Source organism: Ursus maritimus, unplaced genomic scaffold (assembly GCF_017311325.1).
Source record: "Ursus maritimus isolate PB19 unplaced genomic scaffold, ASM1731132v1 scaffold_2, whole genome shotgun sequence".
Classification (NCBI taxonomy): domain Eukaryota; kingdom Metazoa; phylum Chordata; class Mammalia; order Carnivora; family Ursidae; genus Ursus; species Ursus maritimus.
The window spans coordinates 21,472,081-21,543,053 of NW_024424452.1; the positions used below are offsets into that span (position 1 = coordinate 21,472,081).

The 70,973-nt window shown below is 49.3% G+C and overlaps 1 protein-coding gene and 2 long non-coding RNA genes across 3 annotated transcripts in view; 2 read left to right on the forward strand and 1 right to left on the reverse strand.

Annotated features, from left to right (window-relative positions):
* Positions 1-1,150: 1,150 nt before the first annotated feature.
* On the reverse strand, positions 1,151-22,073 carry SCNN1B (sodium channel epithelial 1 subunit beta). Its single transcript, XM_008697165.1, has 12 exons — positions 21,672-22,073; positions 19,291-19,567; positions 16,846-17,036; positions 9,778-9,881; positions 7,424-7,587; positions 7,043-7,150; positions 5,622-5,739; positions 4,531-4,606; positions 4,200-4,257; positions 3,495-3,556; positions 2,199-2,274; positions 1,151-1,939 (listed from the first exon to the last, which is right to left on the reverse strand). Exons 1-12 carry the CDS (start codon positions 21,980-21,982, stop codon positions 1,559-1,561), a joined length of 1,926 nt encoding a protein of 641 aa, XP_008695387.1. The 5' UTR covers positions 21,983-22,073; the 3' UTR covers positions 1,151-1,558.
* A 3,393-nt stretch (positions 22,074-25,466) lies between these two features.
* LOC121103772 lies at positions 25,467-53,128 on the forward strand. The gene is made up of 3 exons (XR_005836032.1): positions 25,467-25,565; positions 37,045-37,148; positions 51,878-53,128. It is a non-coding gene; the product is annotated as an uncharacterized LOC121103772 (long non-coding RNA).
* A 5,623-nt stretch (positions 53,129-58,751) lies between these two features.
* Positions 58,752-70,973, forward strand: part of LOC103668862 — a 15,427-nt gene continuing 3,205 nt past the window's right edge. Inside the window, exons 1-2 of the long non-coding RNA XR_005836033.1 lie at positions 58,752-59,616; positions 70,878-70,973. The exon at positions 70,878-70,973 is cut by the window's right edge and continues 79 nt beyond it. This is a non-coding gene — a long non-coding RNA (uncharacterized LOC103668862). The remainder of the gene's footprint in view (positions 59,617-70,877) is intronic.

The window sequence follows — 70,973 nt, forward strand, 5'->3', positions numbered from 1 at the left end:
CGCAGGTATGCACAGACAGGGGAAGGGCAGAGGGAGAAGCAGAGAGAATCTGAAGCAGACTCCACACCGAGCATGGAGCCTCTCATGGGGCTGGATCTCACGACCCTGAGATCATGACCTGAGCCAAAATCAAGAGTAGGACACTTAACCGACAGAGCCACCCGGGCGCCCCTGTCCCAAATATTACGCAGATGTACTTATACTAAAAAAATCAATTCCTTGTTTACTGAAATCCATATTTAACTTGGGGGCCCGTATTTTACCTGGCAATCCTTGGAGCCATGTCCCCACCATGTGATTCTGCTGGGGGCCACCTGGCCTCAGGTATGGGCAGGGTCTGACCAATCCAAGCAGCCAGTCACACTGATTGGTTCAGAGATAAGTATGTGACCCAGTCAGTGACCAAGGAGAGTCAGCCTGTGAACTTGCCGAGACAACCGGGAAAGAGGTCTGTTCTAGCTGTTTGCTAGGGAGACACAGGGAGTTTGGACTCGCAGACGGCGTTTCATTGTGAGGGGAGCCTGCTTGGGAAACAGAGACCGAGAGACACCATTTGAGCTGCTTGAGATCTTTCACTTAAGCCAGCTTGAGCCGTACTCTCTTTCTCTCTATCCTTGTAACCCAAAGAAGTCCGGTGGATGGCACTGAATAAGTCGCAAGTCCACTGCTTCGGGGAACAACGCAAAAAGGACTTTAAAAATCACCTGCGTGTGGGGCGCCTGGGTGGCATAGTGGTTAAGCGTCTGCCTTCGGCTCAGGGCGTGATCCCGGCGTTATGGGATCGAGCCCCACATCAGGCTCCTCTGCTATGAGCCTGCTTCTTCCTCTCTCACTCCCCCTGCTTGTGTTCCCTCTCTCGCTGTCTGTCTCTATCTCTGTTGAATAAATTAAAAAAAAAAAAAAATCACCTGCATGGGAGCCTTTCTTTGGCCAGGCCCTCACTTTCAAGCCAGTACAGTTGCCCTCCAACTCCTGGAGATGCACCAGCGTATTCCAACTGCCCATCCGACAAAGAACAAAGCTCAGCTCTATGTGTTCTACTTTTATTTTCTAGAACAAATCACAGGTCACCTGGCAGCAGGTCCCCCCACCCCCCACCCCGCCCCTGGGCCTGATGCTCTTCCTGCTCTCCACAGTTGCTGCCCTCACTAAACCCATTCGCAGAGGTCAGCCAAGGTCAGGACGGAAAAGAGTCTGGGGGCAGACAGCACAGCATGCCCGGCTGTTTGTCTCTGGAGCAGACGGTGACTGGCACTCTCACTGGGACAGTGATGCAGGGTCTCTGGAGTCAGGCTGGAGACGTCCCAGCCAAGGATCAGGTCATGTTGGGGGTGTGGGCAGGAACCAAATGAGTACACATTTCCCACATCTGTACCCACAGCGTGACCCTACAGAGCCCTCGGCCTGGGACTGTCCAGGAGCTGCTGGTGTCTCTGTAGAGGAACACAGACTCTGGCCTCGGATACCCATCGTCCTCGCCATTTGGAGAGAGCACCCTGAAGTGAAGCCCGGGGCCATGATCTCGGCTTCTTGGGTCTGAGTTTCAGGCTCCCCGGGTCTAGATGGCATCGCCCTCGCTGTCAGACTCGATGACGTCCAGTGGTTGCAGACGGAGGGAGTCATAGTTGGGAGGTGGGGTGCCCGGGATGGGCAGGGTCTGCTCATCAGGGTAGGTCCCGGGCTCGGGGCCAGGCCTGGCCACATCGGGCTGGAAGCCAAAGTTGGTGTGAGCCTCCACGAGCTCAGCCACGGTGGGCGGTGGGCCAGCATAGCGAGCCTGGACCCGCTTCTGCCGCAGGCTCTTGGCAAAGGCCACCAGCTTGATGATGGTGATCCACACAAAATCGATGACAATCTCTCCGAATTCGATGAGGCACAGCACCGAGCCCCCCATCCAGAAGCCAAACTGGCCGCCCAGGTTTGAGAGCAGCCAAACGATCTGTGGGGAATAAGGGGTAGACAGCCTGGTGGGGGTGGGGGTCAGGCCACAGATTCCTGCCTTGAGCCCTACCTCACGGCTTTGTGGGAGGGGGGCCTGTTGGCCAGGAAGGGGGACAGGGTGGCCATCTCAACCCAGGGAAACCATGTGGGACTCAGGGACCCTCCTAATTCCCCTGTTGGGCTCCGGACCCTCCCCACCCTCAGGGTACAGGGTGGAGGGACAGCAGGGCAGGAGTGTCAGGAATCCCCAGACTAACGTTATTGGCTGCCGACTCCTCAATGGTGCGATAGTTGAATTCTTGGAAGTAGATGTTGAGCTTGACAACTCCCTTCCTGTAGGAGCAGTAAGAAGGGCTGGTGCCCCCTTCCCAGGACACACACATACATACACACACACACACTCACAGGAAAGGCAGCCAAGGGGCTTCCCCAGTCCTCTGGCTTGAGCTTCTCACATGTCCACTCCCAGGAGGGGTGAGGTCCAAGCAAAAGCCCAAAGTGTGGCCCTCCCTGGCCCCTCTGGGCCTTGGGGCCACAAAGAGCATTTCTGCCCAGCATCCTTCCTGGGGGCCCCGAGGACTGGTTCTGATCTCCCCTCTCCCACCTCTGGGGAGCCCAGCCCATACACAGTAGGCTCTGTATAAAGTCCTAAGCCTTGCTCCTTTATTACGGGACCTGGGGCACAGAGAGTTGGGCAAGTGGGCTTTCCCTTTGCACCTAATAGTCCTCAGAAAAGCTATGCTCTCTCACACCTCCAGTCTTCTGCCTGGACATCTTTGCCTCTTATTTGAACAGTTCCTGCTCCTCCTTGGAGAGTTAGCTCAAGTGTCACCTCTCTTTACAGAACTCCCTTATCTCTCAGGTAGATAGCTTCTTCCCTGCTGTGCTCCCAAAGAAGGGCCTTATACAGACTCTCATCACCATAAGCCCTGTTAGCATATTTCTGTCCTCCAAACTGGAGCTTCCCAAGAGTATGGGCCTGTGTCTTTTCTGTGCTCCATTTGTGTTTGTGTTTGATGGATGGAGAGATGGAGGAATGGGTGGAGGATAAGTGGATGGATGGATGAGTGGAAGAATGGATGAGTGGACGATGTGGGGGATGAATGGCTGGATGGGTGAATGGATATAGATGGATGGGAGGAAAATTAGAGGGCTGAAGGATGGATGGATGGATGGATGGATGGATGGATGGATGGATGGATGGATGGATTGTGGGTGGGTGAATGGGTGGGTGGGTGGATGGATGGACGGATAGGTGGGTGGGTGGATGGATGGATGGGTAGAAGGTTGATGGATGGGTGGGTGGGTGGATGGGTAGATGGGTGGATGGACAGGTGACATATGGAAGAACAGGCTCTCCTTTGGGAAGTGGTAGACCCTGAATCCATTTGCTGGCTTCTCTCTCATTCCCAGTGCCTCCTCCTTTAGGCCTCCTCCTGGATCTGACCAGTGTGAGGTGTCTGAGTACCTGTCCTATATCCAAACCCCTCCCTTGAGGCTCTGGTTCCTCCCATTTTCTGCATTCCCCAGCCCCACCCAGACTCTGGGCTCACCTGCTCAAGGTGATATTGGTGCTTTGGTCCCGCTCCTGAGACAGGACGTGGAAAATCCAATCCTGGAATCCAAGAAGGCAGCTGAAAAACATGGCACCTGCGGCACCCCCTCCTAATCCTGGGCTCTGCTACCAGCTGGGGACAGACCACAGCCCTGAAGCTTCCTGAAGCCCCCGGGACTGACCATGTGTTGGCACAGAGAGGAGGAAGGTAATAGTGCACACTGGGTGCTGCTGTGGGGAGAAGGCACTCTGGGCTCCAGGCACTTCCCCCAGAGGCCCAGCCATCCTGCGCCGGGTCTTTCCCACCTCTGGCCCTTGCATGTGCTCTTCCTCTGCCCAGACCCTCTCCCCAGCCCTGCCCAGGCTGGCTCAGCTCATCCTGCAGCTTTCACTCAGATGTCCCCTCTGCAAGGAGGTCTTTTCTGACCACTCTGTCTAGAGTGGTTTTCCCTGGTTACTCTCCACTCATCCTACCATTATCACACTTTAAAATGATCTAACTTCTGTATATTGTCTGTCTCCCCCACTAGAATGTAAGCTCCCCAAGAGCAAAGGGCTGTGCCTGTCTCCTTCACTGCTGTGTCCCCAGCATAGCGCCTTGGGAGACACGGGTGGAGGGACAAACAGACTGCAGACCTGTGCCCAGACCTGTCCCCCAGCCCAAAGGTGGGTGGCCAGGAGCTTGGCTACTCCACCACCTCACCTCAGAGGCCTCAGAAGGCCAGTCGGCCATGGAGATGGTCATCTTGTATTGGGTGTCACTGGAAGAGAGATGACAGCTCTGTGGCTGTCGCTGTCGCTGCCAGCACCACCCCCCACCCCTGCCCCCCAAGTGTCTGTGCCCCCACCCCTGCCCCCCAGTCTCTACACCCTTCACCCCTGCTCTCCAGTCCCCATGCCCCCATCCCCCCACCCCTGCCCCCCCAAGTTTCCGTGCCCCTCTAGTCCCCCCGAGTCCCCACTCCCCCCACCCCTGCCCCTCAAGTCTCCTTGCCTCCCCACCCCTGCCCCCAGTCTCATTGCCCCCCACTTACTTGCAGGACTCCTTGCACATGTTGATGCAGGTCTCCCTCTGGGCCACGCTCATGCTCAGGTGTGAGTAACAGTAGGCTGAACGGGACGGGGGTGGGAGGGAGAGGGGGAGAGACTTGGAGACGGGGTTTCTAGATGTTTTCCTCTCTCCCTTTGAGCCTCAGGCTGCCCCCTGCCCTCCTGGCCATGGCCCTCCAAGGCTGGTGGTTCGGTGGGTGGGGGCGCTGTCTCTGTCCCACCTCTCCTGCCATGGAGGGTCATCCCTTCCCACCCTGCCCCCCACGTCCAGCCATTTCGCCCCAGTCTGGCCTGGGGGAGCCTTGCCCCAAACATCCTAGATTCAGCAGGATGAAAGCAGCTTTCCTTCTGTCATCTCCCCTCAGGGCCGACGGGCAGGGTGATGGGGTCATGCATGAAGGGATGGGTGGTCGAAAGGGATAGTTTTCTTGGCTACATATTTCATTGTTTTTACGAGGTGATGGGACTCTCTCTGCTTCCGACAACATCCATCATGTTTGGACGCCGGGGCTCCTCCTCCTGTGGCTTCAGGCCTCAGACTCTTGGCGGCCACCTCAGTCTCCCTTCCCACCCAGCACCCCACAGGGAGACCCTGTGAGCTTACACACACACACGGACACGCATGCTGAGGCTCCTACGTGTAGCATTGTGGGTGCATGCAGACACACACATATGTGGGCACACGAGCCAGGATGCACAGATGCAAACACTGGAAGCAATCCACGCCCATGTGTGAACACAAGTGCAGACTCGGTCCCAGTGCTCCTGTGCATTAAGACACGAACATACAAATGCCCTCTCCCGTGCGCGCGCGCACACACACACACACACACACACACACACACAAGTGCCCTCGTCAGCAGCTGCATGCCAAGCTCACACATGGGCAGGCATTTACGTGGCACACATACACAGGAGGGAGGGGAGCCTGGGGGAGGAGGGGAGCTGCGGACTGCGGAGGCGCAGGCCTGGCCACATCCCCGGCCCTGCTGAGGACATGGAGCTGTGCCCCGGGCTTTGCAGTCAGAGCCCCAGCTAGCCGGGGCACCAGTGCCCACCCGGGATCCACGCTCACCCCAGTCTGGGAACTCCCGGTTGTTGCAGTATCTCTCCCCATGGGGCAGCGGGTACAGGTAGTGGCCACAGCTGCAGTTCTGGATCATGTGCTCTTGGAAGCAGGAGCGAATACAGGCCTGCAGTAGGAGGGCAGGAGAAGACGGCTGTGACTTCCATGCCCCAGCCCAGCTCCAGGGGTAGGGGCCTGGGGGGAGGTAATGCCGAGGCCCAGGGAGCTGGGGAGTCAGGGGAGGGGTCCCTCCTGCTAAGGAGCTGCGCCTCCTGACACCCACAGCCAGGGTGTGGCTGTCCTTCTCAGTCCCTGGTCCCCGTGGAGGGACTTCCGCCAGACCCAGCTCTCTGAAGATGGCCCTGCCACCTTGCAGGGGCCCTACACAGGATGTGGGGAGGGCTGGCTTGGTCCAAATACTACAGCCACTCTTCGATAGTTCTCATTAACAGGGCTGGCAGTTCTCATTAATGGGTCAGGGTGTAGGGTGCACAGGTCAGCTGGACAGAGTGGGCAGGAGGGTGGGCACAGGGGGGAGGGTCGGATTTCCAGGAACGGAGACAAAAGGGAAGCCCACACCATGCTCAGGGCTCACAGGCACAGAGGCGGGCCCTAGACTTCCCCCTCGTCGTGCCTCAGTTGCCATATCTGCAAAGGCCTCCTGGGCTGGGGAAGAAGTGTCAGCCAGGGGTCGTTTGTCACCTGCGCGGAGGCTTTAGACAGTCCTCTTCACTGCGGCTGGGTCTTGGGACGGGCCCCCCGGGCTGCCCTGGAGGTCATGGTGAGAGGGAAGCCCCAGTTGCAGCAAGGGGGTTCGAGGCCGGATACAAAGAGGGACTTCTCAGGTAAGTTGATGAGGCCTTTGTACTGGGGACTATACACCCCGATTTCCTCATTCCTAGTAATATTATCTACATCTTAGCATCGTTGTGAGGATTAAATGAATCAGTGTATGTAAAGCACCTGCAACGGTGCCTGCCTAGCACATAATGAGCCTGCTCCTCTCCGTATATTAGTACTTAAATAAGTTAATAATAATAACATGCTATTATTAGTATATTAATAAATGCTATTATTGCCCCTTGGGGTGTAGACAGGATCGAAGGATGATATAACACGTGCCAGCCCTTAGCACAGCATCTCTCCCACACAAGGGTTCTTTTTGGGAGACCCCAGAGTGAGATCCAAGGGCATAGCTGCCGAGCGGGGATGCGCAGTGGCCGGCCCCAGGCCCTGGTGGGCATCCAGGCATGGGACTGGCTCTATAGCTCCAAAGGCCACAAAACCCACAAACCACCCTGCGGTCACCCACAAAAATCCAGTACAGCCAGTCCTGCCAGGATCAGTTCCACCAGAGCCCTGAGGCCTTGGGCCTGGTGGATGTGGACTGCCAGGGTCTCCAGTTCCCGAGGCCCGCACTGTCTTCCTACCTGGATAGAGTAAGTCGTGTTGTAGTCGCTGTAGAGGTTTTGCACGGGAACGTCGGAGCCGTTCATGGTGCACTGGCTGTAGGGCTCTCCCTTGCGCTCCAGCTTGTCCTGTGTCCAGAGAGGTTGCTCCTGGAGGCCCTGGTCCCCCCTAGGAAGCCCCTTTGTACCTCCCTCCCAGCAAGCACAGGGGTTAGTGGGGATGCCATAGGCCCCAGTAGGTGTCAGAGTGTGCCCTTCTTTCCCCCACAGCATGGTGGCCCTGCTGGAGGTTCCAGCCAGAAGACGAGGTGGGAATGGACCACGAGGGAGGGCCAGGTCAGCCCTGGGTAGGTGGGCTTCCACCCTTAGCCCCCTCAGGCTGCCCTTGGGCTGCGGCCATACCACCAGCACCCCGATGGATGTCTCTGTCCCTGACATGGCGTAGATGCCCTCATCTTTGATGAAGGGGTAGGACCTCTGCTCGTGGAGCAGCAGCCGGGCACCAGCCGTGGACGTGAGGAAGGGCACATAGTCTTCCTGGCCTATGTCCAGGATCAGCTTCAGGCCTGTGGGAAGGTGGGGCCAAGGGCTGCCTGAATTCGTTCCCGCTTATCCACCTGTCCAGGCCCTCTCCCCACCCAGCCAAGGAGACCTCTAGGGCCCACCCAGGAAGCTGGCTCCACCTTGAGAAAATTGAGACTTCTTGCCTTCTCCAAGGCCCCCTTCCTAGCCCAAGCCACCCTGTCTTCCCCAGCCCCAAAATTGCTTTTCCATGTGGCAGGGGTGCAGGACTGCCCCACCCAAATCACATGGGTCCTCACTCTCTTCATTCAATCTTTGCTGGCTTCCATGCTCCTTCCTGCTGCTGGGCCTTCGCAAATGCTGTTCCCTCAAGAATGCTATTCCCCTACTCTGGAATTATGTGACTGCCTTCACCCCTCACCTAGAACCTCCTGCTGTTCCTTCCAGAAGCCTTTCCTGACTACCAAGACTAGGTCTCCTAGCTCTGGAAATTTTCTCCCAAGTACGTGCCTCACTTATATGACTCTTATTGTCTGTCTTCCTTCCCCACTGGCTGGTTTCCTTCTTGAAGGCAGAGACTAGACCCTGTATCTTATGTACCATAGGGCTATGCTGAGTGGCTAGGACAACAGGCTGGCATCGATCAGGCACCCGCTATGTGCTGAGTGCTGGGCCAAGTGCTTTATTATACATGATCTCACTGGTGCTCACGAGAGCAAAGGTATTATTATAATCCCCATTTTACAGGTGAGCAAACAGGCACAGAGAGGTGGAAGGACTTATCCAGGGTCACCCAGCAAGGAAGGAGCATTGTCGGGGTTCTAACACAGGCAGCTGAGCTCCTTGGTCCTAATCATCTGCCCCTGTGAAGTGAGTTCACTGGCACCTCTGTGATACACAGTGATCTCAGGGGCACAGGGGCTGGGTGAGGGGCGGTCAGCATCCTCTCTGGGCCTCTCTTGACTAATAGCCCTGAGACTTAGAATGACAGCCTGCCTCCTGGAGGCTGGGAAGGTCAGAAGCTGATGGGGAAGTGGAGGAAGGATCTCCGAAGCCATCCGAGGCCACCATGAGTCTTTCCCCAGAGATAGGCCAACACAGTGGCCTCTGTCATCAACCGCTTCCAGCTTCTGTTTACTCCTTCACCCCCTCTCTGTCTCGCTCAAGAACCATGTTGCAATGAGGCTCAGTAAGAGTATGAGCTCTGCCACAGGTCAGCTATGTGCTCTTGGGGAAGTTCTTTAAGCCTTCCAAGAATATTTGGCATATACTGAGCACGTATGACTTGCTAACCACGGTGCTAAGCGGGTGATGGAATTATGTCACAGTGATCCGTGAGGAGTACGTGATAGGCTGTCTTAGGCTCCCGTATACTGTCTTTGAACGGGGAAACCAAGGCTTCCGGAAGTTCAGTCTTGAGCTCAGGCTCACCGGGGGGTCTGTGGTGGAGCTGGGGTTTCCCCCCGGGCCCAGGAGCTTGGGCTTCGATCCCTGAGCTGTACTGCTTCTGAATCCTCACCTTGCTCAGCAGCATAATGGGAGCACTGGTCCCTAGCCCAGGTGTTTACGGGAGCTCTGGAAGGGTGCTAGAGGAGATTTTCAACTTCTAACATTCATGGGCCTGCTTCTGGGCTCCCAGAGAAACTGTAGTTTAATATTTACCACGGTCAAAATGACTCCGTCAAAACCTCAGAGGCTCTATTTCCACCCCGAGCAGCACACACTGTACATCTCCTTTGTTAAAACAAATAACCAAAAAGGAGCATTCCAAACATAAGGAAAAAACAAACAAACCCTGGTTCCTATAAAATTAAAGTCATACAGCCCTGCACGTACTAAAAACATAAGATAAAGTCTGTAACTTTCCGGAACGGCCTTGGTCATGATGATTTGTAATCCTTTCTGTAAAAACCATACATAATCCTGCTCCAAACATTCCATTCCTGGAGCACTTTCTTCCTTGTGAAGACTGTGTATCCCCAGCAGCTCTCCTAACTTGGGCTCAAATAAAACTCTTCCTTTCTTTTTAAATTTTTAAGAGGGGTCGTTCATTTTGCAGGGACAATGGAATGGCTCCCCGCACACAGACCCAACAGTGGCCGCCCCTCCTTGGGCCACCTCCTGTCTAACCCCAGACCTGCCCCCCCACAGCTCATGGTTACCGGGTCTTTTAGCCCCACGTGGTGGGGATTTCAAGCCCCATGGCTCTGGCCCCAGGATGAACCGAGACTTACCGAACTCAGCTCCAGGGTTGGCCGAAGGGAGTGCCTTCTCTGTCATGCCCCAGTTGAAGATGTAGCAGTTGCCATAATCCGGTTGGAAGATGGATGTGAAGTTCCTAAAAGAAACACCATCAGCCAGAGAGCAGGCCCACCCCAGCCGGTGCCTCCCTGACAGACTGCTGTCCAGGACGCAGGGTGGAGGGGAGCCACAGAACCCAGCCAGGTGCACTGGGCAAGCCAGGAACACACACAGAGAGGGAAGTGGCTGACATGGCAGGTCAGAGAGGGGATGAATCAGGAGAGGGTCCCCCCAGAGGCCGAGGAAAGACACAGCTTTATAACAAGGAGTGTGGGACCCTATGCAGGGTCCTCTCTTATGTCCTGTAAATGTTTCCTAAGGAAATAAGTTAACCACCACAAGAAATGCCTCCATAAAGATGCTCGTGATGGGAGCAATGGTATCCTGTAGTTTCAAAGAATTCAGTTTAAAAAAGGACTTTTTTGGATATGGAACATTTCAAACACAAAAAAGTCAAGACAGTGAACTCCACCACCAGCTTCAAGAATCATCACGGCAGGGCCACTAACGAATGCTTCATCTCTACCCGGTCCCATCTCCCTTCCATGTTATTCTCCAGCAAATCTCAGACTTCATGATTTTGTTTGTAAACATTTCCAGGTGTATCTTGAAAAGTAAGAACTCTTTTTTAAATACTGCTATTACCATGTTAAACATAACTAACAAGAATTCCTTAATATTGTTAAATATTCAGTTCAAAGTTCTAACCGTCTCTTACATTTACAATTTATTTGTTTAAATTGGGATCCAAATGAGGTTAATATGTGATTGGTTGATAGGTCTTCCAAGTTTCTTCTAATCTATGGCTCCCTCCATCTGACTTTGTTTTTTTTCTTGTCATATAGCTGTTAAAACAGTTCTGGTTTGACCCAGCTAATCCTTGGAGAGGCACTGAATTGATCAACATTTCGCACCCCGGATGAATGAATGGCTTTGGGCAACACCCACTGGTGGTGGCCAATCCTGCTTGTCTCCTGATGGAAAACCACAGGCTGCCGAGGAGGTGGCTTTGCTAATAAAACATAAAAATCCTCCCCGAACAGGACCAAGCATCTGTCTGTAACCAGCATTTACAGGAAATACTGGAGACAGAGGAACAGGTTCAAAGACACCAAAGAAAAGTCATCCTGCAAAATCCAGACCTTGGGGAATGCAACAGAATAAACACCCCAGTTCCTTCAACAAACACCCCGTGAGAGAGGAAAGGGGAGACAACCTACAGATGAACAGAAACTTTAAAGACTTGGGTCGCAATCACAACATGCTGCCTTTAATTGGATCCTGATTCACACACGCATACGAGCAAAAAGGTAGGACATGAATGAGTATGGACATGATTGGAATTAGTTGATGGTATTGAAGAATTATTGTTAATTTTTTTTTAGGTGGAATAATGGCATTGCGGTTTGGTTTTTTTTTAAAAAAAGTCTTTCTCTCTTGAGGATACATTCTGAGCTCTTTACAGGTGAAAGACCCTGGAGTCTGGGCTTTGCTTGCAGTATGGACAGAGGGGAAGAGAGTCGTGGCTGTGGGATTGGGATGGCACGTCCACGGGAGCTCATCGTGCTCTATTCTGCCTATAGGTGTGTCCTCAGGTCTCTGTAAGGAATAGCTTTACAAAGTCTTCGCATGGTTTTATTTTGTTTTTCTTGTTTTATTAAAAACATAAAGGAAGGGGGCTGAGTGCAGAAACACCCACTGAAATGCAATATTGTCTTCTAAACCCTGGATTTCGAAACATTGACCATGCAACTTTTAGGGGCCCACCTGGTGCTGCATAGTTCTGCGTACATTCTCTCATTTGGTCCTCAGAGGAACCCGGCGAGGTCAGTTGTTATTTGCCCCAATGTTGAGATTAGGAAGCCATTCCCTCCACCTTTGCCCCCCATTCCCCTGCATTGGCAGAATGAGGTGGATCCCTGGGGGGCAGGCTGTGCATCCAAGCTGGGAGCTGACCCTGGGCAGATATGAGTGGCTTACTCCATGTCTGGCTTTCGGTGTCCTCAATAATGAAAGGGAAATCAGGAAGAAATCACATTTCTTCGCCAGTGTTTACTGAGGCAGGTGCTGGGTGGGGGACAACTGAGGTGAACAAGAGAGTCCTGCCCTGGATATTCACCGTGTGGCAGTGGGACCTGGTGTGGTGAGGCACGCGGAGCAGCGTTCTGTCAATGCTCCCCTTCCAGAATGTGCCTCTGGCTTGTCTACCTCTCTCCGTCACTGAGGATCCCCCTGTAACAGGGTTCAAGCCACCAGTGCCCGGCCCTGCGTACTTCCTGCAGGGGCCTCTACTTCCCCTCTGCACAGTGGTAAGGGCGATGGTTTGAACTGTGATTCCAGGGTACACCCCTGCTCGAACCCTCCAGAGGCTCCTTGCTGCTCACAGAAGAAAATGCAAACGCCCTACGTTGCTCTTCTCCCCCTTGTCTGTTACACTCCAGCAGCACTCCGAGATGTTTCCAAATTCAAGGCCCCTGGGTGCCCGGAATATTCTCTGACCAGCTGGCCAAGTAAGGGGCTTCTCCTCATCCTTCAGGATTCACCTGCTGTGAGACCCCCCCCTCACCCCTGCACTCTGCAGGCAAAATCACTTCCCTACCCGGTTACTTGATCAGTTCTGCCTGCTTATTCCCTGATAGCATGTGTCAAAATCGGAAATTATCTTCCTTAGTTAACTGCTTGCTTATCAGCTGCCTGCTGCTTTAGAAGGTAAGCCGAGGGAGGGCCGCTGTCTGTCTTGAGGAAGGAAGCATTTAGAGGCTAAGATCCCACGCCTGGGAGCCAGCCTGCCTAGATTCTAATTTCGGCTTTGTCACTGAGTAGCTGGTGAGCTTGGGCTCTCTGAGCCTGGCCGGGCCCCACCTGTAACGTCGGGATGGTAAGAGCACCTGCCCTACAGGACGACAGGACGAAGGCGACGGTTGGATGGCGAGCATATTGAAATACTCAGCAAGTGCTGGCAGCCACGCTCCCCATGCTGTCCTCTGAGCCTGGCCCGCAGTAGACAGACACTCAGTAAATATTTGTTGGGTAAATTATAATATGTGATAAGTGGATCAACAGAGATAAGCTTGGAGGAGTGACACCTCATTCTCCCAGAGGTGTGTGTGGGGGGGAGTGTGGGTCATGGAAGAGTTCTTGAAGGAGGGGAGGCCTGAGCTGAGACTTTTAAGGGTGGCTAAGAGGCAGGCGAGCAGCCTAGGGGCCAGAAAGGAGAAAGGGCACAGGAGGCCGGGAGCACAGTGCAGGCAAAGGCCCGGAGGGAAGAAATAGCTCTGGGCGGGTGCTCGGGAGTCTACATCCGTGGAGAATCAGGGCTGTGGCCAGAGCAGGGCAAACCAGCTAAAGCCGGGCACTGTTCTGGAGGGAGAGACCCCGCCCCAGGCGTGTGGGGACACACTGTTCCCAAGAAACCTTCTCGGACATCTGCAGCCCAGCAGGAGGAGGCCGTTCAGGGCGCGGCCCGATCCTCTCCTGCCCAGGGCTGTGCTCTCTCTCTGTCTTGCGTGTGTGCCAACTGTTTGCTTGTTGATCACGCTCTTTACCTGGAGAGGCTGCTCCCAGCACCCGCCGACTCTTGCTCCAGAGCCAGGCATTTTCCCAAAGCACCTTCCCCAGATGGGCGTAAGGCCTCTGGCCCAAGACCGGCGCAAACCTCTGGAAAAGACTGAGGCAGAGCATCCTGGCAGGAAGCAGTATAACAGCGGTGGTACTGTGTGGCAGGGGTCGGGAAAGGCTTCCCAGGGAGGAAGCTAGCGAGCCGGTCCCTGAAGCAATAATAATAAGCTGCTGCTGGTTTATATGTGCCTAGATCTTGGTTTCTAAATCCCATTCTCCAATAAAAGGAACCAGAGCTCCTCAGAGAAACGGCTGCTTCTAAGGCTGGGGCATCTTACAGTGCCAGAAAGTAAAGAAGTAGTCAAAAAAAAAAAGAGAGAGAGAGAGAGATGGGGATGTGTCCAAGAGACACAGGAGCCCCACATGAGGAGCTGCTACTGGCCAAAGCTGGAAGAATTTGAGTAAGAAAATAAATAACGTGGGATGGGGTTACAACACAAATATACACAAGCTGGTGCTGGTATAAATGACTGAGTAACATGAACGAACGGAGAAAAGGGAACTCTTCCCCACATAATTCTAAATGGTCTATATTCCTGTCTCCAGGACATCAGGGCTCAACTTCGCGACTTGTTCCGCAAGGAAGGGAAGGCAGGCATCTTGCAATAAAGAGGCCTGCCCCCCTCAGTCCCTTAACCAAGTGAGGAAGGTCAACATGCTGGGTGGTGTCCCTCCCGACATATGCTGTGATGAGGAGGACACCTCACCTTTGTGCCATTCTTCCCCCAAATCCATCTTATATGTATAAGCCCAAATCAAGGACTTTCTGTAACACACCATCTATGTCCTTCCATCCCCACAATAGCCCTATGAGGCCATGTCACAATCCCCATTTTCCAGATGAGAATACTGAGGCCCAGAGAGGCCAAGAAGCGTGACCCACGCAGAGCTGGCATTCAAATCCAGGATGTTTGTCATCAGGGTCCAAATGTGGCTTCTTTTTTTCCTAATTACAGTGGCTGTTTCTTGAGCATGTGCCACATTTGAGGGAGAGAGGATGGAGCCAGAAGGACAGTGAGGAAGCGGGGACATAGTGTTTGGAGCCTGGCGTCGGGAGGGCAGAGAGAGGCACGTGTCCTCTGGCACCGCATCTGACGCTGACTCAGGGAAGCAGGTGACAAAGAACAGGCTTGGGAAAGGTGGGTGGGGAGGGAAGATGATGATCTGGTTTTCTGATGGCCCAGACTGCCAGCTCTGCCACTCACTAGCTGTGTGACCTCAGAGACGTTGCTTAACCTCTCTGGGCCTTGGTTGCATCCTGTGAAATGCAGTGACATAAGAGTACCTTTCTCATGGGCTTGCGGCCAGGGTTAAATTAATTTTATACCTGTGAAGTACTAATCTGACACACCAGCAGGGCTCAATAAATGTTAGCATTATTATTGAATAATGAGTTCCTGATCAAATGTGGGTTTAATGACAATAATAACTATTATTTATTGAGGCCAGCACTACTGTCACATATCACCTCATCCAATACTCAAAATAGCCCCGCAGAGTAGGCATGTTATTACCCCATTTCACAGAAGAGGAAAACCGAGGCCCATTGAGGTTAAACTTGTTTAGGGTCACGCGGCTTGTAAGATAGAGCAAGGATTTGAACCCAGTGGTCTAACCTTGACCCCCTCACTATAGTTACTCCCCAGCCACAGCCACACCACAGAAGTGGCATGGCCGATGCTGGGTGTTTTGCCTGCCCCAGAGCCATCTGTTGCCCCTTCTCTGCTAACAGCTCCTCTGCTTCTCTTTAGGGGACCACTCATTCCTCACTCTCAGTCCCGGTGACCCAGTGGGACCTGCTTTGTGGAGGGTGCCAGCGTGGGAGCTGCCCACGATGAAGCCATGCTCTGTGCACAACACTGATCTTGCAACACCAGGACCCCGCTCAAGGCCCAGGGACCTGACGGTAGATCCCCGCAGACCCTAACAGACCCCTCCCCTTTCCCACCTCACCCACCGCCCAAGGCTCTTCTCACTGAGCAGATGGGCCCCATGCTTGAAGGCAGAGTCTGACCTCTCTCTCTAGTGAGAAGGCAAAGGTGACCGTGCGGATGCGACACGCCAGTCCACCGGCTACCTGCAGCCTTCTGGGAGGGCTGCCAGGAGTGGCGGGCCAGGGGTGCGCTGAGCAAAGGCCACTGGCTGAGAGTGAGGGATTGGCATGCAGCCAGCAGCCAGCCACGCCAATGCCATGGGCTGGACGCGTCCTGTCAGCAGGAGCACCGGCCTGTACTCTTCCGCCTGCGGGCCACATCTTTCCAGTTCACACCACACGGCGGGGTGTGCACCTCTGCCGGCTCAGGGGGCCCTGGATTCCCTGAAACTGCCTGCAGAATGCCTGCCGCTGTGCCTTTGGGGGGACAGAGGGTCCCCGTGGCGTTAAGCAGACTCAGTAGAGCTTCCTGAAGGCTCATGGGTAGAGAGAGCGCAGGGCTCAGGCACCGTCCCCTGGAGGGTGACACCGGAAGCCTGTTACTCATGAGAAGTGGCAGGACCCCGTGGACATCTCCAGGGCCCCAAAGTGCGAGACCGTGGAGCCCCGGACTAACAGGATGCCAGCACATGTGGGCCCTGCACACCCAGAGCTCTGGCCACGAGTCCTGGAGGCCCTGCGGCCGGAGCAGCTTTGCCTGGGCCCAGCTTCCAGGCCGTGGTCCTGCGCCAGAGACGCTAGGGCCCGGGGCTGGGTGTGACAGCAGCAAGGGTGGTGAAGGGGTGGGGGAGAGGCTGGCGACCTGTCGTAAGAGCTGCACAGGCTTTTGGGGTGAACGTTATTCTCACTCTGCCATCCTCTCAACCTTGGGGGTTGTCAGGGATGCCAGAGAACGCTCCCTTCTAAGCTCTGAGCTGAGCCAACTCAGCTCTCCTCCCGGGAAGCCAAGGCGGTGGACGGTCCGGGATGAGAACCAGGGCCGGAGGTGCCGGGGTGCCCGCCCAGACCCCTCAGCCACTGGGTGTTGGAGGCAAACAGCTCACAGCTGCCCCCTCTGCAGCCCCCTTGCCTGGGAAGTGAGGGGACCTTAGCCCATTCTCCTAGGGTGGCCCATGGCCCGTGAGGCACTGATGCTGCAGGGACAAAAGGCTGGCCCCTCAGAAGGACAATCCTGTGGTGTGGCTGATGCTCCCGATGCCCCAGGGATCATGCCTAGACGTCGCCAGAGACCACGGCCTCATTGAGCTCTTTCCTCCTTCCTCATCCCGCTTTCCTTTACAGACGTGTCCTAAAGTGATTCCCTCGTTTGTCATGGGCCCTCCACACATCCCTTCTCAGGCTCTGCCTCCAGGAAATCTGCCTGGAGACACCGAGGCACAGGTCTGTGGCGGCTCAGGGCTGTGACGGTGGGGGTGGGGGGCAGGCCAGGCTGGCCCGGAGCGGCTCTCACCTGTAGCTGCAGGGCTCGGGCCCGAACAGGCAGGCCAGGATCAGCCGCTCGGCGGGGTAGCCCATCTCCACCAGTTCGTGAGTGGGCACCTGAGAGAAGATGTTGGTGGCCTGCAGGAGGTACCACTCTGTCACGGCCTGGGTGGCGCTGGTGAAGTTCCGGAAAGTGCACACGGTCCCGTTGAGGCTGCACTGCGGAGGCCGAGAGGGGTTCTGGTGGGCGCAGGACATGCTGGCAGGGCCCCCTGCCACCGTCCCCAAGGGCCAGCTGCCCTTCCCTGGGCCGCACCTCGGTGCGGTGGAGAATGTGTTCACACTCACGCTTGCAGGGCTCAGGGGCTGTCCCCTCATACACGGCTGCTCGGTCACAAGGTCTCACACACGGTCGCTGGCCACCCCTGTACTAGCCTTATGCATGAGCAAATACACACACGCACACACGTACACATAGACATGCCCACTTCCTGACATCCACAGCCATACAATGTCATGGTCACAGCCACACACACTCATATCCAGACCTTCTTCCCCGCCCACATACCTAGCTGATCCATATTCATGCTCCTGTGGCCACACAGACAGACAGACGCACCCAGACCCTCCAACTTCCCTGACTCCTTTGCTGGCCTCCTCACAGACTTCCAGAGGCAGCTCCCTGGAGGCTGTGTGGACCATGAAGGACTCAAGGCTCAAGGCTCCCTCCCCCTCAGCAGGGGAAGGACCTGGGCCTTGTCAGCCTCACCCCTGTGAGGGGTGCAGGGCCCCCCTCCACTTTACCACAGCCAGCCTACCACGATGCCCAGGTCACCATGCAGACAGCCCTACCGCAGCCCTGGGAATCTGGCCTCAGCCACTCTGCCTCTTTCAGCCCTCTAGTGGGCCTTCCTTCTGGAACCCAGGAGGCCGGGAGGAGCTTCTCCACATTCTGAGACTGCCCTCCCCAGGGCCAGCCTGGGGCACTGTCCTCAGGCCCATTCCTGGAGTTCTCTTCCTCTCTCCTTAGGGAGATGACGATAACACTTAACACTCACTCTGTCCCAGGCTCTGTTCTGAGGATTTTCTATTACTGCATTCGATTTGTACAGTAATCCTACTCCATCATCATGAGGAAACTGAGGCCAGCAGACCCTCCTCCCCACTACACACGCATGCACCCGAGTACACACACACACACACACACACACACACAGCATGCACCGGGCATGCACACACACCCACACAGCATGCACCGAGTGTGTGCACACACACACCCATGCAGCATGCACCGCACGTGCACACACAGGGCCTGACCCCGAGAGCTGGGACAGCCAGCGGGAACAAGCCTGCTTCACAGGTGAGGAGCCGGACACAGGAAGCCGGGTAACTGCACCAAAAACCAGTAGGGCACTGGGTCAGAGCTGGCACGGGGCCTCTGGAGCCTCAGACTGTTTGCTGGTTTTGCGGAGACATAGGGGGAGCCCTGACTCAGTGGAAGTCAGGGGCTTCCTCCTGGGGAGTGTATGGCCGCAGCCCAGGTCCCCAGCCAAGGGTAACCATCCGAATCTAGGGAGGCTGTTAACTATACAGATTTCTAGGCCTGTTCAGCTTCCCCAGGAGTGGGGGCCAGGGATCTGTAAGTTAGGGAGCTCCCTAGACTTAGAGGCACAGACAAGGAAGCCTCTTCCCACTGGCCGGCTGGCGGGCATCCCAGCATCCTGGTGCAGGGCAGTTATGCTCTGGCATCAGATGGCATTGCACACCTGTGGGTTTTCACCTGCCTGATATTTATGCCCCTCGTCTTTTGATAGTAACACTAAATTCCTTCTTCACGAAAGCACCCTTTCCGCCCTCACTGGGTCCACGTGGTATAGACTGACATCACCCCAGCTCTAGGACACATGACCGAGGACTGGCCAATCATGAGAGCCCATTCTCCAGTGCACGGTGATTGGCTGAGAGGTGAGCATGTGACCCAGGACTTTTGCTGGGGCTATGGGAGAACAGGAGTTCTGTTTCTCAGGGGAGAGTGCTGAGCTGATGGGGTGTATGTCTGGCATTGCCAAGACCCTCTGACCCTCTGCTTGGAGAGAGGCTACCAGAGAGTGAGGTCAACTGGGAGAAAAACTGAACAAAAATAGAGAGCGGTAGAGTCCTGATGAGAACATTTGAATGCCTGGATCCAGCCATACCTGAACCCATTCTACCCCTGGAGTTCTCAGTATATGAGCCAGTGAATTCCTTGTTTTGCTTAAGCTAGTGTGACCTGGGTCACTGGCATCCAATAGTGTCTTGACTAATAGACCAGCTCTTTCTATTTAAAAAAGAAAGCTTTCTAAACAGACAAAATGGGCACTGGCTTCCAGCCTGCCTTTCCCCCCAGCAAGACCCAGATTATTAAAGGAAAGGAACTCCCATCAGCCTCCCTGGGTAGGGCCCATTGCTCGATGCCTGCCTGGAGCCCACTTACTAGTCTCATGGCCACTTTGCACCCCTGGGCAGTGCAGGTCCTTCCTGGAGCTGGGCTGCTGCTCGCTGAGCCATTGTGGACGTCCCCAAAGAGATCAAGGACCACTGGGTGGTGTGGGTTCCGCTCATCAATCAGAACCAGCGGCGTGTCGTTCCAGATGGTGAAGTTCAGAGTCCTTGTGGCATTGCTGTAGCTCTGCTCCGGAGCCAGGATTCTCTCCAGGACCGCTTCCATGAGCTCATCCAGATCCTGCAGCAAATGCTTGACTTTGGAATACCTGGGTGGGGAGGGGGCCAGTCAGGGGGGCAAGGGCAGCTGAGGGGCAGAGGGCAGGCGCAGTCGGGGACACCCCTCCCTGCCCCAGCGTGGCTGCCAGCCACCACGTGCGAGGAGAGTGTTCCGCCCAAGCCCCTCTCTACCCACCCACCCAGGCATCCATGCCTCCTTCCACCTACCCGCTCACTTCTTTATCCACCGAGTATGCAGTGAGCGCCTACTAAGTGCTGGGCACTGTGCAAAGCACAGAGGATATAATAGTGAACAAGACACGTGGGCTCCCTATCCTTATGAAGTTCATATTGTAATGAGGAAGACTCTTAACAGCTCCCGGTTCCAACTCTCCAATAGCGACTTTGGGAACAGGAGCTAGTTTCAGGAGGGAGAAGGTGGGTGGGAGTGTGGGGCTGGGCTCCAGCAGCTTCTCTCAGCCCCTGGAGGCCCCCCGTATTGGAAATGGTGACTGGTCAGTCTGGCAGAAATGTGTCCATACCAAGGAGTGTCCCCACCAGGCCCTGTACCCCCGTCGCTCCGGACCTGATTTATCCAAGGCCCTGCCACACAGGACGGTCACCAGGGCCATGTGCATCAGCTCTGGCTGGAGGACAGCCTACAGGAGTGAGTGTCAAAGCCAGGCCACAGACCCATGTCCTGGTACAAAGGGGTAGAGCGGCCCGAGCTGATGTTGGCTTCAGCTGTGGACACCTCCTGTCCCCAGACCATGAAACCAGCCACCTGTGTGTACGCAGCAAGAGGAGGGCTCAGGGAGGGCGGTGGGCTGTGGGGTGGGGGCCGCTAGGATAGCCCAGATCTCCACAGCTGCTGTCAAGCGAGGTGGGTCATGGCCTGCAGTCTGGGTTCGAATCCTGGGATGCTACTTGCTATCCGTGTGACCTTGGGGCAAGTTACCGTCTCCGAGGCTCTGTTCTCTCATCTACAAGATGGGGGGATTAAACTATTTACCCTGGAGGGCTGTCGGGAGGATTCAGTGAGGTAAGGTGGCCACAGTAGCAAGAACTGTGCCTGGCCAGGGTGATGTACTGTGATGACTACGGGTTCTCTGGAGCCCGATAACTAGAAAGAAGGGACTTTCTGATCCCTGGAAATATAATCAGGAAGTATGAATTCCCTTCCAGGACTTTCTTTTGGACAAGAATGTTCCCTGTGACTAACCCACACCGGCCCTCCCTGCAGTTCCTTGAAAGCACCAGACTCTGTCTCGTCCCCTCGTCACAGGGCCTCAGCAGCTGTCCTGCACTTGGGCCACTCTGCATCCCGCCTAGCTCTCTTCTGCTCATGCCTTGGGGTGTTCTCCTCTAACCCCCTGCCTCTCCTCAACTCTGGCTAGGTCGGGTCCCCAACGTGTCCCTTTCAGGGGCCGTGCCATTATGTGGTTGAACGGTGGCAATTCTGGAGTCAGATCAGGTCTGGGTTCCGATGCCACAGTTGTTCGCTGTGTGTCTCTGGGCAAGTTCCTCACTTATCTGAATCTCCATAAATTGGAGTTAATACAGTCGTGCCCACCCCTAGGGTGGTTGTGTGGATTAGAATTACGTAAATTAACCGAAAAGCACTCCACATACTGCCTGGCAATTCATCAGCACTTGATGTACCATTCCTATATATTTTTTTATCATCATGATTATAATTAATTCAAACTTACAACTCCGTGATCAAGAGTTTCATGCTCTAGACTGAGCCAGCTGGGCGTCCCTAGTCCTCTTTAAGCCTAGGAAGTTTATGAATTGTGAATGGTACTTGCTACAAAGGGATGATGCAAACAGGGAAAGAAAGAGAGAAGGAGAAAAAAGAGGGAAGGGGAGGAAGGAAGGAAAGAAAAGGAATACGGAGAGAAGGGAAGGAAGGAGAGAGTGAAGGGGAGAAGGAGGGAGAGCGACAAAAAGGGGGGAGGCAGGAAGGGGGAGAGAAGGAGGGAGGGAAAGATGGGGCAGGAAGGGAGAGGGGGGATGGAGGGAGGGAGGGGCAGGGAAAGAGGGAGGGAGGGAGTGTAGGAGAGGTGAGAGGAAGTGGGGGGAGTTAGGAAGGGGGTGGGAGAGAGGGAGGGAGGCAGGGAGAGCCAGCCTAGCACTCCAGGGACCACCTACTGGAAAGGGCTGGCATTGCAGATGGTGACAGCGGGGAAGTCCATGGTCTTGAAGCCGACGGAGAGGGACACGCTGACCTCCCAGCTCAAGTAGGTCTTGATGAAGACGCTCCACTGCCAGCAGACCAGGGAGGTGAAGAGCAGCGTGATCAGGAACCACATGGCCTTCTTCTTGGGCCCCTCGCAGATGATGCGCTTGGGGCCATGGGTGTTGGTGTTGTTACAGTACCACACCAGCAGCTCCTTGTACGTGTAGCCCGGGCCCTTCTGCAGCCGGTGCAGGCACTTTACCAGGTACTTCTTCATGTGCATCGTGGCGCCTGTGCGGAGACACCCGCAAGTCAGATCCAGCACCGGTCCTGGTCCTGCTGCTCATCCTTCCCTCCCCTGCTTGCTCCCTGCTCCTTTCCCTTCCTCCCCCCCACTTTCCTAGCCCTCCCTCCCCTCCCGTCCCTCCCTGCTTCTCCCCCTTCTCTCCCTGTCCTCCTTCCCCATCCCTTCCTTCCGTCCTTCCCTCCCTCTCCCCCTTCTCTCCCTCCTTCCCTTCCTGCCATCTATCCTCCACCCATCCAACCAACCAAAAAGCATTTACTGAATGCCTACTGTATGCCAGCTACTGAATTAGTCCCTCTGGACTCAATGATGGGCAAAACAAACAAGGGTTCTGCGCTCTGGGAATTTTTAGCCTAGTGGACAATTTCCTTAAATTCTCAACTCCTTAGGTATTCCATCTGTAGAATGGGGATCACTGTACCTCAGTTACAGAATTGCTGAGAGGGTGAAACGAGGTGATGTGCAAACATGCTAAACACAGTGCCTAGCTCAGACTACATGCCCACTACGTCAGCTCCCTTTGTCTAATTTTATTTTATTATTTTTTATCTATTTTATTTATTTATTTATTTATTTATTTATTTATTTATTTAAACGATTGAGTGAGACAGGGTGAAACGAGGTGATGTGCAAACATGCTAAACACAGTGCCTAGCTCAGACTACATGCCCACTACGTCAGCTCCCTTTGTCTAATTTTATTTTATTATTTTTTATCTATTTTATTATTTATTTATTTATTTATTTATTTATTTATTTATTTAAACGATTTTATTTATTTATTTGACAGAGAGAGAGAGACAGCCAGCGAGAGGGAACACAAGCAGGGGGAGTGGGAAAGGAAGAAGCAGGCTCCCAGTGGAGGATGGAGCCGGATGTGGGGCTCGATCCCAGGACTCTGGGATCACGCCCTCAGCTGAAGGCAGATGCTTAACGACTGAGCCACCCAGGTGCCCCTCTATTTTATTTTTAATTAATTTTTTAGAGAGAGAGGGCATGGGGGAGTGGGAGAGAGAATCTCAGGCAGGCTTCAGATCGACGTGGAGCTCGATCTCACAACCCTGAGACCATGACCTGAGCCGAAATCAAGAGTCCAACGCTTAATCGACAGAGCTACCCAGGCGCCCCATCAGGTACCTTTATTACAAGCTATTGGCAGGCGAGACAGATGTTCATCAAATAATCCATCCAAAACGCGTAGTTACGAAACATGGTAGGAAGGGTTGGGACCCTGGGCTCTGAGGTCGCAGAGGCAGTAAAGGGCGGTGGGGAAAAGCCAGGACTCTGGAGCTGAAATGGCTGCTTTGAATCTCAGCCCCGCCACTTTCTAACTGTGTGACTTTGAGCCCATCACTGTCCCGGTGCCTCAGTGCCCTGGTCTGTAAGTGGGGATTATAACGCCTCTCCCTCACAGGTTGTTGTGAAGACCGAATGAAAATATGTAGCGTGTGGATGAATGCCTGGCACCCCCCACCCCCACCCCAGTTCTGAGACTCCCCGGAGAAGCTGAGTTAAAGAACACAGAGTTAACTAGGTAAAGAGGAGTGGAGGGGGGCTGGGGGGGGGATGGCAGGAGCAGGGGCTCTGGGTGGGAGGAGGGAGCCTGGAGAGGTGAGCAGGACCTTGTGGGCCATGTTCAGGATTGGGAGGCATGGAGGCATGATGCCGTCCGATCAGCCATCTGGAAAGACATGGGCTGGAAGGGGCGAGGCTGGGTCCAGACGCCTTGGGGGCTAGCTGTGGGTTGTTGAGGAATGTCTCACCCTTCTTTCTGAGACTCTGTTTCTCACCTGCATGAGGAGACAGGGTCCTTTTGAAGAGGAGCCCAGATACGTGTCACAGAGCCTGGCCCATGCTGGCTTCTCGACAGTACCTGTTTCTTCTCCCCTTCTCCTGAGACAGAGAAAGAACTTGCTGCTGGAGCACCCCAGCTCCATCCCGGGAGCCACAGTTGGCCAAAGGCCACCTCCTTCTTGCAGCTGTCCTGACTCCCTGGCTGGAGGGACCCTCACCCTCCTCTCAGGGTGGCTCTGTGTGTCCTCAGGGGAACTGACCCTCCCCCAGTCTCAGTTGGTTTGAGCTGCCAGGTTGACTCAGCCCCTAGTCTGAGGGGTACTCGCATTAACCCCAGCGGGGATTGTTGAGATTCAATTCCGTGACTTTATGCTGGTATAATTGAGGCAGAGACCCCTTTTTTAACAAAGACCCCTAAGCCGGTGGTATTTGGTACCACAAGTAGGGAGACTGCCTGAGAATTAAAGCCAACACAGAGGAAAGCAGGGCCGCAAGATGGAGAGAGTGATTTCTGACAACCTTGAACACCTGGATCCAGCCACTTCCTGAAGCCATTTATTCCTGGACTCAGCAGATACAAGAACCAATACATTTTCTTTCTTTCTTATGCTGATGCAAATTGGGTGTCTGTCATTTGCAACCATTGGAATCTGAACAAAGAAAGAAATTCACCTCATTCTACTCTGTGTCATACCTACTTCGGCCTATGGCCTCTCATTCCTAAGAGATCATAAGCCCTCTGAGAGTAGCAGCTCTGTATTCCTGACAAGCCCAGCACAGTGCCTGGAAACTCCACCGAATGGCCAAATGGATAATGCCAGACCTTCATATCTAAACAGAGATCTTAAACTTGCTCAAGCATGTTCACTGCTGACCTAGTTTTCTGACACAATAATATCTCCCACCTTCCTGGCCAAAGCATTAAAGGCTTTCCCCTCCAATGCCTCTGCTCTCTGATGGAAATCAAGCTCCGTGTGCCTGCTCAGGCCATCATGGCTCTAAGATGGACGTTCACAGATTAACCCAACCCCCATCTTTCCCTAGAGGGCCCATTCCCTACTCTGGGAAAATAAAGTTATAGTGATCATAGTAATAACAACTCTAAGGGCACCATCAAAGTACTACCATGATCGGGAAACTGCAAGGTGGTGCGTCTGTTATTTCATTCTTAGACATTATTATCCACAACTATAAATTTGGGAAGAACTGGGGCTTTGTCTGTCTTTATAGTCTAGCACCCCAAGGCCTAATAGGTGAGCAGCACATGAGACGTCAATAAACTGCCACAGAAGAACCAGACAAAGGGCCTTTCTGATGTCTCCCCTTTGCCATTCTCATTTAATCATTCTGGTTCAGCCAAGGAGAAAGTCGGCTTGGTACAGACAGGTCCTAAGCATCTATTTAACCCCTGCTAATTTCCCAGACTAACAATGAGGCCCCAGGCTCAGAATTTACCAGGCAATAGTATCTAGATGGAATTCACATCATTCTGTTTTCACTGGGTTTCTTTTTTTGTAAAGATTTTATTTATTTATTTGAGAGAGAGAGAGCACGAGCAGGGGGGGAGGGGCAGAGGGAGAAACAGGCTCCCTGCTCAGCAGGGAGCTGAGCTCAGCTCATTATGTCTTTCAGGTTCATCTGACGCGGGACTCAACCCCAGGATCCCAGGACCCTGAGATCATGACCTGAGCTGAAGGCAGATACTTAACCGACTGGGCCACCCAGGCGCCCTGATGGGGTTTCTTTTTAAGAAGGATCTCCTATTCATGGTAAGAGATACTGGCCTTCGCTTTCCGCTCACAAATACACTTAAGTTAAAAAACAAAACGGGAAATGTGTTTAAGGAAAAAGATCCAGTGAACAATAGTACGCCACGCAGCAAACACTGTGAGAGAAGTAATGAACGACAGAAGTCTGTGGAATATACCGGCTTATCTCCTACCTCGTTTGGTCCTTTGGGCCATTAACCAAGTAAAACTCAATCAGTGCTGCAAACAATTTTATGTTGTTCCCATCAGATTTCACCCCCAAGGTGATAGATGGTCTGTGTTTGGAATGTATACACAGCTTGTGCAGAAAGCTTTAACTCCGCTTATGGCTCAAACCAATCCGAACAAGCCAAGGGGAGATCGGGTCCGCTCATGGACTCGGAAGCGGCGGTCATGCTTCAGAGAGTCCCAGACTGCGTCAACACCTTGGCCCGAACTGTTGGTAAACGTTCCTGGCCTCAAATACAACAATGAATGTTGTGTACAACCGATTTCTTATAAGGGGAAACACACACTTGCTTTCGGAGACAAGTTTGTCCTGAGATTTGACTGAGTCTCTTGGTGAGAGGACAACTGGGAACACAGGTGCATGTCTTTACCTATTATCTTGACAAAGGGACACACAAATGCTCTTCCTATGGTCCGTTCTTCTGAACCTTCTGAATGAAACGTTGCAACTCGTGCGACCTAGGAGCTGTCTTGGGTTTGCAAAAGTGGTTTTTATTGTGGGCACAGTATTCATTTTTATTATTCTCATTTAGAAATAACAACTTTGTGGAGCTATAATTCACATACCCTATCACTCATCCATTTAGAGTGTAGAATTCGGTGGATTTTAGTATATTCACAGAGTTGCTCCACCATCCCAATACATTTTAAAGCATTTTCATCTCCCTCCCCCCAAGAAAAACTCTGTATCCATTAGGGTCACTCCTCATTTCTCCCTCCACCCTTCCCAGCCCCAGGGTCAGTCTGTGTCGATAGATTTGCCTCTTCAGGACATTTCATATAAATGGAACCAAACCTAACGTGGTCTTTTGTGACTGGTCTTTTTCTCTTAGCATTATGCCTTTCAGGCTCATCCATGTTGTAGCATGGATCCGTACTTCATTTCTTTTTATTGCCAAAGAATATTCCATATTATGGAATATACCACATTTTATTTATCCATGCATCAGTTGATGATCATCAATATTGTTTTAAGTTTTTGGCTATTTGGAGTAATACTGCTATAAGCAATCCTGTACACGTCTTTGTGTGGACATACGTTTTCATGTCTCTTGGGTAGATACCTACAAGTGGATATACCTACTGAATCGTATGGTAATTCTTTGTTTTCACCTTTTGAAGAACTGACACACTGTTTTCGGAAGTGCCTGCACTATTTTCAGATTCCACTAGCAGTGTACGAGGATTCCAATTTCTCCACATCCTCTTCCAACATTTGTTATCATTCACTAAAAAAAAAAAAAAAATCATTCTAGCCATCCTAGTGGGGGTGAAGGGACATCTTATTCTAGTTTTATTTGCATTTTCCTGACAGCCAATGATGTTGCCCATCTTTTCACGTGCTCTTGGCCAATATAGCCACTATATGGCCAATATATCTTTGGAAAAATATCTATTCAGGTGCTTTGATCATATTTTAATTGGGTTGTGTTTTTATTATTAGGTGGTACGAATTATTTATATATTCCATGGAAGTCCTCTAGTGGATATAGGATTTGCAAAAATATTCAATTCTGAGGCTATCTTTTTACCTCCTTTAAAGCACAAAAGTTTTTAATTTTGATGCTGCCCAATTTGTCTGTTTCTTTGATTGCTCATGCTTTGGTGTCATCTCTAAGAATCCACTGCATAATCCAAGGTCATAAAGATTTATTCCTTTGATTTATTCTAAGGGTTTTATAATTTTACCTCTTCTATTTAGGTCTTTGATCCAATTTGAATTAATTTTTTTAAAGTTTTATTTATTTAAGTAATCTCTACACCCAATGTGGGGCTCAAACTCACAACCCAGAGATCATGAGTCACACACTCCTCCAACTGAGCCAGTCAGGTGCCCCTAGTTTGAATTAATTTTTGTCAGTGGGGTGAGGTTCAAATTCATTCTTTGGCATGTGGATACCCACTTGTCCCAACAGCAAGACTATTCTTTTCCCCCATTTAATTGTCTTGTCATCCTTAGTGGTTTTAAAAAAATATTACTCAAATTAAGGGGCGCTTGAGGGGCTCATTCAGTTAAGGGTCCGACTCTTGATTTCAGCTCAGGTCATGATCTCAGGGTTGTGAGATCAAGCCCCATGTCAGGCTCTCAGCTGGCTGTGGAGCCTGCTTACAATTCTCTCTCTCCCTCTGCTCTTCCCCACCCCCTCTCTCAAAAAAAAGAAAAAGAAAAAAAATATTACTCAAATTAAAGAAAACCTAATGGAAAGGTATACCATGTTCATGGGTCATAAGACTCAATATTGTTAAGATGTCAACCCTAAATTAATCTCTGGAATTGATTCAATCCTAATCAAAATACCATCGACTTTCTGCAGAAATTGACAAGCTGATTCTCCACTTTATATGAAAAAGCAAAAGAACTACGATAGGGAAAAAAACCCAGTTTTGAAAAGGAAGAACAAAGTTGAAGGGCATACACTATCTGATATCAAGACGTAGCATAAAGTACAATAATCAGAACAGTGTGATATTGGTGTCATGATGGACATCTTGATCAATGGAATAGAAGAGAGAGTAAGGACATAGATTTACAGAGTGCCAAGCTGACTCAATGCAGAAAGGATTGTCTTTTCAACAAGAGATGCTGGAGTGAATGGTCCATGTAAGAAAAAGTGAACCTCAACTCCTACCCCACATCATACAAAAATTAACTTGAAATGGATCAGAGACCTCAACACGAGAGCTAAAACTATAAAACATCCAAAGTGTAGGAGAAAATCTGTGCAATCTTAGGGTAGGCAAAGCTCTTTTAGATAGGACACTGACATCATGAATCATGAAAGAAAAAAAAAACCCTGTAAGTTGTATTTTATTAAAACAGTAAAATAATCTGCTCTTCAAAACACACTGTTAAAAAAACGAAAGAGCAGGACTCTAGGAGAAAACACTTGAAGTAGTATGTCTGACAAAGAATTTGTACGCAGAATAAAGAATTCTTAACAACGAATAAGAAGACAAACAACCTAACAAAGTAATGCACAAAACATTTGAAAAGACGCTTCGTACAAGAAGATACATGAATGGCCCATAAGCACATGAAAAGATGGTTAACATAATTAGTCATGGGGAAATGTAAATCAAAACCGCAGGGAGACCCCATTTCCCACCCCCTAGAAGGATGGACAATTCCCAGTGTTAGCGAGAACATGGAGCCATTTAGACCTCTCCTCCCCAACTGGTTGGGATGCAAAATGGTACAGTTCGGCAGTTTCTCAGAAAGCTAAATGGACATTTATCGTATGACCCGCCAATTCCACTTTTAATTATCCAAGAGAATGTAAACACGTTCACACAAAGACTTGCACATATTTATTCATAGCAGGCTTATTCATTAATAACCCCAAACTGGAAAGAAGTCAAACAGCCACCGGCAGGTGAATAAATAAATTGTGGCACATCCATACAATGGGATACTAGTCACCAGTAAAAAGGAACTGACTATTGATCCATACACCAACACGGGTGGATAGAAAAAAAGGAAATATGCTGAGTTTAAAAAGCACGACATAGAAGAGTACATACCATCTGATTCCATTTTTATGAAGCCCTAGAAAAGACATACTAATCTCTAGGGACAGAAAGCAGATCGGTGATTCCTGGGTCTGGGGTAAATACTGGATTGACTAGAAAAGCACACAAGCGAACTTTTGGGAATTGAAACTATTCTCTGTCCTGGGTGAGAAGGTGGTGAGTTGGATGTATACATTTGTAAAAACTCACCAAACATTGCTTTTTTTTCAAACACTATGTATATATATATTTAAAGATTTTATTTATTTATTTGACAGAGAGAGAAAGAGAGCACAAGCAGGGGGAGTGGCAGGCAGAGGGAGAAGCAGACTCCCCGCTGAGCAAGAAGCCTGATATGGGACTTGATCCCAGGACCCCGGGATCATGACCTGAGCAGAAGGCAGATGCTTAACTGACTGAGCCACCCAGGTGTCCCTCAAACACTATATTTAAAATGGAGGTGAGGTACTGTATATAACATATTTAAAGTTCTAATGAAACACTTAAATCCATTGCTGTTTCACAATTATGAGAGTTCATATCTTAAAAAATCTAGATTTTTATGTTTTGAAAAATCACAAATATCTGACTGTTGTCCCCATGTGGCAACATTTTACCCGAACTGAATAGTGGCAGCCCTTCCCTCCTTAAGATGGAGCATGTGCTTCCTGGCCCACCCCATATCCCCTCCCCCCCCCCATTCTCTATTTTCTTTTCCTCAGCTCATCTTTACTCATTTTTAAAATTCCCTGCTTTGGCTTATGTGGACATCTGACTTTATGACCCCTGTAAATTGTAGGTCAGATGCTCTTATTAAAATCCCCTGCACTTATTTTTTGCAGTAAAACCTCAATTATCCAAGGTTATCAGGGAATAAGAGTTCTGGGTAGCTGGATTTTCATAGTTAATTGCAGGTTGGCCTGAAAATGGATTTGACTCTGGTTATTGAAATCTTTCATGTTTCTGCCTCCGCTAGGGCAGGCAGCCCCAGAACATGACTGACTCATTGTTCTTGAACACCTGGCCAGGATCGGAGTCATGGATGGGGTTCAATGTACCGGGCTGGAGACGGTGAAAAGGGTCTTTTAGGGGAGCAGTTGGAATCTCTCCAGGGGCCAGGACATACCCTGGGCATCGTTTCTATTTATAAATGCAAATATTAGGTGCATTCCAGGTGCCCAGATTTTGGTCTCTAAATACCATTCCGACGAAAAGGAACCAGGGCTTCTGGGAGAAATGGCTGATGGCAGTTTTGGTGCAGCAAACGTACAGGCTGAGCCTGGGATATTTTATACCAGAAAGCAAAGGAAGGTCTCAGAGACTACTGGGGTCAGTCAAAAGGACTCCTTGAAGGGGTCCTTACTGGCAAAGATGGGAGAATTTGAGCACCTTCTAAAAAATGCAATTAATTGAAACATATTAAATGCATAAAAATCCATGAGTTCATTACAACACTGGAAAAGGGGGAAGGTAAGTAGAACATTAATGTTATTAATAAATAAGAGTCAGGGTGCCTGGCTGGCTCAGTCGGTAAAGTGTCTGCCTTTGGCTCAGGTCATGATCTCAGGGTTGTGGGCTCGAGCCCTGTGTCAGGCTTCATGCTCAGCAGGGAGTCTGTTTGTCCTTCTGCTCCTCCCCCTGCTCACACACTCTCTCAAATAAGTAAAATCTTAAAATAAATGAATAAACAAGAGTCACTAATACGTGGGTCCCATTCAGGTTGTTTTACCTGTATTGGGGGCCCTAGCAGCTATGATGTTCCATAAGCTCCTTAATTTACTGCAAGAATCTGCAAATTTCAGCTCAAAATCTAGCCCAAGGCCCGTTTTTATATGGAACCTGAGGCTAAGAATGGTTTTTATGTTTCTGAAGAGTTGTTAAAAAAAAAAAAAAAGACTATATATAGGGCCAGCAAAACGTAAACTATTAACTAGTAGGCCCTTTACAGAAAAAGTTTATTGGCACCTGATTTACTGTGTCCTATATGTTTGTATTAAGTAGAAAGACATCCTTAAAACAGGCTCCATATAAGTATCTGTAAGTTTGATTTTATTTCTCCCCCCACTTGTTAATTCAGTATTTCCCAAACATCAGCCATTTGCATCCCACCCTCACACTGTTTGCTAACTTGCTGGAGCACTAGGATCATTATTCACTTAACGTATAACATCACCCGAACTCACTTTTTTTTGCTTAAAAACATTCAGCCTTGTCCTAAGCAATACTATGAGTCCACTGCAATGCCGTATTTGTGAAATAAGTTTGATGTGTTAGCTGTATCTTCCTAATACCTATTAAAATAATTTCGCTCTTTAAAAAAGAGTCCCTCTCAAAAGAGGAACTTAAAATCATCTTGCATATCACCCTTTAGAAAATTCTCTGTGGTTTTCTACCTGGCTGAAGGATTTTGTCGTATATCCTCATGCCCTCCTTTTAAGTGTGTTGGGACAGGCATAATTATGCCCATTTCACAGAGAGGGTAACTAGAGCCAGAGGGACTTACCCACCGTCAAAGCCAGTCAGAGGCAGAGCTGGATACAGAAACCAGGTCACCTGGCTTCCAGCCACTTCTACCGACAGGGTTGATGGGACACCTGACTTCTTGCCCCCGCTCTGGCAGGTGCTGAGGAAGTTTGCAACGTAGCAGTGGGGCCGGCCGCCTCCTCCACGAGTACATATGCACCCCATTTGCCCTAGGCTACGGCACACCGACATCTAGGGGTCCTCCCATAAAATCACACCAGCGTGACTGATGGAGGGGATAAGAAAGTGGCCCCTCCAGGAGGGGAGACACAATGGTCTTATTTGAGCTGATCAGAGACAGAGAATACTCCCAAGGTGTATCGTTAAGTGAGAAAGAGAGGGCAGAACAGTAGATAAAGCCTATGTGCATTTGTGTTAAAAAAAAAAAAAAAGAAGAAGGGAAATAGAAGTATAGAGACATTTACTGGGGTGGACATAGCCTATGCTGGAGAGGCTACAGAAGAAAGCAGTAACATGAATTGCCTTCAAGAAGGGGAACTGGGTGGCGGGGTGGGGGGGCACAGAAAGGGAAAGGAGGCTTTTGAAATCAGAGTTACTCCTTCTGCATCTTTTGTATTTTGGATCGCGTCAATGTTTCACCTGTTTGTTTGTTTATTCAGTCCATAAATATTTACTAAGCCCCTACTGTGTGCTCAGCACTGTTCTAGCAATAAACAACGAGTAAAGAAATCAATTAATCCCTGCCTCTATACAGCCTACGTGCCCAGAGGGACAGAACCAAAAAAATTAAAAAGAGCAATTACATTTGAGAATTTATGCTGATTAGAGTTCGGTCAAAAAAATTCTGTATGGCAGCATTAGATACACAGAGATTAAAGTGTTTTGTAACACCAGGTGTATCAGCCAAGCTTTGGGGAAAAGCACACCTTTGCATGTCACTGGGGTTGGAGCTGGTGTAGTCATTTGGAGAGTATTTGGTAGTCTCTAGAACATTTAAAATGTGACAGCCGGGACCCAGTGGTTCTACTCTTGGTGCATGCAGGTGTGCATGCCTGCAATGTGTGGGTATGCGTGTGCTCACGCGTGCGTGCGTGCGCGCGTGTGTGTGTGTGTACGTGCGTGCTCACTGTAATGATAGTGCTTGCAACCCTGTAATCCCCCCAAACTGGAAACGACCCCCTGGGCCCAGTGACAGGCTGCTGGGGAGTGGGTGGGGTGCAAACCCTTGGGTCACTGCTCCACATTGTGGGGTGGCATCTGGGGGTGACACGGGGGCAGGTTGGTAGGTATCCCGTAGTTTCACTCTGTGATGGGGTGATGGATTCCACAGGGCAGGGAGCACCCTCAAAGGGCAGTGAGGAATCCCCATTGACGGCACAGATAAGCGCATCCCACAGCCCTGGGGAGGCCAGCAAACGCTGGATGTTAAGGACCCAGAAGTGACTTAGATTCCCATCAGGGGGTGGATGGCATAGGGTTTGGCCTATGTTAGGGCAGTCAGACCCCAGCTAGGGCCTGGTTCTGCTGTCTCTCAAGGGAGGGCCTCGATCCATGACAATAATTAGGTTGGCCCTCGAAGTCTTAATTTTCTCATCTGTAAAATGCGGATAACAGTACCTGTGCCTACTAGGTTATTGTCAGAATTCAATGAGATAATGCGTGGGAAGTACATGTGCTTGGCACATAGTGAGTCTTGAAACATGGTGACTGTAATTACTATCGTTATCATTGTTGTTTTAAGGAGCAGAATTATTATTGCTGTCCTGGGTTGCTAGGCCTGTCATTTGTAGAGAAATGGCCCACTGGAGAAGTGGCACTCAGACGGCTTCTTGCGGGCCTGGGTCCTTCCCTGGCAGGGAAATCCCACGGTCCCCAGATTTCCAGTGGTCCCCACAGTCTCCAACGGCTGGCAAGTGGCTTTCCAGACAACTTCTGTAACAGCTGCACCTACATCCAGCCTGGCCAGCACCAGCAGCCATGTACACAGCCACTGACGAGGCCACGTTCCACACTTGTCCCATATGAAGGAAGATCCAGGGGGCTGGGGGCCCCTCCTCTGGACCAGAGCCCTCCCTACCTCAGCAGGCGCCTTGGCCCTGGCATGCCTCCCTGCAGGATGGTGGGGAACCTCAGGATCATAAACATTTCTGCTCTGCTGACTTTGGCCTTGTGGGTTTCCCCATAAATCCCTTTGCTTAACCCAGACCTTGTGGTGGTGTAGATTCATTCCAACCCTCCACGGAGCCAGTGCCTGCCCTCAAGGATGCAGGCGGAGAGGCCGAACCTGGACCTGGAATACAGCATCCCTTCCTGCTTGCTAATTCTGAGCCACCTTGGGAAAGAATGGCTGCGGCTCCCTGTGGAAGGCCAGCTGCGTCAAACTGGGGGACAGGGGACCCCACCCCATGCAGTTTCCTCCCCACACCTTCTGGGATGTGTGTCCTGCAGATGACACTCTCCCTGTGTCCCCAAGCAAAATGAAACCATCTTTCCTGAAGAGACCAATTAGGACATGAACCTTGTGCTCTGGGGTGTTAGGAAAGGAGAGGAGCCCAGTGGGCCGATGTTGCAGGCACTGAACACAGCCCAGGAGAGCTCAGAACGGAGCAGTGACCCTGGATGGAAGCCAGCGTTGGGGAGTGGGCAAAGCGTGTGGGGCAAGGGCCTGCCACCTTCTCCACCCTAACCCTATGCCAGCCTCCATCCTGTCTACCCGCCAGCTCCGAGTGGCCTTGCTGTGCCAGTCTGGCTGGTCCTGGGATGAAAGATGAGTCATGGCGTCAGATAAGCACTTCGAGCTGCTGCTGGTACAGAACACGGACCACGCCTTGCAAGGAGCAGAGTCCTTAGAAAACCTGGTCTGGTCTCCAGACCCGAAGCCATCACTGAGGTCCTCCCTGCACCCCTCACCCCCATCAGCTCTGTGGAGGCCTAGGGCGCCAGAGACCCCACCGCTCAGAGCTCACACACCATACACCCGTGCCTCTTAGGCACCACACAGAAACCAATCACAGCCTCCAAAAGAAAGAGGCATTTGGGAGGAAATGCTTTGTCCACACTCATGGTGGTAACAAGGCATCCAGGGCCCCAAGAACGGCTGCTTACACCTGCTTTCCTCCCCAACCATCAGTGAACCTGGGATGATTGTACAGGCTGCTGGCTCAGGACATAGGTGCTGGAGCCAAGCTTTGGGTTTGAGTCCAGCTGCACTGTGCAAACTTGGGCAAGCTACATGGCATGTCTGTGCCTCCCTTTTCTCGTCTGAATACTGGGGACAGTATGACACCTACCTCCAAGGGTGCCTAGAACCATGCCTGGTTCACAGCAACTTAAATGCACCAGCTCTTACAAGCTTCTATTCTTTCAAGGGCCCATGCAACTGAAAAAAATATGATTGCTTTCCAAATATGGGAAGAAAATGGCAGCCATTAAGTAAATGTATGCCCTGTGATGCCAACCACACAAACGGCATTCCACTTTTCATGGTGATATGCAAATGATATGGGAACTCATATTTTTGATGGTGAAAGTTATAAAGGTCACAGAGGAAAATGGCCCCAAGGATGAGGAACCTTGAACTTCAGTACATCCTGAGGGCACAGACCAGTCCTGGAGACCTTCTTCCTGGTGACCATCTGTCACCCACTTCCCAAGAGTCCCCTTTAGCAGCTCCAGCCAAGAGCTTAGAGTCAAAAGCCTAGAAACATTCCTTTTTTTTTTTTTAAAGACTCCCACATACATAAATAAGATCGTCAACAATGGTCGGGAGACCCCTGGGACCCCTTCACATGGCAACGTGATAATGCGAAGTCCAAAGAAATCTCCAATACACAGATCCATTTAAAAATCTCACTTCCAAAAGAAACGCTCGACTTATAGTGCGGATGACAAAACCATCAGAGGCAGTTACCATGAGGTTGCAGGACAGGACTTCCATGTTCCAAAGTGACCAGACCAGACCAGACTAGCTTGCGGGTTTTAGGGACTCGGATGATGCGTCTGTGCTGACTATTTGTTTCCAGTACCTTCCAGGTTCTCGATCCAGCTTACACTGGAGGAATGAAAAAGCTCTGAAAAGCTGTCTCTGAAGACAGAAGGCTCTAGCAGCAAAGGCAGGTCAAGAACTGGACCTGGGGAAGGCTGGCTGGCTCTCTGTTCCCAGGAAGAACTCCTCAAAGCACAAGGGCTCAAGCGTTGAGTGCCGCCTTTGTACCTGGGCACCATCTTTCTTAGCATTGACTCACTCTTGTTTTTACTTAAACACTTACTTTAGCTTTGTCCTAAGCCAGAGTGTCCACAAAATCACAGGTCTGATGTCACTAATTATATATGTTTCCTAATACACCTCAACATAAACAATTACTGCTGAGATGAAAGATGTTCGTGGGCACACCATCTGAAAACCATCTCCACACGCCACACTGCACAGGGAGGCGGACTCAGCAAGGCTCTTCCTTTGCCTGGAAACTCACCAGATTAGATAAAATACCTCACAGTTTGCAACTCAAAGACAGCCCCCCAGCTGTGGTGCAAGGCGGTGGGTGTTCTTACAAAACCCGTTCTGTAGGTTTCTCCTACAAGGTCTCTATCCCAGGAGAAGCTTGACACTTGTCCTGCCGTTCCAACCAGAAGACCATAAACTCTAAGACAGTAGATGGGGGAGCCCAATGCAGGACTCGATCCCAGGACCTGGGATCCTGGGATCCTAGGATCATGACCTGAGCTGAAGGCAGACCCTTAACCGACTGAGCCACCCACGCGCCCCCTTGAATGGCCTTTTAAAGGAGAAACAAGCATTCATCTGGCCTTTGGCCAATATGCTAAATCTTGGAGGACCTGCTGATCCTCCTTTGTCATTTCCTTGCTCACCTGGTGACCTGGTACCACAGGTGGGCTTCAAAGGGGATTACCCTTTGTAATGACAAAACTCTCACTGCCTGGCTTCTCTGTGTGGACACAGATGCCCACAGCAAGGAAACCTAAATGTACAACAGAGCAGAAGGATGGAACAGACTACCGTACAGGCACGCAATGAAAGACTAGAGAGCTGTTAAGGATGGTTAATTATGGTAACTATGTGTACAGGAAAAAAAAGTTTGGATAAGATTAACCAAAATGTTTTCAGTGATTATGTTTGGGTGGAAGGAGCCCGGGTTATTAAAAAAGAATGTTTTTAGTTTAATCTGCTTTGCAATGTTTTTATAATGAACATATATTGCTTGTATAATAAATGAGAACATGATTTTTTTTTTTGTAGCAACATGGGAAAAGGCTTGTGAGAGAATGTTACTTGATAAAGGCGACATGATAACTACAGATCTTTCTCGACTTACACTGGGGATATGTCTTGATAAGCCCGTGGTAAGTTGAAAATATTCTAAGTCAAAAATTCATTTAATACACTTCGGGGGGCCTGGGTGGTTCAGTGGGTTAAGTGTCTGCCTTCAGCTAGGGTCGTGACCTCGGGGTCCTGGGACTGAGCCCCATGTTGGTCTCCGTGCTCAGTGGAGAGCCTGCCTCTCCCTCTCCCTCTGGCCCCAACAGCCGCTCGTGCTCGCTCTCTCTCGTGCTGTTTCTCTCTCTCTCAAATAAATAAATACATAAAATCTTTAAAAAAATAAAGCAAAACAAAAAGGTTTAAAAAAATGCATTTCATACTCCTAACCTCCTGAATATCACAGTCCAGCCTAGCCTGCCTTACTGGTACTCGGAACACCGACATGAGCCTGCAATTCGGCAAAGCCGTTTAACACAGAGCCTGGTTTATGACAAAGTGTTGAATATCTTGTGTACTTGATTGGATACCATGCTGAAATTGAGAAACAGGCTGGTCGTGGGGGTGTAGATGGTTGAAGCATATTGACTCTTTGCTCTCGGGATCTCGTGGTTGACGGGAAGCTGCGGCTACCGCCCCGGCCCAGCCCCACGAGAGACCATCGCACTGCGGATCACCAGCCCGGCACAAGGTCCACACTCAAAATTCCAAGTACGGGTTCTACCGAATGTGTCTGACTCTTGCACCCTTGTGAAGGTGAAAAATGAGAAGCCGGACCCTTGTGTATGTGGAAAGATCGATTGTCAGGAAAAGTGGTAATTAGGGCATTGGGAATTAGGGAAGGTTTTTTTTTTCTTTTTTTCTTTTTTCTTTTTTTAATGTGGGCTTCCTAGAATGTAGATGGAACTCTAGGAGAGGGGGATTCTGGATTGGTTGGGATCACTGCAGGCTTGCTAGGAAGTTCAGATTGGATGTACACTTGAGCTTATGTTCTAATATTTGTAACTATTCTCCAAAATTGTTTCTTATAGTTTTTTTTTTTTAATTCAAGAATATTGAATAAACCCCCAAAGGGAGGGCTGTTCTATCCATTAGGAAAATCTGCCCAGGGTCTCTGGCAGCCTGACCCTTTCTTCCCCAAGTTCTACAGGAAGACCTTTCCTTTCCTCCTGGGGAGGGGGTGAGCGAAAGATGGGTTTTAGAGGAGGTGGCAGCCTCAGAACCTCCATATCCTGGATGGCTCCTGTCTTCCAAACTCTTGTTGACAGAGTCTTAATGCTATGTTTGCTTTCCTTATTGCTGAGGACTTGGCTACACCAGCCTTTATCCTGTACGATCACAGTTACATGAGAAAACACCTCTCCCACCAGGCCGGCTGCCAGGAGCTGTGTCACCTCGTCCCAAGGGGTGGATGACTTGGGGGTGCCAATGGTGAGGCCACGAGCCCACAGCCCCGCCCCTCCACAGCCAAGCCGGTGGCCACTTGCCCGGGGTGGGTGGTGTGTGTTGACAGCTGGCAGGGAAGAATGTGGTCAGTTTCATGTGCTCCCTACTTCTCTCCCTGCCAAGGCTGGAGGCAACTTGGAGTGGGCAGTCCCCGCCCAGCCCTGGAAGGTGCTAGGGGTGCGGGGAGTAGAGGTGGAGGTGGGGGTTCCTTATTCCACTGGGAATAAAATGCAGTGTTCCCAACTATAGTCCCCAAAGTAATGTCAATATGATAATATTTTGAGGCTCACATAGTAGGTCCTGCTCTATAGCTGCTCTCTCTCGTTCCCTTTGGGACACATAAATTATTCTATTATTATCAAAATGGTGGGCTTTGGAGTGAGCCTGCCGTGGACTTGGGTGGTGTCTTGGACACATCCTATCACCTCTCTGAGCCTCTGTTGTCTCATCTGTAAATGGGGCCAGCGGCGGTGTTGCCTTCACTGGGCTTTTTTTTCCGTGGGGATTACAATGAGATTAATGCTGGTAAAGCCCTTGGTATGGTGTTGACTAAATGTTGGCTATTATGAGGGGAAAGAAAGATGAAAACGTGGGGTTGGCTGCTAAGGTTACATTCTTATTTGCGAGGCTGCTTTAGAAAGAACAGGGGCTAGAAGGGGAGTTTCCCTCGCTTGGTAAATGAATGATTCCATTTTGGGACCGCACTTCCTGGAGGCTCAGCTGTCTGTGTCCCATTCCTGTCAGAAACTTGCACAGGTGTCTGTGCAAGGAGGGCTAAACTCTCCGCCGGCTTTGACGATGACTTACGATATGGCCCCGACCTACATGTCTCCTTTTATTCCCCTTGCTTCCCTTTTATTCCCCTCGCTTCCCTCCAGCATGGGGTCATTAAGAGCCTGGGTTTGAATCCCAGCTCTGTCACTTTCTTGCTGCGGGACCCTGTAGCACTGACTTCTCTCTGTGCCCTGACTGTCCCAACTGTAAAACAAGCAGAGACTAGTACTACATCATTGGGTTTGGCGTGCAGATTAAATCATAAAAATGAGGGGCGCCTGTGTGGCTCGGTTAAGTCTGCCTTTGGCTCAGCTCATGATCCCAGGGTCCAGGGATCAAGCCCCACACTGGGCTCTCTGCTCAGTCGGGAGCCTTCTTCTCCCTCTGCCTGCCCCCCTCTCTCTCTGTGTCAAATAAATAAATAAAATCTCAAAAAATTTTTTTTAAATTAAAAATCTCATTAGTAATTCTAAATACAGATGACATGTTCATGTTGACAATACTTGGAATATATGGGCTTGATAAAATATAGAAATTAATTTCACCTGTGTCTTTTTTCTTTTTTAAAAAAGTATGGCTCTCAGAAAATTTTTAAGTTGTTTATGTAGCTCAGATTTTGTGGCTTGTGTTATATTTATACTGGACAGCACCCACCTGGAACCGTGGCCGCACACAGGAGGCACTTAAATAGGAAATGAATGTAAAAATGAATACAGTTGCTGCCAAATGGGTGCTTTTTTTGTTTGTTTGAGCATAAGCAAGGTTCTGTCTGCCAGGCTGCAGGAAAATGGGAGGGAGACGGTGGCAGAACGGTTTACATAACTAAATGATCACAACTAACATCTACTATTATGTTGATGATAGCAGCTCCCCTTGGTTGAGCACCTAACGTGTGCCAGGAATGGTCACTGGACTTTACCCACACCTTCTCCTGTAATCCTCAAGTCAGTCCTGCAAGGAATCGCAGCATCCTTAGCACAGCCAACTGCCCCAGGTTGCCGGGCTGGTGAGTGGAGAGCTGGAGTTTGCACAGCGGCTGTCTGAGGCTCCCCAGTGCACCTGCCCTCTGCAGGGGCCACTCTGGGTGCTGTCCTGTCCTATGGGACTTGAAGGCTCTGCGTGGGCCTGACAGCAGGCAGGGGTTTCTGGCTCCTGGAGGCAAAGAGCTCCTGCAGTCAGTGAGTCCCTGTTCTCGAGGGTCCAGGAAGCGAGTGAAATAATTCATAATCTCTCATCCTCTTAAGCTCACCCATCCAGATCTGGCTGCCTGCCCTCTCAAGTTCAAGGACTTCAGGGAACTGGCCCTGGCCTGGGTGGTCATTCTCATTCAAGGCAGTCGTGGCGGATGGCACTGGGTCCAGCCTGACCAGAGAGAGGGCCCTGCCCATGTCCCTGAAGCAACAGCAGCCACAGCCTGTGGCTAGAGGCCTGGAGCTAAAGGCCTGGGCCCACCCAATACCCCATATCTGGGGCTCCGATCTGCTTGAGCAGGGCTCCCCCTCCCGTGGTATCTAATTCAAGACCTCCCTGAAGGCGGCCTTTGTGGTAAGATGCACAGATCAGAACGCCTTGGAATGGGGAAGAGGTTTGCAACACATGGACAGAAAGTTCTCCCGTCTCCAGGTCCCCCACTATGTCTTTAAATAGTGGGTTTGAACTTGAGGAAGCCACTTGGGTCTGGTCAACGAGACAATTGACTAAAGAAGTCAGCAAAGACCTTATTCCCTTGGCAACAGCTGAGTGTCAAGGAGTCTGACCTCAGAGGGAACAAACATCCGGTCGGGGGGACCTCGGAGTACCCTCACCCCAGGTGAGAACCAATGGGTCACCACACAGTGCACAGCTGAGAACAATGGCTCCTAGAGTCTGGTCCCAGACCAGGGGCGGCCGAATCACCTGGGAACTGGTTAGAAAGGCAAGTCCTCACGCCCCACCCCAGACCTCCTGAATCAGAATCTCTGGGTTTGATCAGCCGCCCAGGAGACTCTGGGCCATGCTGAAGTCTGAGACTGGAGGCCTTCAGCCTCCTACTCAAAGTACAGCGCCAGGACCCCCGATCAGCGTTCTTCACAGCTTGTTAGAGATGAACATTCCAGCCCCACTTGCTGTACCGGATCAGAATCTGCACTTGCCAAGACCCCAGGGCACGTGCGTGCGTGTTAAAATTTGAGACGCGCTGGCCAGAGTCCCCCACCGGTAAGCCAAGGAATCTCATGCTCAAATGCTTTCAGGGGCCAAGCAGGTGACGCCCCAAAAAATGAAGTCACATCAGCTCCAGCTGATTATTGCCATTGGGAAATGTGAGCTCAGGAGGCCCAGATCTTCCCATTTTCCAAGAGCGTCTGGAAACCCAGATGCCTAAGTGAAACTGCCTAATTTAAAAATTACTGTGTGGGTCACACAGCCTGAGACCCATGGTGCGCCAGCGTGCAAACGTGCTCACAGGCCTCCCAGGCATGGCAAAGGGCGCACACACAGTAGGGACTCAAGAAGGGCTGGGACAGAGGTTCTCAAACGTGGCTGCATAACAGAATCACCTGTAGATCTTTGAGACACGCTGACACCTGATTCCCATCCCCAGACTGCCTGAGAGCCTTGGTCTGGGGCATGAGCCCAGCGCTCTTAAAAAGCTCCCCAGGTAATTCCAGTGTGCAGCAAGAGTTAGGGAATGGTCAGGCTGCAGCAGTAAAGGGCCAGGCAGTACTAGCTCAAGCTCTCACGGTCTGTCACAATTACCCCGCGCAGCCACGATAATGCAAAAGCAGCCAGAGGTAAGAGGAAACAGTTGAGCGCGGCTGTGTTTCGACACACTTTATTTATGAATGCTGCACTTTCAATTTCATTTAATTTGCACGTTGATAGAATATTACTTTTCTCTTGATTTTTTTCTTTTTTAAAGATTTTATTTATTTGAGAGAGAGAGCATGCATAAGCAGGGGGAGGAACGGAGGGAGAGAGACAAGCAGACTCCCTGCTGAGCACGGACCCTAATGTGGGGCGCGATCCCACGACCCCGAGATCATGACCTGAGCCGAAATCAGGAGACAGCCACTTAACCGACTGAGCCACCCAGGTGCCCCTCTCTTGGTTTTTTCAACCACAAAAAAACCATTCTTAGGTCACGGGCTGCACAGAGACAGATGGTGGGCCGAGCCAGGTCTTGGGACCATAGTTGGCTGACCCCTGGGCTAGAGGAATGAATGGAGGGCATGAAGGCCGGGAGTGCAGGCCTTCTCCTTCCCGGCATTTTCCCACACGATCTCCCCGACGACACAATCTCTGCAACCTTAGGAGCACTTGATTATGAAAAGGTGGTGTTGACAAGGCCCAGTCAAGTATTGGCTTGGTCTGGCTCTGGGCCATAGACTTCAGATCGGGCCCCCAATCCTTCATCACCCTGGCAAGATTTCAGGGAGCTGCCTTCCAATGGGCGACTCCAAGCCCCACCCCCCGGCTGGTGCCATCACTGAGTTTTAACATGTAGTGACCAACTTAACTGCATGGCAGGCACCGTGCGGAGAGCTTGGCCCACGTCATCTTGTGTCCTCACAGCAGCTCTGTGCCAGAGAACTAGTACATGCCTATGTATGTTATTAGACACCCGTTTTTTATTTTTTTTATATATCTGTTTTTTAGATGAGGAGACTGAGGCACAGAGAAGTCAGATGATTCACCCAAAGTCACACAGTGAGAGTAGCAGAGCAGAACTGAACCCATGTCTGTCTGACTCCAGAGCCTGCTTTCATAACCACTTTGCTTTACGGGCTCCCAATAATCTATGTTAAGGACAATCAATAACCATCACCATCGGGGCGCCTGGGTGGCACAGCGGTTGAGCATCTGCCTTCTGCTCAGGACGTGATCCCAGCGTTATGGGATCGAGCCCCACATCAGGCTCCTCTGCTATGAGCCTGCTTCTTCCTCTCCCACTCCCCCTGCTTGTGTTCCCTCTCCCACTGGCTGTCTCTATCTCTGTCGAATAAATAAATAAAATCTTTTAAAAAGAAATAACCATCACCATCACCAGTCACCACAATGCCAGACACAATCGTATCAAGGACAAGCCTTAGGCAGCACATGTGGTCTCTCTGTATCTCAAATGGCATCTAGATACCACTCAATCTTCTCTGCCTTGAATTGCAGCCAGACCTGGGGCACCCAAGAGAGATTCTGCACCCTCTCCAGGAAGAAGGAGGCTCAGAGAGCTGCCCCCAGACAGCTGTGCAGGTTGTGTACTGCACAACTCTAGGTGGCATCAATCATAGTAGTCTACGTGAATGATACCCATGGAGTTGTGGAGCACACAGCCCACATAGCTGTTCACAGCAGCCTTGGAAATGCTCACGGTTGCTTGGCACAGGACTGACCTTGGATGCTCACTATTACTGCAGTCTAGAACTACATCTTCAAAAAGGGATTAGGGCCCAGCAGGATATGCCACCATGGATGGTAGGGGCCAGGCTGGCAGCTTTGGGGAAGGCTTTGGGTCAGAAGCAGGAAGTGGCTGGTTCCTCCTAGGACCTCCTTTCTCCATTCTCCTCCAGTTCTGCCTCCAGGTTGCCCTGAGCTGGCCCTCCACTGCCCGTTCTCACGCTGGGTAGCACCTGCCCCTCACCATCCAGGGCTGCTGGGAACTCCTAGCCAAACACTCAAGCTCTCTCCTTACCAGAGTGTTTCCCTATGTTTGCTTTGCTTTTATGATCTGAGCCAGGACCTGTGCCAAGGCTTACCTGCACCAGCTCATGTGACATTCATCACAACCCCATGAGGCAGGAACTGTGATCACCCTCGTTTTACAGACAAGGACTCTGAGGTTCAGAGAGGTTAGATATCTGGCTCAAAGTCACACAACTAGGTGTCAGAACTAGGAATCAAATTTGGGTCTTTCAGACTTTGGAGCCCAAACTCTTAACCGTCTTTCTAGGAGATGGATATGTCATGTCTTCTGGGTCTGTTTCCCCATCTGCATATTGGGCCTTGGGTCTGGGAAGCCGTGTGGGTGACCATGATGTTGCTGCTGGTGATGATGGGGATGATGATGATGGTAATGAAGGTGATGTTGATGGTCATGAAGGTGTTGAAGGTGATGATGGGGATGATGATGATGGTGATGATGGGGATGATGGGGATGATGATGATGATGGAGATGATGGTGATGAAGGTGATGGTGACAGTGATGAAGGTGATAATGGTGGCAGGGATGACGATGAAGGAGGTGATGACAGTGATGACAATGGTGACAACAATGATATACTTACTGGATAGTGGTACTGTGCAGATTAAATGAGTTAAGTCAGGCCAAACGTGGCTCGCTGTACCTGTCCTATGTCAGCACTCTATGAGTGCTGGGTCAGCTGAGCTCCCTGTGCCCTGAATCCACAAAGTAGGGTCCACTGCACTGGAGTTTATGAAGTGAGCATCTTCCTCCTCAAATACTAAGTGAAAGGCATGAATCAAAGACAAGAAAGGGGGAAAGGGCCCTTGGCCCCCTTTCTCCAGCTAAGTCTTCATTTCCTGCAAACCTCTAAAATCCAGCGTGCTGTTCTGGGCCTTGGGCCCAAGCTTTGGAACTGAGTCATTGGGACATAGGCCCAGCCCCTGGGCAGGAGGAAGCCAGGACTCCAGGGAAATTTAGAGGCTATGAATTGGGTGCCCAGGAAGGTAAGGGGCTGCTTCTCCAAGAGTCAAAGCCACACGCAAGCTAGGCTCTGGGCGGCCCCTCTCTGCTGGGAGGGATTTGAATCCTTACCCGCACGGTGACCCAGGGTAGTTCCTGGGAAGCAAACAGCTGAAACCTTACACTTGGCTGCAGGTGAGCCAAGGGCTTCAAGAACCAAGTCATGGAGTAAAAATTTCCACTCCTCCTCCGCACCCACTTCTCAAATAACACCTGGAAGCCCAGGAGAGGCAGGATAGGGAAAGCGGAGTGGGCTCTGTGGTCAGATCGTTTGTTTCGGTTTGAATCCCAGCCCCACCATTTGCTAGTTCTGTGTGACCTTGGGCAAGTTACTTAACCTCTCTGAGCCCATTTTCTTATCTGCAAAATACAGACAACGATACATCCTGTTTCACTGGATTGTGGCAAAGATAGAATGAGATCATGCAGTGAGAGACCTGGTGTCTCCAGGGGTCAAATGGGAAGAAGATGTGTACCTACCCTTTATGGCTGCTCAAAGAATTCTGTGAAATAATGCATGAGCCTGGCATGGAATGTACACATGTTGGAAGAGAAACTGAAGCCAGTTCATCCCCGTGTGTAAGGCAAGCAAAGCAACATGGTTCCTGGATGGAGTGGCAACACCTCGAGGGAACAACAAGCTCTGGAGAGCTGTCTGACTTTGGGGAGCGGTCTTTAGGCTGGGGTGTTCAGCCAACTAGATCATAAGATCGACAAGAAGTCGGCCCCACCCGTCGAGCCAATGGTGGGCCCCAGTGGGAGTTTGGGAGTCGGCACGAGGATGGAGAGGGAGTCTCAGAGGAGGGTCCTGGGAGCTGGGAGATGTAGCTTGCTCAGCACTGTAGGTCCAATGCCTGGCCCGCCGCGGCAGTGGCGAAGCAGTAAAGAAAACAGACAAAACCTTGCGCTCTAGGAGTTTAAATCCCTGTGGATGAATGTAGTAGCATTCAGGAAACACTCCTTAAATGCTGGGAGATGTTGTTCTCCCACTGCCCCCCAACCACCACGCTACTCCTCCAGGTTCTGCCCTCTGTATGTGTGTTGGGGGGAGACCTGCTCACCAGGCCCAGCATCCCGGGGCCAGGCTGCCACCCATGTCATCTAGCGTCAGAGGCGTCAGACCAGCTTCTGTTCCAACAGCCTGCGAGTTGCAACGAACCAGTCTGCTCTCCACTTGAACATCACCCCTCCCTGGATACACACAGCCAGGCCCAGTTCTGATCTTTCAACTTTCCCTGAGTTCTCCAGCTGAAGGTGCTCCTCCTGGCCTCTCAGGGCTGGCCTCTCCTCCCACAGCCCCACCCTCCTCCACTCTCGAAGCCCCGCAGAATGGTGCAGCCTTTCTGGAGTTCACTGGAGCAGTGAGAAGGGTGAGGCGGGTGACGGGGGGACCCGAAGGCCCTGAGCTAAGGTGCTGTGCACTTAGCTTACAGAGAGCCCTCACGGGAGCTGCTACTGTCCCCAGTCCACAGGCCAGTACTGGGGCTCAGGGGCTAAGTATCAAGCTCAAGGTCACACACAGCCCAGCTCCAATGCCAAACTGTCTGACTTCCAAACTCAACCCTTAAACAAACTGCCTCTCGAGGACTCTGGGTAAACCTCAGTGGTCACGCTTCGAGGACCTTTGAGGACAGGAACTGTCTCCCCAAACAGCCTGGCGTAAACCAGGACTCCTCTGGCCCAGTACACGGCCCCTCCTTCCATTAGGGAGCACCTCCCATGTGCCAAGCTCCCCCATGCCCCATCTCTAAAGCCTTGAAAGGCAGCCTTCGGGCCCACAGACGCAGACCGCAAAGGTTCTTTGTGGTCTCTCTCACCAAACTAAACAAAGCCCTCATCCAGCTCCTCAGTGCAGCACAGACCATGAGGAGGGACAAAGGTGATCCTACCTGGGGTGGGGAGTGGTGCCTTTCAACCAGGAAAATCAACAAACGCCACACGGAGACAGAGGTGAGAGACCCACAGTGGAATTTCAGGAATCAGCCTGCAGAGGGCGGGGGAGCTGGTCTGGGGAGGTTGTCTTGTAGCCCCAATGTCCGCAGAGCCAGATGCTGCAGGAGGGTGCACCAGACTTCCCTGATCTTAGTCTTCCTTCCAGACCTGGGCTCAGGAATGAGCTCCCTGGCACATCAGGAGGAAGCAAGGCTGCCTGGGTTGTTCTAGAAGTCTGCAAGGAAAGGGCTCTGTTTGTTGCAGGGGCACCAGAGGCGCCCGACTCCCCAGCCCCCACAATCCTTATTATCATCTCCAGTTTCCAGTTGAGAAAACTGAAGCACAGAGAGGTTAAGTAACTTGCCTGAGATCACACAGTGGAGAAGCACAGAGCCGGGATTCTGCTCTCTGGAGGTTAGCAGGCCCAGGCTAAGAATCACTGCATCTTTTGTGTATTCCCACCAGCTAAGAAGATTTCTTCTGCATTTATATTTTGTAATTTACCTTATGGAAACACAGGATTTTTTAGCTTTGCAAATACAAAGCAAAATAAAAATATGGATGATGCTTTTACACACTCCTTAGACACTGTCCCCATCTGAACCTGCTGGTCTTGATATTTGGTCCAGTGGCTGATTCTAGCCTCCCTATTCTCCCCATCCTGACCTCCTATGATAGTCCCTGAGATGAAGAACAAGCACTTTGTGTGGACAAAGTCATTTAATCCTTGCAGGATTCCTGTGAACCATGACTCCTGGACAGCCCCATTTGCAGGTGGAAAACTCAGGCTCAGAGAAGTACACACACTTGATTATTCACAGCTCAGAAGTGGTGGAACCACGGACTAGAACCCAAGCAATCTGATATCAAAGCCCTGACTTATTTTTTTTTTGAGTCATCTATAAATTTTTCTATTGGGGCAAACTACACAACATAAAATTTGCCATTTTAATCATTTTCTCTTAAGTTTTTATTTATTTAAGTAATCTCTACACCCAACGTGGGGCTTGAACTCAAGACCCCGAGATCAAGAGTCACACGCTCTTCTGACTGAGCCACCCAGGTGCCCCTGCCATTTTAACCACTTTTAAGTGTACATTTCAGTGGCATTAAGTAGGTTGCTGTCAGGCAACCGTCACCACTATCCATCTCCAGAACTTTTGCACCATCCCAGACCCAATGAAACACTAGCGCCCACTCCCCCTGCCCCTCAGCCCTGGTAACCTCTAATCTGTCTCCAAATACTTAGAATTTGCCTCTTCTAAGTATCTTATGTACGTGCAATCATACAATACTTGCTCTTTTGTGATCAAAGACCCTACTTTTAAAAACAGTAATTCATTTTTTATTTGGAAACATACAGAATTTGGGGAGTGGTCAAAAAGGGAGTTCACCTTCTCTCTAATGTTATGCTTGTTTTAAATAAGGATGAAGAAGACCTGTGTGGCTGGAGTTTATCGCTCTAATATAATGGAAGTTTGGGGGGAAAACTAAAGAGTACCAAATGTATGCAATGAAAAGTTACGTCTTGCTTCCCTCCCCAAAGTCTACCACTATCACAGGCTTCCCAAGTGTCCCCAGGGTTTAATGCGCATATACAAATACCTACATATATATGCTTATCTTGTCCTTTTGTAAAGGGACTCTATGTACAGAGATGGTAGAATACTATATACTGTTCCATATCCTGCATTTTCCTTTTCACAATATATCTGGGAGATGATTCCACATCCATTCATAAAGAGCTACTGCTTTCTTCTGAATGGCTACATCATATTCTCTTTCTTGTGTGGTGTTCCCACTGATGGGTGTTTACTTTCCAATTGTTTCCTCTTACGCACAACACTCACGATCTTTGTTCTAACATGCGGTGCCCAACGCGAAGATATCACTGGGTAAATTCCTGCAGGTGAAATCGCAGAGCCCTGGGGTATGGGCCTATTCAGTATCGACAGTTTTCCTAACTCCCCCCACCGAGGGTGCCCCAATTTGTGCTCCCACCGACAGAACTGAAGCGTGCTGGTTACCCACACCCCCATTTCCAACACCGAGTATTTCCCAGGGATCTGGCAGGTGGGAAACAGAATCAGGGTGGTCTGGCTCTGCAGTTCTTTTTTTTTGAACACTGGTTGAGCACCTTCTCATCTGTTTGAATTTATGCTTCTTTTTACGTACTTCCTTTTATGTGAACAGCCAAATCATATCCTTTACTCTTTTCTTTTTTTCATTTTTGGATGGGGTGCTTGGTCTTTGATTTGCAAGAGCTCTTTATCCAGGAAATTAACTCTTTGCCATAGAAGGGACAGATATTTTTTTTAACTAATTTGATATGTAGGCTTATGGGTGCTTTTGGTTTGGGTCATACAGGAAATACTAATTTTTTTTTAAGATTTTATTTATTTATTTTGACAGAGAAAGAGACAGCCAGCGAGAGAGGGAACACAAGCAGGGGGAGTGGGAGAGGAAGAAGCAGGCTCAAAGCGGAGGAGCCTGATGTGGGGCTCGATCCCATAACGCCAGGATCACGCCCTGAGCCGAAGGCAGCCGCTCAACCGCTGTGCCACCCAGGTGCCCCAGGAAATACTAATTTTTAAGTAGGCAGACCTAGCAACTTCGATCTTTAAGGCAAGACCACACTTTCACCCATTAGGCTATACTGCCTCCCACTTTTTTAAAAATAGTTTATTTATTTGAGAGAGAGAGAACGTGCACGAGTAGGGGGAGGGGCTGAAGAAAAGGGAGAAGAAGACTGCCCACTGAGCAGGGAGCCTGACATGGGGCTTGATCCCAGGACCCTGAGAGCATGACCTGAGGTGAAGGCAGACGCTTAACTGACTGAGCCACCCAGGTGCCCCAGTACTGCCTTCCACTCTTTTTTTTTTTTTAATGTTTTTTTATTATATTATGTTAGTCACCATACAGTACATCCCCGGTTTCCGATGTAAAGTTCGATGATTCATTAGTTGCGTATAACTCTTAATCAGGGCTTCGAAAAGGACACATGGAGGGGGCCTACTTCTCTACTGGAGGTCCTCTGCAGTATATTACTGTCCCCAGCCTGGACTTACTTCCTTGTCACTTGACCTGGGACCTCCTTAATGGTTCTTTCTGCTGAGTCTTGAGATCATTCCCTATTGCTCAGGACCTCAGGACTCTTGCCTGGGCGTATGTTCTCATGGGGGCCCAGGGGGAAGGGACGGCCCACCAAGGCCCCCAGGCACAGAAGGGTGTCTAATAACAGGCTTTTTATGGGGAGGGGGTGGGTCCTCAGCTGCCTGGGGTATCCTTCACTTTCAGTTCCTCTGAAAGTCAAATCTTGCCCCAGACCCTCAAGGTGGTCAGACTAGAGGCTGCAAGACAAGAAAGGAGAGCAAGTTCCAAAGAATAAAAACCCCGGAAACTCCACTAGGCCCCTCAGGAACTGGCTGGCGCGGAGGGGGACACGCTTCTGTCTTAGGACACATCCGGCAGCTTTGGCCTTTCCGGCGGAGAAAATTTTCACCATCTAGCGGGAGGTGGATGCATCTGGCTGAAGGGTGTCATTTGAAGTTTTTCTCTAGGCCAGTGATCCTGAATTTTTTCAGCACACATAGAATCACCTGCAGATCTTGTAAAAATACAGGGCCCCAGCCCCAGTCTCTGGTTCAGTAGGTCTAGGGTGGGTCTGAGAATCTGAGTTTCTTACCAGCTCCCGCTGATGCCAATGCCCATGTCTGTGGTCCACGGGCCACACTTTGAGATTCGCTGGCCCAGGTCATTCATTCGCTCCCTGGGCTCCCCCATCTGGTATGAGTGAGGCTGAGAGGTCTGGAGAAACACAGGCTCTGTTCCAACGAAAATAACAGAGCAACTGCTCTCTGCCAGGTCGCATGCTGAGGTCTGTGCATTAATTTTCTCATCTAATCCTCGCAACAAACCCGTGCAGTAGGTTTTGGTAGGACTATCTCCACTTTACGAGGAGAAACCAGGCTCAGAGAGGGTGCACGGGCTTTAGGATCAGACAGATCTGGGGTCTGACCCCAGCTCTGCCACTGACCCACCCTCTCTGAGTGCTCACCCTCCCTGAGCCTCTGACTCATCAGTAAATGGGGATCACAGACCTGGTTCCTGGGCGCATTGTGAGGCCCCCAGGGGTGGTGATTTTAAGAGCACCTGCACATAATAGGTATGCAAAAAATGTTCATCCCTTTTCGTGCCATAAGCCTCATCGTGATCTCAAGGTCCTCTTCTGTCTCCTCTGTAGGGCAAAGCCTTCTTCATCTATGGCTCCACAGAAGCTCCTATCTATCCTTCCAAACCCACCTTAGAATCCCCTCGTCTTTGTATCTTTCCCTGAAAACCTGTCCTCTTCCTGTCTTTGGGAAGAAAAAATATCTAGGATGGCAGCATCTTATTTGCAAAAGGGGCTCAAAGCATTCCTTTCCTTTCTTTCTTCCTCCCTCCCTTTGTTTCCACAGCATTTATTTATGGCAGGTGCACTTCGGAGTACAAGTTATGCTATCACGGGGACCGGGCAGCTAACATCACCATTACCAGCACGAGCACCAGCATCATCAACACTGCGGACCACACGCCACAACACTGTTTTAAGAGGCTTAGGTTGTTGACTCATTTAATGCCTAAAATAACCTTTTGAGGAAAGGGAGTCACAAAAAATGCTAAATAATTTTCCCGAGACCACACCACTGATCCGTGGCAGAGCTGAGATGTAGAAGCCGGCTGTGAGTCTAGGTTATTAAGTTTCGTGGTATCCTGTTCTTTACAAATGAGGATGGGCCAGGTGGGGACTGTGGGGAGGGTGCCCATCCCATCGAAGAGGGCAGCCGAATGTTGGGTCCAGAGTTGTCTGCTTTTCTGATTTCTCAAGAGGATCCAGAGATACGGAGTTTTATGTGGCATCGCCCACTTTTTAAAATTTGATAGTAATCTAAAATGTAAAACAGAGAGTGGGCCTCTGCAACTTCTGCTGTCTCTGATATCTCAAAGGTGGGGACCTTGACTCACTTCACGGCTGCACCCTTGCTCCAGGCCAGGAACACAGTTCACCTGTTGCAGATGCCCTGATGCTTCTGGATGCCTCTGAGCTGAGCTTGGCGCTCAACACCCAGGAATCTCATCCTCCAGCCCACTCAGCTCTCGGGATCATCAGCCTGGAATTGGGGTGTGCACAAGGTATGACGGACCCAGTGGTGACTCGGAGTGTCACCTCCACCCAGGGACCATCTCCAGGTCTCCCCTGTCCAGGATGAGACTTCCTGCTTACCGAGGGCTGACGTGCTCTGAGTGAGTGTTTTGTTTCATCATCCCATTGATGCCCTCCACAGTTTTGGGTGGTTGCCACTGTCCTCATCCCCCCTGGTGCAGATGAGAAAGCTGTGGCTCACACAGGGCGAGGGAACTGCCCCAGCTAGGAAGCGGTGGACCTGGGCTGGTAATGCAAGCACCACCTGATTCCAGCCTCTCCCCAGCTGGCTGTTTTCAGGCTTTCCACCAAAGTGTTGATGGTCTTGGCACGTGTTCCAGCACACGCACACACTCATCCCCCAGACTGGACCTGGAAAGTGTGTGGGACACAAATAGGACCCAGGACACTCCCGTCTGCCAGCCACGTTTCCTAATTACCCTGGCTCCTACTAGAAGGGGAGGGCGGCACTGGGGGCATCCAGAGAGGATCCCTGGAGGCTGTCCCTTTTGGGAACTCTGCCCACCAGAGCCTGGACAGGCAGAGCTTGTGGTGTGGCTCAGCAGAGACGGCAGGTAGAGGGGGTGCGTGTTTGTCCTTGCCCACAGACAGAAGTGTGCATATGTGCACCTGTGCATTGTGTGCTTGTGTGTGTGGTACACACACGTGTGAACATGTGCGCGTGTATATGTGTGGACCTGTACGGAAGCACGTACACGTGTGCATGCATGTACACGAGTGTGTGTGCACGTGTGCATTCGTGCATGTGTGCAATGGAGAAGAGAGGACATTGTCCCACAAATTCAGATCCTGTGAAGTTAGTTTAGGACAAAGAACAAAAATCTTACTTAACCCAGAGATGTCAATTTACAGAAAAAGCTGAAATAAAAAACAGCCCCCCCCCCCAGGGGGAGTATCTGGGTGGTGCAGTCGGTTAAGCATCAGGCTCTTGCTTTTGGCTGGGAGTGGAATCAGGCCCCACTTCTGGGCTTCAGCTCAGCGCTGAGTCTGCTGAAGTTTCTCCCTCTGCACTCCCTCTCCCGTGGGGTGGGGCTGTCCCCCCACTCTCTCTCTCTAAAATTAATAAATCTTAAAAAACAGCCCCTGAATTTTTATGACCAAGTTAGATTTATATGCACAACATGGATAACAAAGGAATGATAGCCGGAGACTGGGGGTGTGGGTGCAGGATATGGATGGATTATACCATTTCTGTTAAATATCTGCCCACAACGTCACTATGCATTTTACGTATGTTCTGTGGGTATGCATATATGTGACTGCATAGGTGTGGGAAAGGTCTAGAAGGAACATCCCAAGTTATGAAGGTGGTTACCTTCGGTGAGCAGGGAGGGCAGGGGTTGGAAGGTTATATATAGCCAAAGGGGGTGTGGATGGATCCCTGTGTCCTCCTGAAATCACAGTTCAGTGGGTAGGTAGGTTGAGTCACTGGTGGATGCCAGGTGGGGGCCACAGGGATGCTTAGGCCTCAGGGAACATTTCTACAAGTCCCCCAGTAGACTCTTGGAGGGCTCTGCTGTCAGAGACAAATGTGGGCATTGGCTGTCCTGACCTGGCTCCCTGGTGGGGGTGAGGTGAGGGAGCTGTTGTGCCTCTCATGGATGGGAGAAGCTCTGCTGCTTCCTGCCTAAACTTGTCTGTGCCTCAGTTTCTCCCTCCACACTGCAGTGGGGAGGGCCTGCTCCGTGCCACTGCACACACTCACTGTTCCCAACTGTCCCCTGCCAGGGGTCACGCCTCCAGGCCAGAGCCCCTCTGAGGGAGAGGCAGCAGGGCGCTGGGATCTGGCCTTCTCCCCAGCAGGGGGCCACTAAGGGGGGGCCAACCCACCCCCGGGGTCCCCTCTGGTGGCTGACAGGAGAGGCCAGGACGCAGGCTCTGGGTTCAGACTTCTGGGCTCGTAATTGTCACCCGGACGCAGGCAAGCTCCCCCCCCCTTCAGTTTCCCCGTCTATGAAATGGGAGCCCAACGGAGGCCCACCGTCCCGGGATGCTGTGTGGCTCAAGTCGGGCCGTTCTGCTCGGCGACACCGGGCCAGAGTTGGCGCTTTCGAGTTTCGCGGGTGTCACCCTCCTGGACGACAGCTCACCCCGCCCCTCCGCGCTCAGGACACCGCGGCCCTCTCCACCGCCGCGACCCTCCCGGGACTTGCCCCTCCCCCGCCTCCGGCTCCGGGGGCTTTTGTCATCCCGCAGTCCTCCCCTTGCACCCCGAGGCCGGGTCCCCACGGAGCCGCCGCCAGCGCCCAGGCGCCCCCGCGAGGGAAACTGAGGCGCGGCCGACGGAGCGCGGGGGAAGGCGCCACGGCAGGGCGGCCCCTGTGCTCGCCCGGGGTCGCCGTCATACCTGTTTCCCGCGGTGTCTCCGGACGGTGACGGCGGCGGCTGCCGGGTGGCTGTGGCGCTGGGGCTGGGAGCGCGCGCGGCCACGGGGACTGGGAGGGAGCAGGCCGAGGGGGCGGGAAGCCCGGGAGCGCCCGCAGGCGGAGCTTGGCTGCGCCAACCGCGGGCCAAGGCACCGGCACCGTCCAGGGACCCGGCCACCCAGCTCCGGTCCTGCACACTTACGCGTACTCACGTGCCACACCCACGTACCCGCAGCACCCTGCGCCCCGTGTTCCCCCTCCGTACGTCCGGACCCCCAAGGCACCCACATATACCACAATATGTGCAGGTGGACCCCCACCCCCGCGTGTCCCCCACACAGACCACTGTCATTGCCCTGTCCCGGTGCACATCACATGCCGCATACACCCTAACCACTCGGTCCTACCCCGCGGTGTACCTAGACGCAGCACACGCGTGCAAATTGCACGCCTGTCACTTCCACACCCCCCTCCAGGGCAGATTGCCCTCTGGGCAAGGTGGGGATTTTAGGCCTTTTGCTGGGATAGGCTTCTGCAGTTGATTTCCCCGAACTGTTCCTGAACCTCAGCTGACCTATGAGATGGAATTAGCTCGCCTCTTTTTTCCCACTGACCTTCTCCTTCTCTCTGACTCAGCCTGTCCCTCCAAGGTCACTCTTAGATCCCAGTCATTCCCTGAAGGCCCCGCCTCTGCGTTAGAAATTCGAACTGCCTACCAAGCCGGTGGGGCCTCGGGGCTTCCTCCCTTGACTCCCACTACACCCCTGCGTTAGCCTTTGCTCACTGCCAGGCCCTCCCCTTTTCTCCAGTCCTCACGTCTTCTCCTCCTCTCTTCTCTTTAACAGGTCAAGGTTCCAAGGCTGATCCTCTCAGCCACTTTCCTACCGATATCCTCCACGCGCGGCTTTTCATTTCACACACCCATTGCAAACTCCAAAAATCAGCCTTCTCCATCCCACCATTGAGAGAGACTGGATTCTTTTTCTCTCGCTGTAACAAACCACGACAAACGTATCAGCTTAATACACACAAATTATCTTACAGTTCTGGAGGTCAGAGATCCAACACCCCTAAAATCAAGAACTGGGAAGACTGTGTTCCTTCTAGAGGCTCTAGGGGAGAATCTATTTCCTTGCCTTTTCTAGCTTGTAAATACTGCCTGCATTCCTTAGCCTGCGGCCCCTCCCTCTATTTTAAGAACCAGCAATATGGGGCTGCCTCCTTCTCCCATACCATCTGTCTAGTTCTCTCCTTCCTTCCTTCTTTTCTTTTCTTCTTTCTTTCTTTCTTTCTTTCTTTCTTTCTTTCTTTCTTTCTTCCCCTCCCTCCCTCCCTCCCTCCCTCCCTTCCTTCCTTCCTTCCTTCCTTCCTTCCTTCCTTCTAGATTTTATTTATTTACTTGAGAGAGAGAGGACAGAGGGAGAGTGAGAAGGAGAAGCAGTCTCCTGCTAAGTGAAGAGCCTGAGGGGCTCTATCCCAGGACCCTGAGATCATGACCTGAGCCGAAGGCAGATGCTTAACCAACTGAGCCACCCAGGCGCCCCTAGTTCTCTCCTTTCTGCATCCCTCTTCCATTTCTAGAGACCCTTGTGATTGCATTTGGCCTCCCTGAATAACATAGGACAATCTCTCCATTTCTAGGCCAGCTGATTGCCAAACTTAATTCAGTCTGCAATCTTACTTCCCCTTTGCCATGTAACTTAACAGATTTACAATTCTGGGAATGAGGACATAGGCATCTTTGGGAGAGCTTTGTTCTGTCTATCAGAGAGACCGAGCTTTCTAGAGGTTGAGCCCTGCTGAAGAAATTGTCAACCAAGAAGATTTTTGACACTATAAATCTGTGAACCTCTACAAGTAGAAAGAAGTATATTATTGCCATTATTTGTAGTAGAGAAAAAATAAAATAAAATGTGGCATGTTCATTCGATGGATTACTATACAGCACTTAACAAGGACATAGTCTCTCTATGTATATGGATGTTCATAGACTTCAAAATCGGGAGTGGAAAAAAGCAAGAAAACTGGAATAATAGAGAGTAAACACTTTCATAGTGTTAATTCTGTGCCAGGTGTGGTTCCAGGCACTTCTATGAAAACTCGCAAAAACCTCATGGGGTAGGTACCCGTATCATCCCTGTTTTACAGACGAGGAAAGTGGTACAGACAGGTACAGTAAGTGCTCGAGGTCACACGAGTAGGAAGCATCAGAGCTGAACCCAGACAGTCTTAACCCAGAGCCTGCGCACTTAGCTGCCACAGATTAATGTGTACTGTCTGAGTTATTTCAAGTAAATTTTAAAAAATACTGTAAGGAATTTATAACTGTATATACTGGAAGAAAACCACTGGAATTCATGATAGTGGTTCCCTTAGAGTTCAGAAATGGAATGGGGACCAAAGGAATTCTCCTTGAGCTGGGAAGTTTAATTAATTTTTTTTTAAAGACTGAAAGCAAATAGTACAAAATGTTAACTTTTAGTTATGGGTGGTGAGACCCTGGGTGATTGGTTCATTATTCTTTGTACTTTGCTGTATTAAAAAATTGGTCTCTCTTACAAATACTGTGGTCTCTGAACTCGGTGCTCTCTCCACAGTTGTATGTGTTTTCTTATTATGCTGATTGTTTCCACTTCGTTTCATGCATGTTTTTCTGAAATTATCCTCATATAGGAATTTTCAAAGATTTTGGTCTCAGGAATCCTTCACACTTTTAAAAATTATTGAAGACCCCAGAGAGTTTTTGCTCACAAAGTTTACATCTATTGATACTTACCCCATTAGAAATTAAAACAGATACTTAAAAAATATTTTAATCATTGAAATATAAAGATACTAAACCCACTACATGTGAACATAATTAAAATGCCCTTATGAAAAATATTTTCCATAACAAAAAAAAATATTAGTGGGGAGAATGGCATCGGTTAACAGTTTTGCAAATCTCTTTTAATATCTGGATTAATAAAGGACAGCTGGATTCTGGTTTGTTCTGTTGCATTATGTTTTTTAGTTGAAATAAATGAAGGAAATATAGTTTCACATAATTTTACCCACCAATGCTTTTGTCAAACACAGCTTTTTGTCCATGCAAATGTCAACATGGAGAAAAAGGCAAATAACACCTTAGCATTATGATGAAAATAATTTCAACCTCATGTTTCTCTTGACAGGGTCTTTGCCCCAAACCTATATGTCAGGGGACCACACTTTGAAAACCATTGCCCTAGTATATTCAGTTGTGACCATATGAAATTGTTAATATTTTACTTTCTTTGACCTACAAAATGGCAATTTCATATGGTTCAACCCAATCCAGGTCATTTGGGAGGGTTTTTCTTTTGGTTCACACCCTGGGTTTTCCTGGCCAGTTTCTTCTTCCTGGCCAGTGTGTCTTCTCCAGGACTGTATTGCTGTGGGCGGCTTTGTACAGATGACATGTGTTCGTCTGAGTCATGATGTCCAGTGTGGGAGGAGATGGCATTGGGGGTGTCTAAGAACTATGGACTGGTTGATGTTAGGCTAACCAATTTTAAGATATGTATTATAAGCAATTGTGGACAAAGAGAGTTATGCTCTCAGAGTTGCCTTGAATTTGTGAAGACTGAACTTGCTTCTTTCCCTTTCTTGATTGGAGCTCTGGTCTTAAGGATGTCAGAGAATGTCTACATGGGCTTTTGCCAGGTGTTTAGAACTGTGGATCACTTGGCCAAATTAAAAAACACACACACACCCTTTTTTCTTTTCTTTTCCTGTCTTTTTAAAAGATTTTATATATTTATTTGACAGAGAGAGAAAGCCAGTGAGAGAGGGAACACAAGCAGGGGGAGTGGGAGAGGAAGAGGCAGGCTCCCAGCGGAGGAACCCGATGTGGGGCTCGATCCCAGAATGCCGGGATCACGCCCTGAGCCGAAGGCAGACGCTTAATGACTGAGCCACCCAGGCGCCCCCACACACAACTTTTTTCTAGTTGAAGACCTGTGGGCTGAATTATGGCACAGTTAGATGAATTCATGTCTGGATGGATTCATCACTGGTTTGGGAGGTCTCTAAGTACCAATACCCCCCATTATATAAAATATTTATATACTATTGTGGGAGAACAGTCTTTCTGCTTTCTTTAATCAGGTTAATGCACTTCTAGGAGATGATAAGATAGGAAAGGTGATCCAAGATCAGTCAAGCCAGCCCTGGTGATCAATGGGGTGTTAGATGTTGTGCTTTATAACCACTATTTAAACAATACTTTGCATAAAAAATAAGGTAATTTTTTTTTTCTTTTCAGAAGGAGTGAGGCACTGATCATCCACTCCTTCTACTTCAGGCAGCTGCACCTGATTTAACTCTAGGGTCATCACCCCTTCCTCATCCCTAGTCTGTATTTTGAGATATTTTGAGATGTTCATTTCATTCATCACCACCCCGTTGGGGATTGATATAACCCCAGCCCAGTGATCAGCACATTATATTCCTCTTGGGATGTTGATTGATTCATGGGAGGAAACATGACCCAAGTCAGATTAACCATAGCCAATGAAAATCTATATGGGGACTTTTCCTTTGGAGGACCACTGGCTTCTGAGTTGTTCAGATGTGGGGTTGCTGCTGTGAAGAGGCTGAAGAAGAATGAATCCCAGCTGGAAAGATGACAGGTCATCTAGGTCCATCATGTGACCCACATCAAGTTTCATCTTGTGACCCACATCAAACATAACCTGAAGCTAGCCCTACCCTTGGACATTGCACGTGCCTGAAGCTATAGATTTCCCTTTTTTTCTCAAGCCGTCTTGGGTTGGGGTTTCTGTTACTCGCAACCAAAAGACTGCTGATTCTGGTGAAAATGTTTTCCAAACTACAAAAGGTACCAGGAGGGACAGTTAATACATCTTTTTTACTGAATCCTGACAGTCTGGAATGTCTAGCCCCAAGCTAAGAAGATAAGCTAAGACAAGCACAGATGTAAAGTCCTACAGTTGGGCTCAAACAGACAAGCACCATATTTAAGTACAGAATGCCAAGTGGCGGCTTGGGACTTGTATCACCCTCTGAGACAGAGAGCTTCTAAGAGGTGCAGCGCCACCTGCAGGTCTGGAGGCCCTGAGCACAGGAGCTCTGACTTGGTTGGCATAATCTTTATCAGAAGCCATGGATCAAAGGTGAGTCTCTGGATCTCCAGTCTCTTTCCCACAGGCCATAGCATGCTTCGGTGCCCCCCTGCCTCTGACCACAACACACAGCTGACACCATGCTGTCCTTTTTGTTGTTCCTCTATCTCTCCCCAATATTCCCCCAGGCCCTCTGTCCCCCCAACCCAATTACTGTAACCAGCATTATTGAACTGTGGTACAACCTGCCAGGCATATGTAGGCTAAGTTTCCTTCATCCTCCCAAACCATCTTATGAAATAGGTTCTATTTTCGTTCCCATTTTACAGATAAAGAAACAGATTTGCAGATGTTGAGGAATTTGTCCAAACTGTGGAAAAACCAGGCCCCTCTGCAACCAAAGTCCATGTTCTCATACCTTTTGCTAAACTGTGGAGTTGTGAACTGGTAGTCCTAGACTGGGGTGTGTGGGGAATGGGGGAGATCCAGTTTTCAAACATGTTTTGTCAGACCACATGGCGTTAAAACAATTTTGAGCCAATGTTTAAAAGTCAGGAAATAGCACATAAAAATCAACTTCCTGATTCTCAGGAAAATAAGCAGTCAGGAGGACTGGTGGCACAGGTCTTCCATTGCTGCTTGGCCTGGGCCACCGGCAGCTGCATGGCAGTCGAATGGGCCCTGGTTCCCCGTGGAACCACTCCCATGGTGCCCAATGTTGGCACAGCCAGCCTGCCCACTTGTCTCTGCCCTGTGGGCATATGAGTGCGGCTGTCCCTGCTTGGCCTCGCCCTCCATCCAGCCTCAAAAGCCTCTGGTCACTGCCAAGCCTGGCAGTTTTCATTTAGTTCCCAGAAATCTAACCACAGAGACCAGATCCCACGGGGCACAGCCAGACTGGCGCTCAGGGCTCACCTGGTCGCTTGGAGCACATACTTTTCCATTTTTCTCTCTGTACTGGCCCAGAGAAAAAATTTAATCAGCTCCCGGGAGGCCTTGACCTAAGGAAGAAGATCTGGGAACAAACTTCACAACTTTGCCATTGAGGTTTTCAGTTGCATCCAGGAATCCTGAGAAAGGTCAGGTTGTTTGGAGACTTGAAAACACTCTAATACTCTTACATGCTAGTGAGGGAAGACAGACAATAAATAAGATAAAGTTTTTTTCTACATGGTAATAACTGCTCTGGAGAGAAAAATGCAGGCCAAAGGAGAGTGGATGGAGGTTGAATTTTAAATAGGATGGTTAGCCTACAGGAAGTGAGGGAGCTAACCCTGCAGATATCTGGGAGAATGTATCAGGCAGAAGGAACAGTAAGTGCAATGGCCCTGAGGCAGAGAAAAAGCCTGATGTGTCTGAGGAGCAGTAAGGAGGTCAGTCTGCAGTGGAAGTGAACTAGGAGAAGAGGGGCTTTGAGGAAGCTAGGAGGGGGGACAAAACATGGAGGAGGGCCAGTGTAGGGACTTCAGTCTTGAATCGTTGAGGTGGAGGGCCTTTGGAGAGCTCGGGGTGATATAACTTAAGTGAAAAATTTTTAACGTATTTTTTTTCACTGTGATAAAATATATGTACATGAAATTTGCCACTTTAAGCATTTTTAAGTGTACAGTTCAGTGACACCAAGAACGTTCATGTTGTTGCTTGACCGTTATCACTACCCACCTCCAGAATATTTTCATCTTCCAAAACTGAAACTCATTAAACAATAATGTACCCATGAAACAATACCTATTAAACAATAATGAGCCAGGCCCCTGTCCCTCCAGCCCTGGTAAGCAATATTCTACTCTCTCTATGAATGTGACCACTCAAAGTACCTCATGTGTGTGGGATCATACACTATGTGTGCTTTTATGTCTGGCTTATTTCACATAACATAATGTCTTCAAGGTTCATCCATGCTGTAGCACGTGACAGAACTTTCTTCCTTTTCTTAAAAAATATTTTATTTATTTACCTTAGAGAGAGAGTGAGAGAGCATGGGAGAAGCAAAGGGAGAGAGAAGCAGACTGCCACTGAGCATGGAGCCTGACATGGGGCTTGATCCCACGACCCTGAGATCATGACCTGAGCCAAAATCAAGAGTTGGCCACTTAACCAACTGAGCCACTCAGGTGCTCCAGAACTTTCTTCCTTCTGAAGACTGAGTAATATTCCATTGTATGTATATATGACATATTTTGCTTATCCATTCATCTGCTAATGGACATTTGGATTGTTTCCACCTTTTGGCTATTGTGAATAATGCTACAATGAACATGGGTGTACAAATATCTGCTCAAGTACCTTGCTTGGTAATTTTGGCTGTATCTGACCAGAATTTGAAAAGACTCACTCTATAAGAATTGTCGAGAATGGATCATAGGAAGGCAAGAGCTGAAGCAAGGACTAGGGTGAGTGACATGGAGGTAGTGAGAAGTAGTTAAGTTCTGGGTGTATTTTTCAGGAGTAGCTGACATAATGTGCTGGGTGTGAGAGAATTTAGGACCAAGTCTTCCCCAACAATTGGGTGTTTAATGAGTCAGAGTCACTTTTTTTTGTTATATGCTCTTTTATTTTTTTAATGATTATTTTTTTTATTGAAGTGTAATTGACACACGTTACATTAGTTTCAGGTGTACAATATAGCGATTTGAAAACCATATACGTTATGCTGTGCTCACCACTACCGTCTGTCACCATACAATGCTATTCCAGTATCATTGATTATATTCCCTGTCCTGTGCCTGTCCTCCCCAGACACACTCACTTTTGAAGATATTGAAGCAAGTTGCAGAACACTGCCTGAAATATAACATTATTTACATAGAAACCATATAAAACAACAGAATTCATTTTAACAAGTACGTATATGTTTATGTAAATGCAAGACAAAGTTCTACAAGAATACATGCCGAAATGTTTGTTTTTTTTTAATAATATTTTTTTAATTATATTATGTTAGTCACCATACAGTACATCATGATTACCTCTAGAATGAAAGGGAGGAAACACTGCTACTGAGTGGCGCAGTCGGTTGAGGATCCGACTCTTGGTTTCAGCTCAGGTAGTGACCTTGGGGTCATGGGATCAAGTCCTGGGTTGGGCTCTGGAGGGGGGGTCGTGGTACAGAGTCTGCTTGAGGTTCTCTCCCCCTCTCCCTGCTGTTCCTGCTTCCGCTTTCTCTCTATAAAGTAAGTAAATCTTTAAAAAAGTATTTCATATGTCACTCATGTAATTAAAAACTTGAAAAGCCCTAAAAAATAAATAAAAACTTGAAAAACCCTAATAAACATTGTTTACACTTAAAAAAAAAAAAAGGATAGGAGGTACGCCTAGGTGGCTCAGGGGGTGGGTTAAGCATCTGTCTGTGGCTCAGGTCATGATCCCAGGGTCCTGGGATGGAGTCCCGCATAGGGCTCCTTGCTCAGCGGGGAGCCCCCTTCTCCCTCTGCCTGCCACTCCCTCTGCCCACAGCTCTCCCTGCTTGTGCCTTCTCCCTGACAAATAAATAAAGAAAATCTTTTTTAAAAAAATAAAAAAAAGAATAGGAGAGGCGGGTTCAATTTAGGACCAAGTCCTCTCAGACAACTGAGTGTTTAATGAGTCAGATTCACTTTTGAAGCTACTTAATTGCTACTGAAGTGGCCTGAACTCACAGTTCATGCTGGGAAAGAATACAGGAGACCTTCATTTGGTTCAGTCTACTGACAGACAAAACGCTTCTGGCTAGTGTGGGGCCACAGGCGGCAACAGGCCGGGCAGCTTTTAAAAAGTCAGCAATTATGTAGCCTTAAAAATTAAGAGTTTAATCACATATGGAACAATAACCATTTCAACAACAATAAAATGGCAGCAGCCAAATGTCTACTCTTACATAGTACTGTTACTGGAGTCAGATTTGGGGACCCCACAATGACGGAAACGAGACCAGACCCCAAAATCAAAGACACAGGCTTTACTGGGGCTCCAGCTGGAAGAAGACGCAGCACCAACAGCATGGAGTCCCCGCTTATTTAGAGAAAGTTCCCGCTCAGAATCCCACTCCCCGCCAATATGCTAATGAGGGGAAGGGGGGGAATGCCTCCTTCTGATTGGTTGGAAGAGCCTTGTCCTGATTGGTTGGAAGGGCCTCGTTCTTGATTGGTCGATATTGGCAGGTAAGTCAGGCAGCTCGTTGGTGCTTTTTGGAGCCAGGGTCCCTTGTTTTAAGTCCCGCTTGGCCACGGGGCCGCATCATGGCCGCATCCTGGTTCTGCTCCGTCGGAGATGCGGTTTTACAATAACAGCCAACAGAAAGTGCTCCAGGTGCGTAATGTTTTTCACTTGGGGCTTGTTCTCACAGTCTCTGTCTCATTATGATGTTTAAAACATATTATTTAATATTGGGGTAGCAAACGATGAAGCTGTGGGGATTCCTATGGCATGCTCCCCTGCCCTGTAGTTTCCACATAGCAGCAAGGAATAATCCTTTTATGCTTTAATAATCGAGGTCATACTGGGGCGCCTGGCTGGCTAAGTCAGTAGAGCATGAGACTCTTAACCTCAGGGTCACGAGTTCAAGTCCCATGTTGGGCGTGGAGCCTACTTAAAAAAAAAAAAAAGATTTAAGTAATCCAGGTCATACTAAGCAAACAAAAGAAACTCAGCAGTCACCTCTGGAGGATGCTGGGTGTGGCAGGACAACCGTAGGGTGGCCCCCACAGGTCGCCTCTTAGTGTTAACACCCTTGTGTAATCCCCTCCCCAACCAAGTCCGTGAGCTCAGAACCAAATCTTTACACCAGTCAAGACTTTCTGTGAGACCACAGAACCCACCAACATCTTGATTACAGTCTGGTGAGAGACTGCAGCAGAGGACCCAGCTAACCAGGCTGGGATTCCTCAGCCACGGAAACCGTGAGATAATAAATGTGCATTGTTTTAAGCCACTATGTTGGCAATTTGTTACCCGGCAATAGAGAAGGAATGGACTAGGGAATTAATTCATTATTTTGAAAATTTATAAAGGGAAAGAGCCAGGCATGTATTCTGCCTGTCCTATGCAGGGTAATCAAATAGCTGATGTAGGAAACTTTTCATATATATATATGTATATGAATATATACATATATATATATATGAATAGGTATGTGAATATATATATATTCCAGCTAATGAAAGAAGGAAAAAATGAAATGTCAACACTTTGACACTTCTAAAGAATTAATAGATGTAGGCAAAAATCATTTTTGGTTGCTTATATAATGACACGAGGGGCAATCAAACATTACGCATCTTCTAGCAAAAGTGCCCAACATTATCAATGAAATAATTTTGCCCCCTCCCCCCCAAAAAAGTAAATTTGAATCTGATCAGGTCTCTGGATATAACTACCAATTTATGAAAAAATCCAGAGGAACATGTTAAATAGTACCATGGGGATATAAGCAACGAAATTCAGATGGTAGGAAACTCTACAGGACAAATGACCCAGTTTTTTCAATAGAAAAATAAAACAGAAAAATAGATTTGAAGGAGAATCCTGGATCCTCAAAAAATTAAAAGTAGAACTACCATGTGATCCAGAAATTTCACTACTGGGTATAAATCCAAAGGAAATGAAATCATTATATCAAAGGGACATCTGCACCCCTATGTTCATAGAAGCATCATTTTCAGTAGCCAGGACATGAAAACAACCTAAGTGTCCATTGACAGATGAATGGATAAAGAAGTTGTGCAATGGAATATTATTCAGCTGTGAAAAAAGAAGGAAATCCTGCCATTTGCAACAACATGGATGGACTTTGAGAGCATTAGGCTAAGTAAATAAGTCAGACAGAGAAAGACAAAAACTGTATGATTTCACTTATATGTGGAATCTAAAAACAAACAAAAATAAAACAAACTCCTAGAAAAAGAGATCAGATTTGTGATTACAAGGCAGGGGGTGGAGGGTAGGGGAAATAGAGGAAGGTAGTCATAAGGTACAAACTTCCAATTATAAGATAAAGAAATACCAGAGATGTAATGTACAATGTGATGATTATAGTTATCACTGCCATAGGTATATTTAAAAGGTGCTAAGAGAGTAAATCTTAAAAGTTCTTATCACAAGAAAATAAAAACTTTCTTTCTTTCTTTCTTTCTTTTTTTCTTTCTTTCTTTCTTTCTTTCTTTCTTTCTTTCTTTCTTTCGGTATCTGTCTATATGAGGTGATGGATGTTAACTAATTTACTGTGGTAAGTATTTCACGATTTATATAAGTCAATCGCTGTGCTGTGATTACACTTTAAACTTACACAGTGCTGTATGTCGTTGTATCTCAATAAAAGTGAAACCGAAGAAGGAGAATCCTAGAGAGTAAAATAGATTCAAGAGTTCTTTTAACAATTGTGATTCTTTATTCTTATTTGGATGCTGATTCATATAAACTCTATGAAAATTATTGGTAAGACAGTTGGGACAATTGAACGCCAGATAGTTTACAAAATTCAGGATTTATTGCTCATTTTTTTAGGTGTGATGATGGTTTTGTTGTGGGTTTTCTAAAAGGAACCTTATGTTTTAAAGATATATATATATATACTTATATATATATATATGTACAAATGAAATTACAAGATGTCGGGGATTTACTTCAAAATAATCTATTCGGGTGGAGAGGAAGATATGGATGACTCAGCATGAATCAGTGATGAAACTGTGTGATGGGTATATGAGTGTTCATATACTATTCTCTCTACTTTTGTATGTTTAGATGTTCCATAAAAAAAAAAAATAAAACCCCTAAGTCCAGTCATGTCCCTCCTTCCATGTTTTCCATCTTGCTCAGAGTAAGAGCTGGAATGGCCTGTAAGTTTCCCCATTATTTCGACCCTCCTTCCTCGTCACTACTTCTCTGAGCTCATCTCCTACTATTCTCGCTCTTTTCATTCCACGTGACGCTCATTGGCCTCCTTGTTGCTTCCTGAATACCCCGAAGCGTGCTCCTACCTTAGGGCCTATGTACTTGCTATTACTACGGCTTTTAAACCTTTGCTCCTCGACCAGGTACCCCAGTGGCTCTCTTTCTCAGTTCTTTTAGGTCTCTGCTCAAATGTCAACCCCTCAGACAGGTCTTCTAGATTATCCCACATAAAATAGTGATATCTACCCAATATCGATGTTCTTCTTGTCCTTATTTTCTTGCCCTTGTTTTTCTCTGTAGAACTTGTCATACATTCTACTTTGACATACGTTATAGTTTGCCTGCTTGATTTCTTGATTGTCTTTCTTCTCCAACTGGATATAATCCCAGGAAGGCAAGCAAGGACTTAAAACATTTTTCAATCACTATAGCCCCAATGCCTAGATCAGTGCTTGTTACATAGTAGGTGCTCAATAAATATTTGTGAGATAAATGAATGCTTGTTCAGCCTACACTTGTCTTTTGTTCTTTATTGTGAATAATTTCAAACATACAGAAAAGCAGAGAGATTCATATAATGAGCATCCTTATATACGTCACTTAGATAAAGCAACTGTGAACATTCTGCCATATTGGCTTTATCTCCTTTTTCTTTTTTGGCTGAAGTATTTTAAAGTATTTATAGTCAACATGCCATTTCATCCCTGAATATTTCAATATGCGTCCTTTAAAAAAAATCACACCCTTCTTTACTGAGCCACGATACCACTGTAACACCTAACAAAACAAACCCCAAATCTGTGCTCTCGTCGAATCCCTCCATATCCACATTTCCCCCAAATGTCTTTTACACTTGATTCAAACCAGGCCCAATGAAAGTCCACAAATTATGTCTGACCATATCTCATAAGTCTCCTTAAGCCTAGAATCGCCGCTCCTCTCTCTCCTCCTCCCTTTTTTCCAGGTCATTGACTTGTTGGAGAAACGAAGTCCATTGTCTTACTGGTAGAACGCCCTCCCTTCTTGGCTTTGTCTGATTGCTTTCTTGCGATGTACTTAACTTGACCCTCTTGCTCCTGTATTTCCAGTACACTAGAAGCTAGATCTAAAGATCTGATCAGATTTTGGCCAGACATTTTTGGCAAGAATTCTTCCTAGGTGGTGCTGTGTGTGTCCTGTTGCATCACCCCAGAAGGCTCAGAGTCACCAGCTGTCGCATTAGCGAAGCTAAGATTGATTAGTGGGTTCAGGCGGTGAAAAGCCGATCCCTGCATTGTAAAGTTATTTCTTCACTTGTAACCAGTAAGAGCTCTGTGGGCCGAGGATTTGGCACCACGTGACTATTCAGCCTTCCTTGAACCTTTCACCTCATGGTTTCAGCATCTAATGATAATGTTGCCTGAGTCAATTATTTCATCCGCGGTTATAAAACTCTAGTGCTATTCTCCCTTCATCATTTATGAGGAGGCATCATTCTGTCAAGAAGAGCTTCCTCCCCTCACTGACTAGGGCAGAATAAAGTCTTTCCCTTCAGGGGCACCTGGGTGGCTCTGTCAGTGGAGCTTTCAACTTTTGATCTCAGGTCTTGATCTCAGGCTGTGAGTTAAAGCCCCGTATTGGGTGTGGAGCCCACTTAAAAAAATTTTTCTTCCCCTTTAATACCTGTTTTTCAGAGTAAAGATTTGATCTAACAGCCACCTAACAAATTCTTTCTTGTTCTCTCTCAGTATCATGAACTCAGTGATCTTTGAAAAGACCATCAAGGTGTTTCATTCAGTTGCGTTCATTATTTTTTTTAAATAAATTTGAGTTGTGGAATAATTTTAGATTTATAGAAAAGTTGCAGAGACAGTACAGAGAGTTCCCATATGCTCTTATGCAGGTACCCTAACAATATCTTAATGTTACATGGTTCCTTTGAAAAAACTGAGAAATCAATATTGACATATTACTGTTACCTTTTTAAAAAAAAAAGATTTTATTTTTTCAGTAATCTCTGCTTCCAACATGGGGCTCAGACTCACAGCCCCGAGATCAAGAGTCACATGCTCTATTGACGGAGGCACCCAGGTGCCCCGATACATTACTATTATCCTAACACCAGAGTTTTATTTAGGCTTCGGTTTTTCCACTAATGTCCTTTTTCTGTTCCGGGATCCATTCTAGGGTCACTCATTCATTCTTTCTTTTTGATGCTTAAAAATGACCCAATTCAATCAAGTGGGAGCCCTGGCAGGCTGGCCCTGTGTCCTCTTGACTTGACCATGACCCTAAATAGTTTTTGATAAGCTCCCCTTTCCTTTCTGGCCCAATGAGATGTCCCAGGCTCACCTGGATTTGATTTCTTTGCCGACATTTACAAAAATCTACTAAGTGCATTTAACTGGCAGGTGAGGATTTTCAGTTTTTCCTGAAAAGTCAGCCAATCTGGCAACACCGACCCTGCGTGCCAGCTTTCAGCCTTGTAGGGCCGTCTTATTTAGAAAGGGTGTGCACGCCCCCCCGGTTTGACACAATCCTATAATCCTATAACCAGTTTGCACCATGCCTTTATGTAAGCTGCCTGGATTCTGCAGGCATCTGAGGTTGCTGCCTCCGGGTTCAGAGCAATCCGCTTTCCCCCCTCCCTACCGTCTTTCCGTCGTATATAGGAAGTGTCTCCTATGTGCCGACCGCCATGCGAGGCGCTGCGGTTCGAATGGCAAACAAGACAATATGCGGGTCATCGACCTGTTTGATCTTAGATCCATTCCCTGATCTTTTGCAAATGACATTTCCGAGGTGCCACCACCAGCTGGCCAGCTGACTTCCAGCTACGTTGAGGCAGAAGGAGGGACTGGCAGGAGACGGGATGGTGGGACAAAGGGAGGAGCTAGGCCTTTCCCCTCTTCCCAGGTTCGGTGAGTCTCTTCTATGGCTTAGCCTCTCACCTGGCAGCCCCTGCTGTGGTTTTAGTGCCTCTTCTTCAGTGGCCCCAGAGAGGGACGCCACCTGCTCCCCGTGCCCCTGCTGTGAAGACAGGCACCATCCCCTCCTTTGCTTCTCAGCTGTTGGCTCATTTGTGTAATCCATTCCTTGTGTGAACTTCCCTCTGATTGAAAGCCTTGGTTCGTTTCTGTTTTTCCGGTACCATAGACCTGGCTCCTAGCCTTACGGAGCATATACCAATTTCTTAATCTACATTTACTTGCTTTGTGACTCTTGCGCCAATAATTGAATCTCTCCCAGCCTCCGTCTTCCTTATCAGGAGTGCAGGATAATAATAGTACCCATCTTGTATTCCTGTTGTAAGGATTAAATGCAATGCTGCATATAAGGTGCTTAGCTCAGTCCCTGGAACATAATACACCTTCAGAAATGCTACTTACTCTAGGCTACAGGGTTCAAACTGTACCTGTCCCCAGCAGGGGACAACCAGGGACTTCTTTCTGTCTGGCATCTCAGACACACATCTGATGTTTATTGAGCACCTTACTATTACCAAGGTCTTGTTTAATCTTGATAAATATCTTTAAGGTATAGGTATTACTAATCTCCCCATTTTCCAGAGGAGGAAATAAAAGCACGGAGAGGTTGACTAAGTTGCTCAAGGTTTCACAGCGAGTATAGAAGAGGGGGCATGGTTGGTAACTGAGCGAGCTGCCTTCAGAGTCCAGGGCTTTAACTGTATATAAACTCCACCCAGTAGGTTTGACGCCGTTTGTTAAAATATGTACAAATGTGTCTGTTCCGTCCAGTAGCTCACAGCCTAGCTGGAGAGACAGGCTTGCTGATTGCTAAGCACGATGCAATGTGGTGATGCTAATCATTCTTTTGTGTGCTTGTTCATTCAATCATTCATTCATTCAGCAAGCTCTGGACACCAGTGATATGCCAGTCACTGGGCTAAGGGCCAGTGAGGAGGCTGGTGTTGTGGGACCCAGACCTGCATACCTTCTCTAGCCACTGCATGCAGAGTGGTGGAATGGGAGGCTTCTGATATTTCCTGTTTTTATTCCTCCAAAGCACAGGACTTTGGAGTCAGACACATTTGAGTTTGCCTCCTCCTTCGTGATTTACTTGCTGTGTGACCTCATGCAAATCACTTAACCTTTCTGTGCTTATTTATATATGTAAAACTGGGGATATAATAATACTTCCCAGGTTTAATGTTAGAATGCGACGATGAATACAAAGCTCTTAGCAGAGTGCTGGGCACATAGGAAGGGCTTAATTATTAGTTGTTAGTATTATTTGTTGATGACGTAGTTGATTACCCATGACCCCCAACAATGGAAAACTTGTTCTAAATACCCTTAGTTTGGCAATGTTTTGCTCCTCTAACAGCCAGATGCGTTCTTTTTGGCTTTTCAACTGACAAGTCTCAGCAGGGCGAAAACAATGCTAGCAGGCATGACAGACAAATCATTATTGAAGATACAAAGTGGGCTGTTGATTTCCAGGTGCTACACAGAAGGCCTGGAGAGAGCTGGAAGCTCTGCAGCCTTCCTCCGCCCTCCCAGCAAGCCTAACCCTGCTTGGCTCCAGCTCGGTCATGC

What these genes read in the sequence shown, in the direction of transcription:
- SCNN1B (XM_008697165.1), bottom strand. Translation starts at nt 21,982, where the DNA reads ATGCACATGAAGAAGTACCTGGTAAAGTGCCTGCACCGGCTGCAGAAG. An exon ending in CAACCCTGGAGCTGAGTTCG is followed by an intron (nt 7,588 to 9,777) that starts GTAAGTCTCGGT and finishes ACCTTCCCACAG; the next exon opens with GCCTGAAGCTGATCCTGGAC. An exon ending in ATGTGCAAGGAGTCCTGCAA is followed by an intron (nt 4,258 to 4,530) that starts GTAAGTGGGGGG and finishes TCTCTCTTCCAG; the next exon opens with TGACACCCAATACAAGATGA.